Raw genomic sequence first — 65,841 nt, forward strand, 5'->3', positions numbered from 1 at the left:
CCACAAGTACGTAGAAAAATACTATTTTTTTTTACTTTTATCGTAGCGTTAGCACAGCGAAGTTATCTTATACATGAATCATATATGATGCAACGCTTCTCTGAATCATATGTAATGCCATCTGTTAATTCCATCAGGTAATTCGAGGTTATATTACATCTGAATCATGTCATGCCCATTCATTCAAAAAATAAATGAAGAAAATCCCATCGGTGCTCGAAGCCCCAGATGACAATATTAAGCTGCATCCTATCTGAGTATACTAGGTTACAAGGTGCCCATTATGTCATAGCATGAGTTCCGATCCATTGTTTTGGTTTGTTTGCAAGGTCATTGAGCTGTGAACACAAATATGGTTAAAGTGATTGCCTGTAGTTATGTGTCTTAATAAGTCAGTTTAGTGTCCTAATAAGTCCTCTTTCCATTTAACGATTCACTTGCACTGTTCAATGTTTTATCCTGTATAATCAACCACCGCAGTTTTCAATGCAGTGCCCAACAAACCAAACATCTTGATTGCCTATGTGCACAAGTGCCATCAGAGTCATGCATAAGTAGCTATGTTTTTTCTCTTATGATCATATTTTCCAGCTGCCGACATGGAACCTTACTGAAGTGCAAAAAAAGAAGAATAAGTTTTATCTTGAATTATTGCATCTCATACATGCTGAATCCCTAGACTAGATAATTTGTTTGCCTATGGTTGTATGCGCTTGCAGGTCATGGTTGCCACGTAGTGTTGTCAGCATAACTGCACTGTTTCCATGCAGAACATGTTGGAGCTAGGGACCTTGCAGATCTATTTTTTTATTAGCTGCACTGGTTTGCCAGCAAAGTGAAAGAAAACCTGTTTCTAAAGCCTGTATATACATGTGTCTCAAACTTTTTTTTTAGGAATCAGGAGGAGCCGGTGGCTCCTACTGTAATTTTTTTTTGCCAGTTTTAACATAGACTATTTGTATTTTCTCCCTTAATGCATATTTGTTAGTTTGGAAGGTTAACTTTCTTTGACATATTACCATTTGCAGGGCCTTGGAGCAGTAGCTATCAAATTCATATAGTTTGTTCAAACATATGGTGTATCCTGTGGCCATTTAAATAGACCATTTCGTCCAATACTGTTGATCATCATGTAGTTTAATTTCAGACAAGCACGACCACTAGCGGCTCAGCAAAATTGCTTTAGTTTGTTTTAGTTCTTAAGACAATTCAATTTTCAATTCTGGATTTTTTTATTATTATTTTCTAACTTGTTGGAGCTATGGACCTTGTGGATGTAATTTGTCTATTGCATATGAACCTTGGTGGATGTAATTTGTAATCCATTTATTTAGGCATTGTTATGAGTAGGGGTGAAAACGGTACGGATATTTTTCGACCGAATCCGTTTAGAAGGTTTAGATCTATCTGTATCCGAGTCCGGATATTCAACACTAGTATTTATTGGCGTACGAAAGAAATGGATATTGGAGATTTCTTCCGACCAATATAAAATATTATCTTAGCCACATCACGGAAAAGATCTATAAAGTAGAGTTTGTGAGCCTGCGATGCCGCGCTCTCCGTGACTTGTGTTAATTTCACACACTTTGTTTTTTGGATTAAATGTCACTTTAACATTGGTATTTAATTTTTATAGTATTGTTATCTTATCGTGCGATCTGTGTGTTTTTAGTATAAAATGTTAGCTATCCCGTAGCAATGCACGGGCACGCTACCTAGTGATGATTTAAAGAGTAAGCTTTATAAAGTTTCTCAAAGCTAAGAGCTAGTTGAGTTTTCCAGATGCGCATCACCCATAGTTTGTAGTTATACTTAGTTATATTTTAGTGTAGTTTATAGTTGTCAATTAACTTTCTTAAGACAAACAATTACATTGTCTTGAAAAAACAACTGCAACAAAATAAAAGACACGGTTACAGCATGAGTTACTACTCAATTATAACTTTGTGTAGTTTGTAGTTATAAATTTGAGACACATTTAACTTATTCACTACTCAGTTACAGCAGATACTACTCCCTTATTCACTAGCTGGAGACACATCTGAGACGTCCTCCATCATCACAGTTCACACATCGGATCCATGTTTCCATCGATATGATCGTGTCTCACCCTCACACATACACGACCATATCAAGAACGAGACGACGACATCTAATGTGTTCACGGCTTGGTGTAGATGGCGACGTTCCTCCAGTGCGACTCCATGCGGTGCGACGGGTCGTGCTGCTTGTACACGCCAAACTTGAAGTAGTGCTCCTTCCCGCCTTGGCTGGGGGCAGCCAGCCTCCTCTCGCCGTCGACGAACACGGTGACGTTCGCGGCCGCGACGTCGTGGATGACGTTGAGCCGGATCCACCGGTCGTAGACGCGGTCCGCCACCACCTTGGTCAGCTGGTGGTAGTAGGTGAGCCGGCCGTCGTAGACATGCAGCATCAGCGTGGTGGCGTGCGTTGCCGCGCCGAAGACCTGCATCGTCACCGACGCACCCGACGGCACGTACATGTCGCCCTCGAACTGCCACACCCCGGTGCTGTAGATCTTCTGCAGAACTCATGCAGAGTTAGTATAGGAAGAAGACCTGGAATATGGTCGTGAACAAGTCATGCCGTTGTCACGTACGTCGACTTTGATCTCGGTGCGCGCGCCGCAGGGGTGGTTGGCGCTGCCGGGCTTGTCGGTAGCGAAGACCCACACATGCGGCGGACGCCGCCGGACTGCTCGTACCGCTCGTGGAGCGGCACGTCGTAGGGCTTCTGCACCACGAACTGCGACGCTCAGCTTGACACGGCTGAAGCCTTTGGTCAGGTGATGAGACTAGCCGGCGTTGGCGGGGTAGGCCAACAACAGCGCCGCCGCCACTACCACCAGCAGCAACAGCAGAGAGCACGAGCTAGAAGAAGAACCTGCCATGTCACTGACTGACTGACTCTGAGTACTAGGCACCAGTGAGGAGGGCGTACCTCGTCTGTCTATTTAACCGCTCGGCAGCCTGGTCGATCAGTTACACTGGCGATGATTACCACGAGGAGCAGCGCGTGTCGTGTGCACAACGACGGAGACGGTGGCCGGCGGGCGGGCGGGCGGCGGCGGCGCCATGCGCGCCAAGACGGCTATCGATAATTCGATATCAAGCGCTTCGAACTCCAAGTAGGAGGAAGGAGATCTCAAGAACACGTCCGGAGTCTTCGATTCGTCCAACACAATGCACTCCTATTCACTGGTTGGCGCCGCACTGAATCTCTGACGATCGTGCCGTCATCAGTTCGAGTTCGTAGCCTGCCTGATGACGGCGACTGGTTGATAGTTCGTATCCTTGGTGGACATGGCGGACTGGGGGAGTGGGCCGTGGGCGAGATGCCACGTGATCTGCGTCACCGTCTGATTCACCGCGAATCTCAGTAAGCTGCTGACCCGCTCCCTTTCAATCAATTAGGTGGGCTTTTCTTTACTGGGCTTTCTTTATTCTTTCAGTTAGCAAACTGTTTTTAGGCTGCTGTTGGACTTGAGAAAGCTACTACTAGAAAAGAATTGTGCAGACCCTCCGGCCATCGTGCCTAGGGTGCATCTGTGTCCAAGAATGTTTTTTTATTTGGGTTTTTATTTCTTTCTTTTTCTTTTTTTGTAGATTTTTTGTTTTCGTTTCTGTTTTCTTTCTTTTTATATTTTACTCTATTAACCTTTTTCTTCATTTCCTATGTTATATGAATTATTTTTCCTTTATTGTTTTGTTTGATTTCTTCTATGTTTGCTTTTATTTAGTATTTTTGCAATATTTAGTAGACTTTTTTTCATGTGGGCATGATCTTATGATATTGTGGTGCTAATTGATTGAAACTTTCTGGTTTATTTATTGCTCGATAGTATTCCATGCTATATTTTTGTTCATTATATGTTACATATTGTATTTATTAGATAATAGATGATTCATTGTATTTATTTGATAATAGAGGATATTCGGTTATCTTGTTCTCTTAGTGTGTTTGAGATGTTCCATGTTGTTTTCTAGTTTTATGCTCCATAAATGTTATATTTTGCAATGTTTGTATATACTACCCATGAAATGTTTCATAGTACATATATTGGGTTGTTTATGTAGTACCCATATGACGTTTTATGATGTATTTTGGGATGTTCGGTAGTGTAAATAGAATATTCTATAATTATCTTTGAATTCACATAGTACACGTGAGATGTTCTGTAGTATAATTTAGATTGTTTAAATAATACCCATATGATGTTCTTTTTAATTTCCTATGTTTATTATTATTATTTTCCTTGCTTAACCATAGCAATAATTTATGTATTTGTGATGTGTCTTCTACGTTTGCGTGAATTACATCACATACCAAAATGTTTGGCTTTGCTTAACTATCGAAATGATTTGTGCATTCGTCTAGGTTACATCATATAACAAAATATTTGTCTTGGTACATGTAATGTTCACATAATATACGTATGATGTTCTACAATGTATTTTGGGATGTTCAAGTAGTATAAATAGGATGTTCTGCAATTTTGACTATTCACATAGTACTTGGAGTATGTTTTACGGTATATTTTAGGTTGTTCAAATAGTATCCATATGATGTTATTTTTTCTTTTTCTCTAGTTTTTTATTTTTTCTTCATCGTTATTTTATTCTAGTTAAGTAGTTTATTTTATTTTTAATTTTTTAAAATTTTAAGTTCTATGAGATACATATGGTGTACACGTATTATACATGTGATGTTTAATGATATATTTTGAGATGTTCGTGTAATAAATGGGATGTTTCATGATTATGTTTGAGTATTTACATAGTGCACGTGAGATGTTGTATGTATATGTTAGGTTGTTTAAATAGTATTCATGTGATGCTCTTTTTTAATTTTTCTCTACTAATTGACTTTTTTACTTGGTTTGTTTCCCCTTATGCATTGTTGTATCTTTTATTAATGTTTTCTATTTATGTTATTTATGCATATTCGATTATTTACATAGTATTGTGAGATGTTCTTTAATATATTTTAGGTTATTCAGCTAGTATCCTTGTGATGACCTTTTTATTTTCATCGATTACATGCCTTTATTTTTTTGTATTATTTATGTTTTCCTTTTGTTGTACCTTTTATTAATTTTGTCATTATATTTAAGTTTTTATTATTTTCTTTTTTCTATATATTTCATAGAAAATATAATTAATTTCCCTATTTCCACCGATATTATAATATCATTCACATGAATATATTATTTTATTTTTCTAAATCTTGAATATTATTCTTGTGAACCTAGAACATTTCTAATGTGAAGACGGAACATTGTTCTCGCAACATAGAACATCGCCTCTACTCCATAAAAGAGAAAGTTCTATCCTCATTATATAAATGTTTATTAATGAAATTTTATCTAAATATACTTAAGTGGGATCTTGTTTTGAAAGATTTATCATTAAAAATACAATAGTAAAATTAGAACTAAGTTTCGATGTCTAGTTTGTAAAGTACGGCTTTTTATGGTTTTAAAAACGCATTGACATCATTAAATTTGAACACTACTGCATAGATGTGTACCACAAACAGAGGAAGTGGTTGGAGTTGAGTTGGTCGGCACAACGCATGGTGTCGCCCCGATCGGACATTAAGCCATCCCATGATTCATGGACGACATGCATGCTCTGCCCTGCTCCCAAGGCCTAGACCAAATTGCTTCCTAGGCTCCTGGGCTTTGTGTTAACCAGGCCCGGTCCTGTCGATTTAGTGGCCAAGAGCAAAGTAAAAAAATGAGCCCTTTAATGCAACTCAAATAATGATGTTCCTAATAAGTGTATTGTATAAATAAAAAGTTATACATTTTACCTTAAAATTTTCTTCTAACATTTGCTGATGCGAAGTCATTGATGGAACCAACATCATTTTCATCTAATAATTTCTTCTCAATGTATAAAGTTGGCAAACCATTTAATCTTTCTTGAGACATTACAGAGCTCAAATAGTGAGTTCACTATAAATTTAAAAATTATTAGTAAGCAATGTACAAAAGTTATGTCATACACAGTACTAAATTCAATTCAACACTATACGGATTCCTAAATCCCTGAATTATTACCAAGTTGAGAACTAGATTAAATGATTATTCGTTGCCCTAGCTACAGCGTAACTCCGCAAGGATTCCTAAATCCCTGTATTATAAAGAAAAAGATTGGGGACAAAAGCAAATTAAATCTTGATTAAACATATATACTTGGCATACATCAGCTCATCAAATCAAAGGGGAGCAATTGGGTACCTCCGTGCGAGCAATCGGGAGTAATTGGACGGAGAGTGGGGTGGGCGCCGCCGGCCGACGGTCGCACGCTGGTTGCTGCCACGATGTAGAGGCTAAGTGGCGCATGAATGACCGATGGACGATGGCATGAGCACGACGCGTAGGCTCTGGCTCGTAGGTCATAGCGGGGAAGAAACAACAGCGGAGCGACAGAATGCGAAACTGACGCGCCGACGTGGAACTACGGAAACCAAATCGACATATGCTTGAAAGTTTCACGTACGTGCCAATCCATTTCCTGGCCTCATGGGCTCCTGGTTTCCTATGAGCTCCTATACCTACATCTTAGATATATAGGGTTGGGCCCCTTAACATCGAGGGCCCTCAGCGCAGGCACAGCTCGAAACCCCTGCCCCCCGGGCCGGGCCTAGTGTTAACATGGCAAAGTCTTCTGTCTTCTTTAATATTTCTTGTATCACCATAAAATATTCTATATAAGAGCATCCCCACTAGCTCCCTAGTATAACTCCCCAATAAGATGATAACGGCGATGACCCAATACTACTTTTCATATTATTTGGGAAGGTGCTATTGCAGACCACCAATAACTCATCCCCAATACAAATGGGACCAATAACTCATCCCCAATACAAATGGGTCCCACTTGTCAGTGAAAAGTTTATATTTTCTTTTTTTCTCCCTCAGAATCTCTTCCCCCCCCCCCCCACACCACACTGCTTCTCTCTCTGGTGACCGCCTAAAAGCCCTAGTTTAGTTTTGAATAATTGATGAAACCTAAGTACTAACCTTTGTCATGAGTGTTGATTTGAGCAAGGTTGGTACATACCAAGTGATGGAGCAATGAGAGGTCCATGGAGATGAAGATGGACATAAGATGATGGTGATCAAGCTCTAACTTGGAAAAGAAGAAAGAGAAAAACAAAAACCAAGTGTTATCAAGACAATGGTATCAAATAGGTTTTGTTTTGGTGATCAAGACATTGTAGAGAGTGTGATCATATTTTGGATCAATAGCTATACTATAAAGAGAGAAAATCTTTGGCTAAGCGGTTATCGAGTGCCACTAGGTGATATGATTTATGCATATGCATTAGGGACCTAGTGTGCTAACAATTAACCCTTGAAAATGCTTGGAAAAATGCTAACACATGGGCACATGAGTTGTGCACTTTGTGGTTAACAACATGGAAGCAAGGGCAAAGTGTTTGAGGAGATAGAAAAAGAGAAGGGGTCACTCACACGCGACCGGACTCTGGTCTCGGCTTGACCGAACGCGTCCGGTGCATGTTCCTAGGTGGCGCGGGCCTTGGCGAAGAGGGCTGAGTTGCGACCGGAAGCTGGACCTGACTCTAGCGCCGCGTCCAGTCATGTGTTGCAGAGGGGAGCAGCTCGGGGCCTCGATCGGACGCTGGAGAGAATGCGCGACTGGACGCGCGGTGAACACTATTCACACGTCCGGTCACGGCGTTGAGAAACGCGCTGGGACTAAGAGGGAAGGGCCGGACACTAGACGTGTTAGGTCATCTGTGACCGGGCGCGTCCAGTCTTGTTTTGTGCGCTCTAGAACATATCTGGAAACGATCGGATGCCACGTGGTGGTGCGTCTGGTCACTTGTGCAACGCGTCCGGTCATTCTTTAATTGCGCGAGTGAACCGTTAAGTTACCAATGGAGATCGACACGTGACGTTGAACGGAGGGCCACGTGGCAGGCATCGGGCGACCAGACTCGGTCGACCGGACGCAGGGCAGCGTCTGGTCAGTGCGTTCGGTCATTCTGCGAGCTCCCAACGGCTCTCCGAGTCTTGGGGGCTCTATAAATAGAAGTTGCTCGCTTTGGGCTCACACTCTTGTACATTTTCATCTGTGATACATCCTTGTGAGCCTAAGCAAATATCTCCCACTCATCTCCATCATTGATTCGTTATCAAAGTGAGATTGGGAGTGTTTCCTAGTGCATTTACTTGAGTGATTGCATCTAGTGGCACATGGTGATCGTTGTGGCTGCGGATTTCTTGTTACACTTGGTGTTTGCTGACACCTAGACGGCTTGGAGCAGCAGAGTAGCATTGACACGAGTTGGTGATTGTTCGTGGCCATCTTCTGATGATTGTAAAGGGTCTTGTACCTTCCCCTGCAGAGAGCTGAAATGTAACTCTAGTGGATTGCTCATGTCATTGAGTTACCTCACTTGTGGGTAGGTTCTTGCGGCGCCCAAGTGTTGGGCTAGATTTATGAAACACCTATTAGCCGTCGAACCACCAAGTGTTGGTCGATACAACGGGGACTGGCATGCCGGCAAGGACGTGAACCTCGGGAGAAAAATCTTGTGTCAATTGTGACTGGAATTCTCCCGGTGATTCTCTTGGTATTCATTGATTGGTTCATTGTCTCTTGCCATGGCAGTATAATCATCTCACTCACTCTCTTGTATTTATATTCTAGTGTAGCTAAGCTCTTTACTGTAATTAGTTTTGAGAGCTAGCTTGTCTTGTTGAGTAGTTTGGTTAGTGAGGCTCTTTAGTTTAGTCTTTGAGAGCTCACTAACTTAGCTTGTAGTGACTTAGCTCTTGCTTGATATAGAGATCATAGATAACTAGAATTATTGGAATAGGTGCCTTGCAACCCTTGTAGAGCTAAAGCAAAATTACATTTCGCCATTTAGATTTATAACTCTTTGCTCTAGTGTCTTTGTAGAGATTTTTATAGGCCATTTACCCCCTAGTTAGCAAATGTCGTGAAAAAAAAAACTATACTGTACAGTGGCCACCGGAAACAACCAATGGAGAGCACATGGCCTTCCAAATTAAAGCTAAATGAGAACTACCTGCGGAGATACAAGATGATGTGCTAGCTGTCATCAAAAAGATGATGTGCTAGCTAGTGCAGCAGGGTTTCGATGACGATGTACTACAACGGAAAAACAAAGCAAACTCCCAACTCATGCAAGGACAGTGATAATCATGACTGCATCTTCTCATATGGTATAGTTGAGAAGAAGATATTTGTTTCCAGCAACATTGTCATTGACATGTGGTGGGAAAAGGTAAAATACCAATGGCACGTAAATATTGTCAGGTTTGGTCGACGCGGCAGAGCAGACCAGCTCCTGGACGAACTCATCCGTCCGGCTCTTCTTGATCTGCTTGCATCGCTTCACCGCGACACTGTCAGTGCCGAGGGTGGCCTTGTAGACGGTGCCATGTGCTCCTTCCCCGACGATGTTGTCCTTGTGGAAGCCATGTGTGTGGCCTTCACTAGGTCTCCTCTTTCGTATAACTTGAAGGTCTTGTTGCCTTCTGTTTCGAGAATTCGCGTCAGCATGCGGCCTCCGTGCTGCTCAAACTACCTTTGTCTTTTCTTATCCTTATTGAGGAAAACTTGGTTTAAAAGAATAGCAATCAGCAGGGCAACAAAAATGCGACCGAAATTCCTGGAGAGATATGGTAATCAGAAATTAATAATGTATTCCAAGATCAGCTGTCTGTGGAGAATGTATGTAGATACTGATAGTGCGCTCAACAATCTATCAATAGAACCATATAATTGCTAGCAATGGTCACTAGAAGAGACGGGCTTTTTATGATAGTTTTAATCGTTGAATATATTTTTATAATAAACTTATTTAATATAGAGATATAAATGTTGCTAACATTTTCTACAAATTTAACGAAACTAGATAGTTTGACCAACATGACCTATAGTGACACTCTTTTGGGACTGTGGAAGTCATTGAAAGTAGTAGGATTTGTATAAAGAAATGATCACATATACACAGCCTTGTTAAGAATATCCAATAAAATCACATGACCGCAATATCTGGTTGATTGATGGTTGATTGATATCTCCTGAAGATTGGTTGTGCGCTCAGGCTTGGATTGCGGGTGAAGACAAGTATCACGGCTTCGGTTAGATAGGATAGGTATCTCCTGATTGATGTAATCTTGTGATGTAATTTAGAGTTACCAAAAGTAGTTAGCTTCTTCTTGTTGTACAAGTTGTACCGCCACGTCAGGGGCTCTTCCTGGCTATATTAACACAAAGCCGTGAGCCTAAGAGGGCATCACGTTCCAACCATTTTCACATGGTAATCAGAGCTAGGTTAGTCCACAATTTTCTTGATGGCTTCCTCTTCTGCGCTTCAACAATCGTTCTATCTGATCGGTTGTCCCATCACCGAGAAGCTAGGCAAAGGGAATTTTCCCCTATGGAGCGCCCAGGTGCTGTCTGCTCTTCGCGGTGCGCAGATAGCGCACTATCTCGAGCCCGACATTGTGGTGCCGGCGAAGCAAATCCGCAAGGCGGCCGACAAGCCGACTGAGCTCATCCCCAACCCTGAGTATGAAACTTGGGTTGCGAAGGACCAGCAGATCGTTAACTATCTGCTCTCCAATATCTCCAAGGAGATCCAGGTGCAAGTCTCCAATTGCGCCACATCGGTTGAGATCTGGAAAGTGATCTAAGAGATGACGGCTTCCCAGTCTTGGGACCGTATCATCAACACGCGCATGGCATTGGCCACAGCGCAGAAGGGCTCGTCTACAATTGCCGACTACTTCAACAAGATGAAATCTCTTGCTGACGACATGGCGGCCGCCGGCAAACGTCTTGAAGATGAAGAGATCATCTCCTATGTACTAGCCGGACTTGACATGGATTTTAATCCGATTGTCTCGGTTGTCACAGCGCGCACGGAGCCACTATCTTTGGGCGTGCTCTACACCCAGCTAGTGAGCTGGGAATAGCGGATGGATCTCCTACATGGTGGATCCAGTTCATCTGCTAACACGGCTACACGTGGAGGCCGTGGCGGTTTCAACTGCGGCGATGGTGGCCGAGGACGCGGGCGCGGCCGCAACCGTGGTAACAACAACAGCAGCAGGCGCCCCCGGTTGAACTACAATAGCGATAAACCCATCTGCCAGCTCTGCGGCATGGAGGGCCACACCGGACTCCGCTGCTTCAAGCGTTTTGACGCTTCCTTCACCGGCCCACCAGAGCAATCCCGATCTGCCTCCTCAGCCTCATATGGGATTGACACCAACTAGTACACCGACACTGGTGCTACTGACCACATCACGGGAGAGCTAGAGAAGCTCACCGTGAGGGACAAGTACCATGGAAATAACAAGGTTCATGCTGCTAAGGGCGCAGGTATGAGAATCAATCAAATTGGTCAAAGTTTTGTTCGTACCCCAAATCAAAATCTCGTCCTAAACAAAGTTCTTTATGTTCCTGAAACTAACAAAAGCCTTGCATCTGTTCATCGTCTTACATCCGATAACCATGCTTTTATTGAATATCATCCCAACTATTTTTTGATTAAGGACCAGGCGACGAAAAAAACCATCCTTAGAGGGGAATGTGAAGGCGGCCTATACCCGTTGAAGTCTAGGCCGTCATCGAATAAAGGGGCGTTTAGTGCTATCAAGTCTCCTTCGTCCAGGTGGTATAGTCGCCTCGGCCACCCTTCTTTTGTAGTCGTTCAGCAAGTCCTTAGCAAAAATAGTATTCCCTTTGTTGCCGATTTGAATAAAGAAACTGTTTGCGATGCTTGCCAAAAGGTCAAAAGTCATCAGCTACCCTATCCTAGATCCACGAGTATCTCATTGAGTCCCTTAGAACTTGTGTTTTCTGATGTATGGGGTCCTGCGCCCACTTCTGTTGGCAAAAACAATTATTACGTTAGCTTCATTGATGATTTCAGCAAGTTTACATGGATTTATTTGCTTCGTCATAAATCTGAAGTTTTTCAAAAATTTCATGAATTCCAAGCTATGGTTGAACGCCAATTTGATAGAAAAATTCTCGCTATGCAAACTGACTGGGGAGGGGAATATCAAAAGCGGAATGCCTTCTTTCAGCGCATTGGCATCTCGCATCATGTCTCATGCCCTTATGCACATCAACAAAATGGCTCCGCTGAACGCAAACATCGCCATATTGTTGAAGTAGGTCTCTCGCATTTAGTCCATATGGTTTTGGTCATTCCTCCATCCCAGTTCGTTTGAACAATTCGAAAATTTGAATTTCACAGTATGAGAACTTCAAATAGATTACTGGGACCACGACAGTCAAGCATGTCCATAAATATCATCACAAATGTTTCACAGAATTAGGCTGTGACGACTTTTTTTTGTGACCAGGTTGTGACGACTTTGAGCTGACATTTATAACCAAAATATAATTCTGTCATAAACATTTGTCATCTCCAGCAAAATTATCATAATCAGAACCATCTTGTGACATATAAGGGTTGTCATTCGAAAAGTGACATGGAGAGCCTGATCTCTTGTAGTGAACTCCAGGGTTATATAAACTCCTTAGTAAACGTCTTTACGATGAAGTTAACCCCCTGACCAATTTACTAATTGGACAGGTGCTCAGGGGTTACACCTAGCGAGTATGCTCGTACGCCCCCGCTAGATACAGGCCGAGGCCAATGGAGCTCACATTATCTCGAGCGATAGATATTCCACCTGACTCCCTATCGCTCGGGGCTCCGGTCGAATCAATGTGGCTCGATGGACAAGGGCCAGAGCTCCTTGATCTGGCTGCCTCATGGAAGGGCTCAGCCGAGCAAAGGTCCCTCAGTCCATGGCCTCCAAGGAAGCCACAAGGATCTTGCTAGAGAGATCTAAGCACCCAGGGGACATTTCAAATCTTTCGGCCGACGCCTATTGTGGGGTAGTTGTCTGACACCTGAGGGGGAATTCTGCAACGTCAGCTTTAGCAAGCATTGCTCCTCCACTCCACTTTAGCCGAGCGCCGCTTGTCTGCTTTAGCAATGTTCACACCAAGGGCATGACAAGACATGACAAGGGGTTCACGCGTCCATGTGGGTGGCTTCGCTTAGGCATGTACAACCCACAGACAGCCCTGTCTATCTACAAGTTCTTGAAATTCACAACACAGACACCAGCTCATACAATCCACGGACAGAGACTGTCTATTTGGATGCTACAAGTTAATTAATGCTTGCATGTAACCGTGATCAATCATGAATATCATTTCTATATACCGTTGTGTTGCTAATTACAAAACAGATCATTCAATACATGGTTGCAGAAAAATACAAACTAAACCTTCTTGCTTTGATAACTTGATCACAGAAAATAGAGTTCGGCATCAAAAAAAAACCTTGATTACAGCAATCTCTGGTGCCATTATCAAGTTACAAAAGAAACTTGATCAGTAGCAACAGGACACCAGCAAAATCATCATGCCATCAGCTGATTACCAACATAACTAGCAAAATCATCCTTGCTGTCCAGAAAGTCACCATGGCTCGTTCTTTAACCTCCTTTTCCCTGCTACTTCTGTACACACCAAACAAGCTATGAGCAAGCAGAAATATCAAATCTTGCACTTTGGAGCATACAGAGCTACTAGGACAGAGCATCAGCAAACAAGATGGCATTTTGCAAACAAGGAAACAGAGCTGCTGCACCATACAGTCCTGCTGCACCAAATTACGCAACTTCTGAAAATTCACTACTTCCTGTATGTGCTACCAGCATGTTGCAAATTCAGAGACTGATTGAAAACACTACTTCCTGTATGTATGTGCTACCATTTTAGAACATTCAGATACAGCCACATGAGTAAGGATGAAAACGGAACAGAAATATCCCGAACCGAACCGCATCGTTTTTTTATATTTAATCCGATCGAATCCGCATTTTCTTGTCCGACTTTACCGTTTTCGCTTTCGCATTTCAGATGTTTCGTATTTCAAATGTAAAAGTAGAAAACGGTTTAGACATTTTTCCGACCATTTTCTACTTTTCTACTTTTAATTTGAAATATTCCGAATTGAAAATTCGGTTTAAACCGAATTTGGCCAACTGCACAGGTCATACAGCCCAATTACAGGTTGTTCACCACGCAGCTGTGTTCTTTCTACTGGTGGCCAGCTGCCCTCTCTTATAGACGACGCTCAGCCTCGTCTCTCTTCACCTCATGAGATGGTGCTAAATGTCAGGAAACCGGCAGCATCTACACGAAAGCCCACCTGGGCCATAGCCCATCAAGCACATCGGTTTAACCCCCACCTGCAAAGTCAATCATTTGATAGTTTTTGCATCAGCCGAATAAATCTTTGTTGCTCAAAAGAAAAATCTGAATAAATCTTTAAAATAAAATACTACATCTATTCTAAAAAGATTAATAAAATTATTCTGACTCAGTTCGAGTTCATGTTTCTATAATATGCACTTGTTAATTATTATATGCACATGAACTTGATCATGTATGCACTTAGTCACGCACTTGGTCTACGGGTCGGTATTCCGTATTGAGTTTTCGTATACTGACCGTGTTCGATATAATTCCGCTCGAATTGTTTCGTTTTCGAAATTCTCGATATTCCGTAAGTTCGTGTTCGTTTTCGTGTTCGGTTTGTCCGCTTTCGTTTTCGTTTTCGTATTCAAATGTAAAAGTAGAAAACGGTTGAGGAGTTCTCCGTTCGATTCCGTCCGTTTTCATCCTTACACATGAGCAACTATTTTCTCTATTTAAACAAGGTTTTCTGGAATAAACACAGACATGTATTCTAGAATAAACACAGATAGATTAGTAAATCTTGTTGCAGATAGAGTGTTTCATACCGATGAAAATATAATTCCACATATGCTCCATTCTGAATGTGCCCAGAATGCAACCTTCATATCTGAGCATCACGTCTCTTGCCTCTGCGGCTCCATGAGCAAGGAATGACGACGAGGATGAAGAACACCGCCGCAGCATCCTTATGTCCTGCACGGCCGCGCCGCCGCCGCCGCAGCCTTCGTGGGTCGTGCATCTTAGGAGGAGGCGGAGGGAGGCCCGCCGGCCACCGGCGAGGACGACGCTCCTTCCGCGAGGCGAGCACGAGGGTGAAGGCCGGGGTCCGTCGGTGACGAGGCGGAGGGAGCTGCGGACGCCGGCGCAGACGTTGCGGAGGGAGGCCTGGCCACCGGCGAGGATGACGCGCGTCCGCGTCCGTCCGCAAGGCGAGGACGAGGCGGATGAGGAAGGGCGGGGTCGTTGGGGACGAGGCAGGTCCGTCCGTGCGGGGAAGGGCGGGGCTTCCGTCGGGACGAGGCGCGAACGAAGCGAACTCGCCACAAACGCTTTGGATCCCGCACGCGGCTTGGAGACGACGCGTCCCGTACAGCGCGTCTCTCGGCCGGCGACAGGGTCTGGTAGCACGAGCCTGCCTCGCCAGACGACGACGCTTCTCTCTCTCCTCGTTCAATGAACGATGGCGGGGTGTTTGTTGCAAAAATGACACGAAAAAGACGAGCCTTACAGACGCGCTGTACATGCCATTAGCTTCCAAACTTTCGCTACGAGACAACGCAGTTTTGTAGTAATGAGACTATCACGTGTAATTATGGCTATATGGACTTTGATTTCTAATGACAGACTATCACGTGTAATTATGGCTATATGGACTTTGATTTCTAATGACAGACTATCAAGTGTAATTATGGCTATATGGACTTTGATTTCTAATGACAGACTATCATGTGTAATTATGGCTATATGGACTTTGATTTCTAATGACAGACTATCACGTGTAATTATGGCTATATGGACTTTGGTTTCTAATGACTTCATCTGTATCTATTATGTATGGTTTTCTAATTGTTATGTATTCGTTATCGAATCATGTAAGATATGTAATGGCGGAATATCAAATGTAAAGTATTAGATAATAACTTCTATTCAAATGTACAAACAAAGTATATAAAAAAATAGGAAAATGAAGGTCACTACTGGTTGAATCCACTGACCCGGTAGTGACCTTCGTGCAACCATTGTCAGCTTTACTCGGCATGACTCCCACTCTATCATAGTCATATCAAGGCTAGGTTCGGCACTGAAATCTTCTTATTACTCTGGGCTCATATCAGCGGGTCTAGAAACCGGCAGTGATAGGATAACCCTATCATTGCCCTCTGCCGAATCTGATTTGAACAGTGATGTTGGCTTTAGATGTGACAGTGTTCCATGGATATTAGGTAGTGATAGTTCCATAATGTCACTATAACGCACATCGCGAGGAGTTAATGCAGCCTGTTTTCCCAATGTACATAGATTAAAAACAAAAAAGATCCACGTGTTTGATTGGGAAACGGGGGGGGTGGGAGGGGGGGGGGGGGGGGGGGGGGGGGGGTCGGGGGGTTCTTATGATTGATGCGTCCGACAAGGTCAAGGATTAGTCTGCACTGGGGAATGTTTCAGACAATGCGCAAGATGCTGACACTGACAGGCAAACAACCGTGGGCGGCACACACAAAGTGGATCCATTATTCCACAGAAGCGGCACTGCATCAGCAGTTCCTCTGCAGGTGACAGGTCCCCGTTCCACTTTTATATCGGATTATGACCTCTGGACAGATGCTCAGACAAGTAGCTTACGGAGAGAGCAGAGCTTACGGAGAGAGCAGAGCTCCCACTCCATCAACAGCTCAAGAAGACTAGTTAGTGTCAGTCATGACATCCCACTCATCAGCATTAGTAGCAGGACTAGTGTGTCTCAGTGCGGTGGTGGTCGTGGTGGCGATGTCGTCATGGCTCGCCGCCGCCTCCGCCGCCGGAGAGGCTAGTATTGGTGGTGCGGACTGTGAAACATCATGCGGCGGTGTAGACATCCCTTTCCCGTTCGGCATGGGAGATCACTGCTGGCTGCTGCCGGGATTCGAAATCATGTGTAAGGACACCGGCAACGGCGTCCTTAAGCCGTTCATGGATACTAGAATGGAGGTCCTCAACATCTCTCTGGAGCAAGGTGAAGTGAAGGTGCTCCAGCATATCTCTTCTTACTGCTACGACGCTGCGTCTGCGTCTGCGGACTGGGATGAGTGGCACTGGGACTTGTTCAATAACTCGCCGTACACTTTCTCGAGCACTCGCCAACAAGTTCACGGTGGTTGGGTGCCGGGCGCTGGCGTACATCGGCGACACCAGAGGGAACAACGTTTCTGCTATGTACCAGACCGGGTGCGTGGCCATGTGCTTCGACGGCAAGATGTCCCTAAACCCTTGCTCCGGGATGGGCTGCTGCCAGACGGCCATCCCCAAGGGTCTCAAGTATTACCATGTGTGGTTCGACCATCGCTTGAACATGTCAGGGATCGACGACGACGGCGGCCTTAGTCGCTGCAGCTTCGCGGTGCTCATGGACTCGTCCAACTTCACGTCGTCGACCTCCAGCTCCAACAACATCTCCTAGCCGGAGTTCATCAACAATAACTCGTCGTCGGCATTCAACAGCTCCCGTGGTGGAATGGCGCCGGTGGTCCTTGACTGGTCCATCGGATTTGACGACTGCAAGACGGCAGTCAGAAACCCTGATTACGCGTGCCGTAGCATCAACAGCTTCTGCTCTGACGCAGCCAGCGGACGAGGCTACATCTGTAAGTGCAACCAAGGTTTCCACGGCAACCCTTACCTTCCTAACGGCTGCCAAGGTGAATCCACTTTCCTACCCTCTTTGTTGTTCTATCTCACAATCTTTTATGCATGCCATAATATGTTGTAACTATATTTTTAAAAACTTTATCGAAACATAGCCTTCTTCAATCTCATTTTGTTCGGCATATTTTTTCCAACAATAATAATCTTTAAACGGTTCGGACTCAAGCTTTTAAAAATTTAAACAACAAAAAAATTTCATGCATGCATATGTGTCAAGTGATTGGTAGATGTGAGATTGAATTAAGTAGTTAAATAAGTGCTGATTGTAATGTATATAGACCAAGTAGTCTATATACATGGTTCCCACATAAGTGGTCTATAGTTAGTATTATTTGCTCACAATATCCAGCCAACAAGTAGTCCATAAGGTGAGTTCCACCAAAGATTAAACAATTTTGTATACAACCAACTCCTCCACCTCCACCAGAGCAAGAAAGAGGGCGGAGAGAGAAAATAAACATTTCTTTATTTCTTATAGGTAGTCCATATGTCTATGGACTTTCTGTGAACTGCTATATGATTATCTCCACAATAGGTCAGCTAGTTGGTAGAGAATATTTATTCTAATAGACTACTTTACTGTCACATTGTGGCTGCTCTTATACATGAAGTTTTAACTCGGAAGCAAACAGAGTTGCAACTGTTTCGTTTTAGTTGTATGTGCACGTGTGTTGGTTGTAGTTGCGCATGAGAGGCAACTTAATTTAAGAAAAAACAAACAAAAGGTGCGCGGGAGAAACGGATGTGTGCACGGCACACACTGTTTGTGGATATAAACTAGATAGAAATTATATATATGATCGATCCTTTGGCATGCTTTTGGACATATACATGTTATGTTTAATAACTGGATGTTCTATTGCAGATATTGATGAGTGCCTTGACCGTAAACAATACCCATGCCACGGAGTGTGCATGAATACAGATGGTTCATTCACTTGTGATTGTCCTACGGGCACCCGAGGAAATGCATCTATTGGAGGATGCCAGAAAGATCCCTTTCCTCCACGAGCACAGGTGGCCGCTGGTACGAGCATTTTTCTTAAGCTGCAACACTTCGATTTTTATTTATGGAAAGCTTGCAGGTTCACATGTTGAGCTCAGTTTGGCTTGCTGTCGAATTAATTTGATTTTTACTACAAATAAAATAGACACATAATACCATTAAAACCCAACGGAGATACTCTTTGGGGATCCCCAATTTGTTTCACCGGTACTTCGAAGTTGTAGAAGCACATTCAGGTCTTCAGATTTAGTACGTTGCTGCTACAGATTGGGAGTCAGACCACAATTCACTCGATGTAATAACAACTAAAGAATTAACTTGCTCAATTGCACGGCTAGACTTTGTATGTCATCATTTCTTTATACAAGTCCTACTATCTCCATTGGTATTTTAGAATTATTATATTATATATTGTTATTAAGAGCATCTCTATAATTTTTGTAAAACAACACTCTAATTTAGTTTTTTTTTCTTGCAAAAAGAGGAAAAATCCTCTCGAACAGTTTTGTAAAGCAACTCCATATGGTCGGCCCTGTTTGGCCTGGCTCCATACTTTTTATTTCATTATTCCCCAATCTTTCAAATAATTTTACTTAACTTTTTTTATTTATAAAGCTTTCACTTTGGTCATTATTGCATGAAAGCTTCCACTTTGTTCATGATTGCATTAAAGCTTTCAAGGTATGCGCTACATCTTGTTTGTTTTTGATATAATATATAACCTCCTGTGGCCGATTAAATCAGTTTCTATAAAGTTTAAAACAGATTGGTGCCACAGAAAAACAAAAAACTACAGTACCCTTGTCAGTCTTTAGTTCCATCTTTTGGTTCCAAGCTAATGGGTTTTGCCTATTAAAATTTACTACTCCACTCAATTGACCCCCATTATTTGCTCCATGAGTTAATCACTACTATGAACACATTTTTCAAAGGCGGGCATAACATGTTAATATAACCTGCCTCTAGCAAGGCGCCTATGTTAATGAAGATTTTCATTGGTAGGGAACTTGTGGGTCTCTGAAAATGAATTTGGCAAATAAAATAAGCTGTCAGCCTAGCTAGCGTGTTGTGCGAGCCCACTAAGCCCACCGTGGAGGTCCGCCATCTTCACCGAGTATGATGCCAAGATCTTGCAGGATTTGTCTCATCCTCGGGTATCGCAGGATCCTCCAAAACCTCGCCGAATCAGTGAGCTACCAAGGCACACCGCCACGTCGACCCACCTAGATCTAGCAAGCTACCATGCCGTGCCACCATGCGAACCTATCTTGATCCACACCAAGAAACCATGCCGCGTTGCCATGCCGATCCACCTAGAGTCAAACTCGGTGAGGACAGGGAGATGTTTGGACACAAAGATGAGTCCTAGCTAGGGTGTACCACATCTATGTTGCTTCCTCACCGCCCTCATTGAGGTGCTCCATATCTGTGCCGCCCACCTCGAGGTAGATCTCATCCACGATACTCGAAATCTCGATTGGTGACCACCAGGAAAGAGAGGGTCGGCAACCACATGGAGGCGAAGGGACAACCGCACGTCATCGAAATGCCTTCGGTCCACAACCCAGCTGGGCCGTCGCTGATAAGAGGGTGGTGAGAGAAAGGGCCCTCCACTAGATCTGCCCTTGGCCACCCCGCCGGATCATGGTGGCGAGAGAAAGGGCTGGCCACGCTGCATGGGCCTTCTGGATCTTCCTTCACCCTTGGTTGTCTACGCCACCGTGCCTCGCATCTCAGCCACTCCCAAGTCACGCCTCTACGCTTGGCGACTCCCTGCCCCCCCCCCCCCGGCACACCAAGGCCATGCCTTGCTCCTCGCACACTCCGCCATGCCACACCTTGCAAGCGGAGAGAAGAGGGAGGGTGGGTGTTGTGGGGAAGAAGAAGAAGAGGGAGGGATGTCGACTGTGGGGGAGAAGACGGAGGGCGGCTATGGGGGAGATGGACTATCGAGGTAGGGTTCTCTATCCTTCCTTATATATCTTAGGAGTTAAAATGGGTTGTTGGGCTACACCTCAAATGACAAAAGCTCTCTTAAGAGTTCTGCCTTGGAAAATGACTTCCATTCTTAGAGGCAGACCTCTCCCAACTACATTAATTGATTTACAAAGGTGGGGTGCCTCAAAAAATGGTTCGTCTCCCTTAGTAAATAAAATGGCATGTCTCCTAAAATTGGTTTTGTGCTAGTGAATGTGGGTTTGACTTCCAAGAGTGTGCTCTAGTGCCTTTGAGGAAAAATAAATATGATACAGTTAAGCTCTAGAAGTGGATTTAATCTAAGACAAGTTCTTAGCCCGAGAGTTAATTTAAGAGGAGCGGTGTGTGTGTCTATATATATATATATATATATATATATATATATATATATATATATATATATATATATATTGTACAACTTCACTCCCTAATTTTTAGCTCTAGCTTCTAATTCTACACTACTATAGCAGGCCGATCACAGTTGGTTCAAAAACCCCCATCACCGCTGATTTTGGGCCTAGGCAGTGAATTGTTGACGGTGATGATCAAGGTCATCACCGCCGGTTCATAACCAGCTGTGATATGATGCTAACACCACAGCATTGGCGTATACTCCGTCAGTGTACATGTCATGATCACCGTTGCCTTGATGCATGAGTAGTCTGTGTCCTGGTCATGTTCACCATCGCTTTGGCAGACGATCCATCTGTGTTGAGGTCATGATTATCGTCACTTTGGAGTACAATACACCTATGATGATCCTATAATTGGTGTCGGTTTACTAAATGACTCGGCGGTGGTGATGTTTTGATCCCCACCCCATCGTATGTTACACCTGTTGCGTTGATGATTGGTTCACCATCGTGATACAGTCCGATGGTGATGAGAAGTTTTATGACCAACGGTGAGTGGTATGATGCGACGGTGATGAGCAAACGATAAATGGTGGTTCTATGCATAACCGGCGGTGATGGAATGGTCTTCAGGTTTTCACAATATATTTGTTAATTCAGATAGACCTCAATAGCTTACTAAACACGCCATACATATATAATCATTAAATCCATACATCATATCCACAAACAAGTGTACTTTTAACAATAACAATCCACGCTAACATGTCAAGTGTGTAAATTGATGTACTAACACAAGCTGCCATTTGATTACATGATAAGGCACTGATATCTACAAACTTACATAACAAAAACGAGCTAGTTATGCTCTTGCTTTGTGCCACTAGTGCCTGCAAAGCAAGGTAAATATAATTAGTGTATCCTTCAGATTGTGGTAGCCAATGCACCATACAACCCCTCCTCCTGATCTCTGAAATAATCCTTACCAGAGACTCATTTTTGGGCTCCAGGCACAATATTATTCAATTCGAAGCCATAGCAGGAAATTTGTTATAAAGCAGGAGAATTAGTAATATTCAACACGTTTTTTTTTTTTTTTGCTACTAAGCCAAAATTAGCCTATATATCGAATCAAAATAACTGTCTACCTAGAAAAACACGTCGTAACAACAAGATACAACAATTGCAGCTTTTCTACTCTGCTAATGACTCGATTATAGACAATATAGCTTGTGATCATTGCTAGCAATTATATACTCTCTCCATTTCGAATTATAAGTCGTTTTGGTTCTTTTAGATACATGGTTTTTTCTATGCATCTAAATATATACATTATTTGTAGACACATATATAGTAAAGCTATGAATCTAGAGAAGACAAAACGACTTACATAATGCTTTTTCTCGGTCAACTGAACATGGATACATTATTAATTAATTTCCGATTACCATATCTCTCCAGGAATTTTGGCCGGACTTTTGGTTGCCCTGATTGCTTTTCTTTCCACCGAAGTTTTCCGCCACAAGGCGAGCAAGAAAAGACAAGGCTACTTTGAGCAACATGGAGGCCGGATGTTGTTGCGATTTCTCGAAACAGATGACCAAAACATCGCCTTCACCTTATACGACAGAGGAGACCTAGTGAAGGCCACACGTGGCTTTCACAAGGCCAACATCGTCGGGGAAGGAGCACATGGCACCGTCTACAAGGCCACCCTCGGCACTGCCACTGTCGCGGTGAAGCGATGCAAGCAGATCGACAAGAGCAGGACGGAGGAGTTCGTCCAGGAGCTGGTCGTGCTCTGCCGCGTCAACCACCCAAACATCGTCAGGCTCCTCGGCTGCTGCCTCCATTTCGAGGCGCCCATGCTCGTGTACGAGTTCGTGCCCAACGGGACCCTGAGCGATCTGCTCCACGGCAGGCGTCGGCGCCGGGTGGTGACGCTGCCAACCCGGCTGAGGATCGCCGCGGAGACCGCGGAGGCCCTCAAGCACCTGCACTCGCCGCCGCACCCGACTCTGCACGGCGACGTCAAGCCGGAGAACATTCTTCTCGGCGACGGATGGGTCGCTAAGGTGTCCGACTTTGGGTGCTCAACTATCAACGACAACGTGCAGGTGGTGCCCAAGGGCACGCTGGCCTACCTTGACCCTGAGTTTCTACAGGACTTCCAGATAACCGAGAAGACCGACGTCTACAGCTTCGGGGTCGTGCTGATTGAGCTCTTGACTGGTAAGAACCCACAGGCCAAAGAATGGAAGAACCTGACCACAACGTTTCAGGACAGGATGGGAAATGGCACCCTTGGTGATCTTCTAGACGCTGACATAGTCGACGAAGGGAGCATGGGACTGATATATGCAGCTGCCAAGCTAGTGAGCCGATGCATCGCTGCTCCGGGTAATGCAAGGCCTGCCATGGGACAGGTCGCTGTGGAGCTTCGGCAATTTGAGGATGGCAGGTATAGCTACACTGCTACTGAGAGTGAAACTACTGGATTTTCTAATCTTCCTACAGTGAGCACAGAACTCGCCCGATGATTTGGAACGGAGAGTTTATCGCTAAAGCCTACGTTAATTGTGTCATTATTTGGCACAGTCGCGTCCTGTTATATGTCTTTTCTGTGTTTGTTACAGCAGTTCATGGAATGCTTGGTGCACCGTCCTCCGTCCATCTAATGACAATGATGGAAACGGCCACTAAAAATGTAATAATCTGCATCACATTTGCCTGCAGACAGTTATGGATGACGACTTCCCGTCAATCAGAGCTTCTTTGTACAATTGATAGAATATAACCCTACACGCGCATCGTACACGGATTAGATATACAACTTGGCACATAACAATTATATATTGTCGAGATATACTCTAGATAGTCTGATAGCTCTGGACCTGCTAGTTTCATACATCGAGTATAATATTGTTTGGATGATGCCTTCGCTAGCGCCATCGTTTGAGTAATAAACGCCTTGCATCCTGGGCAGCAACGTTTATCCCTCGTCGAGCTACAATCGAGATGAACGAGTGACACCAGATTACCTGTCGTCGAGTACCCAGCTCCATAGTTCCAGCTGGTAGCACGCCTTAAACGACCCGTCAAATATCAACCAGCATACTTGTCCGACTCAATCACCCACTTTTCGTGGTCTTCTGGGGCACGCTCACAAATTCGACTAAGAGCAACTCGAAGAGACTCTTTATATCCTTACTAATTGCTAAGAATAGAGGTTTGATGAAAGAAATGCCCTCCAAAAAGTCTTTATTTGTTATCCCAATATGCCTAGAGAATTTTCTATTTTGGATTTCGCGCTAGCCAAATATAGAAAACGAGAATGACTCCCTAGAGTGGACACATGGTATAGAAAAACTGTTAGAGAGCGGAAAGATATAAAAATCGATTATTATGCAAATGACTCTCCTAATCTCCTACAATTAAAAAGAACAAAGCGTGGACATTTTTTGGTGCGACATTTGTTTTGGTTCGTCCGTCTGCCCACGCCTGCGATCCCACGGTGACGGCGGGTGGGACCTCCTCCAAGCTTGCGATCCCGCGAGTCCCCCAACCCTCGCCCTGACGCCTCTCCGGCCCGCGCCCCCTCCTCCTGGTGCCCTCGCCCGCGATCGCCCCCCACGCGACTCCTCAGCCTTTGTGTAACCCTAGCCGCCGCCGGTTGACACGAGGCCGCTGCAGGCGCGCCGCCTCCAGGCGTCGGGAGGCCACGGCGGACGGGGTCACATCACCCTGCGCCTCACATTGGCAACGACCCCTGCGCCTCACGTCGGCTGCCGCTGCCTGGATCCTTCAACGATGGCTGAATCCGGCCTGGCCGCCTCCATCTCTTGCCCATCGTCGACCTCGCAGGGGAGGCGTGCCAACGCCCCGCAACTGGATCAGGCGGAGTCGCGTGGGTCCTCCACCGCCATCGACATCGGCAAGGTGTGAGAGGAGAAGGGTGCCGTCCGACGCGAGCTCGGTTGCGCCACGGGGGATTGGGGCGGCGCTAGCTCATGGCACCCAGAGCAAGCACAGGGTCCTTGGCCTTCTTAATCAACGGCGAGGTCCCGTGGGTCCATGATGCTCATCTCCTCTGCCTGCTGAAGTGGAGATCCACCAGTCCGGATATGGATTTGTTTCATCTTCACTGGTGAGCAATCCATCCACCAAGTCTGAATATTTCTCTATTCCATATGTTCAGTTTCTGGCTGATTTTTGTGTGCTGTTAGATTAGATGCCCTACTAATCCATCAATTTGACTATTCAATGCTAGAATCTGCTATTGTCAAACCACGATCTGGTGTCGCTGCTGTGCATACGAGATCCATGGACCCGTCCAAGATCTGTCTTCCTACAACTACTGAACTACGGCAACGTGGAAGGAGGTCTGGAAGCAGAAACAAGAGCGTGCTCATCCAGCCTTGTTTCTTGGTTGTTAGCAGTTGCAGCGTGCTTAATTATTTCCTTTGGGTGCTGAGTGCTGACGGTGCACTAGAGTCTGTGTGCGTATAGAAGTTGTAGTTGATGCTAGCAGCGTGCATTAGATATCTAATATGGAGCAAGAGCAAGTAAGATATGCTACAGTGCTACTAGAGTGATAATGCGCTACTGGAGTGTGTTCTTCACTTGATTAAACTGCTAATCTCTAGCTAGGCGCACATAAAAGTGATATCCAATTTCATTAGTAAAAAAAAAAGGTTATGGTATTAATCACAATATATCTAAAATCTGCAAGTATGTTTGTACCTTTGTTATTACTTGCTACATTGCTAGATGGTGTACATCTATACGAGTTGGAGAGAATCCAGAATGCAAGCTCAACCGTTTATGTAATGATGAATTTGTAGACTAAGATGATACATCATATATATATATATGGAATCATTTGTGTGGTTTATTTGTTGCTTCATATCATCTTAATGATATTTATCGTGGTCGTTGCCTGTATATTGCATAGTAAGATGTTGTCTTTAAGTCATCTGCAATGTAGTATTTTATAGCGAAAACTTGTCATTTCTTTTCATAGAGTATGATGCCTGTGGTTCTAAATTGTTCTATAAATTTTTTGTCTAGAACAGTGAAGCTCGACAGCCATGCATTGTCCAGATAAGTCTCTACTATCAAGCCGAATTAATCCCTACAGGATGATTATCGTTATCTGGTTGGTGGTTTTTGTGTTCTTCCACTACTAGGCGATGCACCTGTTGAACAATACTAGCCAATTTGGAAAAACCTCAGCCTGCCCATGGTAAGATATTTAAAACACAAGGTACATATTTGGCAATTGAATTTGTGTGGAATCGATTAATACGATGACTTTGATATGAAATTGGCATGTTATTTTTTAATTTCTCTTTACAAATATTTTTTTATAAACATGTACATGTCTGATGTAATCCTAAAGTTGCTAATAAAAAAATATTAAATATTAAATTTTTATGTCTGTCTGATTCTTTGGTCTCAATTTCTTTTCAGAGTTGTCCTACATATGATGATCTGTTCAAGGCGCATGGACAGCCCTCGTTCATAGCCTATCTATACAGTCGTTCATAGGATGTCAGATTTTAAATAACTTGTTAGTTTTCTGTGAACTGACAATGTATTTTCAAATTATTGCAGCTCTCTGATGTTTCTGAAAGCTGACATGAAAAGAATGGATCTTAACGGTAGTGGAAAACTTAAAGTCAATAACAAGGCAACTGGCAACCAGTTATCAAGGCAACCAGTTATCAGTATCGGCGGGTGGCCCTCGGTCAAGGGAGGGAGGAGGCCGGCAATGGGCTTGGCCCACGTGCGGAGAGGTACACGGGAGATGTGGGAGCAGGGCCACGGGTTAGCTTCGGTCCAAGAGGAGGTTGAGGCTTGGGCTAGCATCAGGAGCAAATTTAGCCTAAGAGTTGTTAGGCTTGGGCTAGCATTAGAAAGAGATTTAGCCCACAAGTACGTAGAAAAATACTATTTTTTTTTACTTTTATCGTAGCGTTAGCACAGCGAAGTTATCTTATACATGAATCATATATGATGCAACGCTTCTCTGAATCATATGTAATGCCATCTGTTAATTCCATCAGGTAATTCGAGGTTATATTACATCTGAATCATGTCATGCCCATTCATTCAAAAAATAAATGAAGAAAATCCCATCGGTGCTCGAAGCCCCAGATGACAATATTAAGCTGCATCCTATCTGAGTATACTAGGTTACAAGGTGCCCATTATGTCATAGCATGAGTTCCGATCCATTGTTTTGGTTTGTTTGCAAGGTCATTGAGCTGTGAACACAAATATGGTTAAAGTGATTGCCTGTAGTTATGTGTCTTAATAAGTCAGTTTAGTGTCCTAATAAGTCCTCTTTCCATTTAACGATTCACTTGCACTGTTCAATGTTTTATCCTGTATAATCAACCACCGCAGTTTTCAATGCAGTGCCCAACAAACCAAACATCTTGATTGCCTATGTGCACAAGTGCCATCAGAGTCATGCATAAGTAGCTATGTTTTTTCTCTTATGATCATATTTTCCAGCTGCCGACATGGAACCTTACTGAAGTGCAAAAAAAGAAGAATAAGTTTTATCTTGAATTATTGCATCTCATACATGCTGAATCCCTAGACTAGATAATTTGTTTGCCTATGGTTGTATGCGCTTGCAGGTCATGGTTGCCACGTAGTGTTGTCAGCATAACTGCACTGTTTCCATGCAGAACATGTTGGAGCTAGGGACCTTGCAGATCTATTTTTTTTATTAGCTGCACTGGTTTGCCAGCAAAGTGAAAGAAAACCTGTTTCTAAAGCCTGTATATACATGTGTCTCAAACTTTTTTTTTAGGAATCAGGAGGAGCCGGTGGCTCCTACTGTAATTTTTTTTTGCCAGTTTTAACATAGACTATTTGTATTTTCTCCCTTAATGCATATTTGTTAGTTTGGAAGGTTAACTTTCTTTGACATATTACCATTTGCAGGGCCTTGGAGCAGTAGCTATCAAATTCATATAGTTTGTTCAAACATATGGTGTATCCTGTGGCCATTTAAATAGACCATTTCGTCCAATACTGTTGATCATCATGTAGTTTAATTTCAGACAAGCACGACCACTAGCGGCTCAGCAAAATTGCTTTAGTTTGTTTTAGTTCTTAAGACAATTCAATTTTCAATTCTGGATTTTTTTATTATTATTTTCTAACTTGTTGGAGCTATGGACCTTGTGGATGTAATTTGTCTATTGCATATGAACCTTGGTGGATGTAATTTGTAATCCATTTATTTAGGCATTGTTATGAGTAGGGGTGAAAACGGTACGGATATTTTTCGACCGAATCCGTTTAGAAGGTTTAGATCTATCTGTATCCGAGTCCGGATATTCAACACTAGTATTTATTGGCGTACGAAAGAAATGGATATTGGAGATTTCTTCCGACCAATATAAAATATTATCTTAGCCACATCACGGAAAAGATCTATAAAGTAGAGTTTGTGAGCCTGCGATGCCGCGCTCTCCGTGACTTGTGTTAATTTCACACACTTTGTTTTTTGGATTAAATGTCACTTTAACATTGGTATTTAATTTTTATAGTATTGTTATCTTATCGTGCGATCTGTGTGTTTTTAGTATAAAATGTTAGCTATCCCGTAGCAATGCACGGGCACGCTACCTAGTGATGATTTAAAGAGTAAGCTTTATAAAGTTTCTCAAAGCTAAGAGCTAGTTGAGTTTTCCAGATGCGCATCACCCATAGTTTGTAGTTATACTTAGTTATATTTTAGTGTAGTTTATAGTTGTCAATTAACTTTCTTAAGACAAACAATTACATTGTCTTGAAAAAACAACTGCAACAAAATAAAAGACACGGTTACAGCATGAGTTACTACTCAATTATAACTTTGTGTAGTTTGTAGTTATAAATTTGAGACACATTTAACTTATTCACTACTCAGTTACAGCAGATACTACTCCCTTATTCACTAGCTGGAGACACATCTGAGACGTCCTCCATCATCACAGTTCACACATCGGATCCATGTTTCCATCGATATGATCGTGTCTCACCCTCACACATACACGACCATATCAAGAACGAGACGACGACATCTAATGTGTTCACGGCTTGGTGTAGATGGCGACGTTCCTCCAGTGCGACTCCATGCGGTGCGACGGGTCGTGCTGCTTGTACACGCCAAACTTGAAGTAGTGCTCCTTCCCGCCTTGGCTGGGGGCAGCCAGCCTCCTCTCGCCGTCGACGAACACGGTGACGTTCGCGGCCGCGACGTCGTGGATGACGTTGAGCCGGATCCACCGGTCGTAGACGCGGTCCGCCACCACCTTGGTCAGCTGGTGGTAGTAGGTGAGCCGGCCGTCGTAGACATGCAGCATCAGCGTGGTGGCGTGCGTTGCCGCGCCGAAGACCTGCATCGTCACCGACGCACCCGACGGCACGTACATGTCGCCCTCGAACTGCCACACCCCGGTGCTGTAGATCTTCTGCAGAACTCATGCAGAGTTAGTATAGGAAGAAGACCTGGAATATGGTCGTGAACAAGTCATGCCGTTGTCACGTACGTCGACTTTGATCTCGGTGCGCGCGCCGCAGGGGTGGTTGGCGCTGCCGGGCTTGTCGGTAGCGAAGACCCACACATGCGGCGGACGCCGCCGGACTGCTCGTACCGCTCGTGGAGCGGCACGTCGTAGGGCTTCTGCACCACGAACTGCGACGCTCAGCTTGACACGGCTGAAGCCTTTGGTCAGGTGATGAGACTAGCCGGCGTTGGCGGGGTAGGCCAACAACAGCGCCGCCGCCACTACCACCAGCAGCAACAGCAGAGAGCACGAGCTAGAAGAAGAACCTGCCATGTCACTGACTGACTGACTCTGAGTACTAGGCACCAGTGAGGAGGGCGTACCTCGTCTGTCTATTTAACCGCTCGGCAGCCTGGTCGATCAGTTACACTGGCGATGATTACCACGAGGAGCAGCGCGTGTCGTGTGCACAACGACGGAGACGGTGGCCGGCGGGCGGGCGGGCGGCGGCGGCGCCATGCGCGCCAAGACGGCTATCGATAATTCGATATCAAGCGCTTCGAACTCCAAGTAGGAGGAAGGAGATCTCAAGAACACGTCCGGAGTCTTCGATTCGTCCAACACAATGCACTCCTATTCACTGGTTGGCGCCGCACTGAATCTCTGACGATCGTGCCGTCATCAGTTCGAGTTCGTAGCCTGCCTGATGACGGCGACTGGTTGATAGTTCGTATCCTTGGTGGACATGGCGGACTGGGGGAGTGGGCCGTGGGCGAGATGCCACGTGATCTGCGTCACCGTCTGATTCACCGCGAATCTCAGTAAGCTGCTGACCCGCTCCCTTTCAATCAATTAGGTGGGCTTTTCTTTACTGGGCTTTCTTTATTCTTTCAGTTAGCAAACTGTTTTTAGGCTGCTGTTGGACTTGAGAAAGCTACTACTAGAAAAGAATTGTGCAGACCCTCCGGCCATCGTGCCTAGGGTGCATCTGTGTCCAAGAATGTTTTTTTATTTGGGTTTTTATTTCTTTCTTTTTCTTTTTTTGTAGATTTTTTGTTTTCGTTTCTGTTTTCTTTCTTTTTATATTTTACTCTATTAACCTTTTTCTTCATTTCCTATGTTATATGAATTATTTTTCCTTTATTGTTTTGTTTGATTTCTTCTATGTTTGCTTTTATTTAGTATTTTTGCAATATTTAGTAGACTTTTTTTCATGTGGGCATGATCTTATGATATTGTGGTGCTAATTGATTGAAACTTTCTGGTTTATTTATTGCTCGATAGTATTCCATGCTATATTTTTGTTCATTATATGTTACATATTGTATTTATTAGATAATAGATGATTCATTGTATTTATTTGATAATAGAGGATATTCGGTTATCTTGTTCTCTTAGTGTGTTTGAGATGTTCCATGTTGTTTTCTAGTTTTATGCTCCATAAATGTTATATTTTGCAATGTTTGTATATACTACCCATGAAATGTTTCATAGTACATATATTGGGTTGTTTATGTAGTACCCATATGACGTTTTATGATGTATTTTGGGATGTTCGGTAGTGTAAATAGAATATTCTATAATTATCTTTGAATTCACATAGTACACGTGAGATGTTCTGTAGTATAATTTAGATTGTTTAAATAATACCCATATGATGTTCTTTTTAATTTCCTATGTTTATTATTATTATTTTCCTTGCTTAACCATAGCAATAATTTATGTATTTGTGATGTGTCTTCTACGTTTGCGTGAATTACATCACATACCAAAATGTTTGGCTTTGCTTAACTATCGAAATGATTTGTGCATTCGTCTAGGTTACATCATATAACAAAATATTTGTCTTGGTACATGTAATGTTCACATAATATACGTATGATGTTCTACAATGTATTTTGGGATGTTCAAGTAGTATAAATAGGATGTTCTGCAATTTTGACTATTCACATAGTACTTGGAGTATGTTTTACGGTATATTTTAGGTTGTTCAAATAGTATCCATATGATGTTATTTTTTCTTTTTCTCTAGTTTTTTATTTTTTCTTCATCGTTATTTTATTCTAGTTAAGTAGTTTATTTTATTTTTAATTTTTTAAAATTTTAAGTTCTATGAGATACATATGGTGTACACGTATTATACATGTGATGTTTAATGATATATTTTGAGATGTTCGTGTAATAAATGGGATGTTTCATGATTATGTTTGAGTATTTACATAGTGCACGTGAGATGTTGTATGTATATGTTAGGTTGTTTAAATAGTATTCATGTGATGCTCTTTTTTAATTTTTCTCTACTAATTGACTTTTTTACTTGGTTTGTTTCCCCTTATGCATTGTTGTATCTTTTATTAATGTTTTCTATTTATGTTATTTATGCATATTCGATTATTTACATAGTATTGTGAGATGTTCTTTAATATATTTTAGGTTATTCAGCTAGTATCCTTGTGATGACCTTTTTATTTTCATCGATTACATGCCTTTATTTTTTTGTATTATTTATGTTTTCCTTTTGTTGTACCTTTTATTAATTTTGTCATTATATTTAAGTTTTTATTATTTTCTTTTTTCTATATATTTCATAGAAAATATAATTAATTTCCCTATTTCCACCGATATTATAATATCATTCACATGAATATATTATTTTATTTTTCTAAATCTTGAATATTATTCTTGTGAACCTAGAACATTTCTAATGTGAAGACGGAACATTGTTCTCGCAACATAGAACATCGCCTCTACTCCATAAAAGAGAAAGTTCTATCCTCATTATATAAATGTTTATTAATGAAATTTTATCTAAATATACTTAAGTGGGATCTTGTTTTGAAAGATTTATCATTAAAAATACAATAGTAAAATTAGAACTAAGTTTCGATGTCTAGTTTGTAAAGTACGGCTTTTTATGGTTTTAAAAACGCATTGACATCATTAAATTTGAACACTACTGCATAGATGTGTACCACAAACAGAGGAAGTGGTTGGAGTTGAGTTGGTCGGCACAACGCATGGTGTCGCCCCGATCGGACATTAAGCCATCCCATGATTCATGGACGACATGCATGCTCTGCCCTGCTCCCAAGGCCTAGACCAAATTGCTTCCTAGGCTCCTGGGCTTTGTGTTAACCAGGCCCGGTCCTGTCGATTTAGTGGCCAAGAGCAAAGTAAAAAAATGAGCCCTTTAATGCAACTCAAATAATGATGTTCCTAATAAGTGTATTGTATAAATAAAAAGTTATACATTTTACCTTAAAATTTTCTTCTAACATTTGCTGATGCGAAGTCATTGATGGAACCAACATCATTTTCATCTAATAATTTCTTCTCAATGTATAAAGTTGGCAAACCATTTAATCTTTCTTGAGACATTACAGAGCTCAAATAGTGAGTTCACTATAAATTTAAAAATTATTAGTAAGCAATGTACAAAAGTTATGTCATACACAGTACTAAATTCAATTCAACACTATACGGATTCCTAAATCCCTGAATTATTACCAAGTTGAGAACTAGATTAAATGATTATTCGTTGCCCTAGCTACAGCGTAACTCCGCAAGGATTCCTAAATCCCTGTATTATAAAGAAAAAGATTGGGGACAAAAGCAAATTAAATCTTGATTAAACATATATACTTGGCATACATCAGCTCATCAAATCAAAGGGGAGCAATTGGGTACCTCCGTGCGAGCAATCGGGAGTAATTGGACGGAGAGTGGGGTGGGCGCCGCCGGCCGACGGTCGCACGCTGGTTGCTGCCACGATGTAGAGGCTAAGTGGCGCATGAATGACCGATGGACGATGGCATGAGCACGACGCGTAGGCTCTGGCTCGTAGGTCATAGCGGGGAAGAAACAACAGCGGAGCGACAGAATGCGAAACTGACGCGCCGACGTGGAACTACGGAAACCAAATCGACATATGCTTGAAAGTTTCACGTACGTGCCAATCCATTTCCTGGCCTCATGGGCTCCTGGTTTCCTATGAGCTCCTATACCTACATCTTAGATATATAGGGTTGGGCCCCTTAACATCGAGGGCCCTCAGCGCAGGCACAGCTCGAAACCCCTGCCCCCCGGGCCGGGCCTAGTGTTAACATGGCAAAGTCTTCTGTCTTCTTTAATATTTCTTGTATCACCATAAAATATTCTATATAAGAGCATCCCCACTAGCTCCCTAGTATAACTCCCCAATAAGATGATAACGGCGATGACCCAATACTACTTTTCATATTATTTGGGAAGGTGCTATTGCAGACCACCAATAACTCATCCCCAATACAAATGGGACCAATAACTCATCCCCAATACAAATGGGTCCCACTTGTCAGTGAAAAGTTTATATTTTCTTTTTTTCTCCCTCAGAATCTCTTCCCCCCCCCCCCCCCCACACCACACTGCTTCTCTCTCTGGTGACCGCCTAAAAGCCCTAGTTTAGTTTTGGATAATTGATGAAACCTAAGTACTAACCTTTGTCATGAGTGTTGATTTGAGCAAGGTTGGTACATACCAAGTGATGGAGCAATGAGAGGTCCATGGAGATGAAGATGGACATAAGATGATGGTGATCAAGCTCTAACTTGGAAAAGAAGAAAGAGAAAAACAAAAACCAAGTGTTATCAAGACAATGGTATCAAATAGGTTTTGTTTTGGTGATCAAGACATTGTAGAGAGTGTGATCATATTTTGGATCAATAGCTATACTATAAAGAGAGAAAATCTTTGGCTAAGCGGTTATCGAGTGCCACTAGGTGATATGATTTATGCATATGCATTAGGGACCTAGTGTGCTAACAATTAACCCTTGAAAATGCTTGGAAAAATGCTAACACATGGGCACATGAGTTGTGCACTTTGTGGTTAACAACATGGAAGCAAGGGCAAAGTGTTTGAGGAGATAGAAAAAGAGAAGGGGTCACTCACACGCGACCGGACTCTGGTCTCGGCTTGACCGAACGCGTCCGGTGCATGTTCCTAGGTGGCGCGGGCCTTGGCGAAGAGGGCTGAGTTGCGACCGGAAGCTGGACCTGACTCTAGCGCCGCGTCCAGTCATGTGTTGCAGAGGGGAGCAGCTCGGGGCCTCGATCGGACGCTGGAGAGAATGCGCGACTGGACGCGCGGTGAACACTATTCACACGTCCGGTCACGGCGTTGAGAAACGCGCTGGGACTAAGAGGGAAGGGCCGGACACTAGACGTGTTAGGTCATCTGTGACCGGGCGCGTCCAGTCTTGTTTTGTGCGCTCTAGAACATATCTGGAAACGATCGGATGCCACGTGGTGGTGCGTCTGGTCACTTGTGCAACGCGTCCGGTCATTCTTTAATTGCGCGAGTGAACCGTTAAGTTACCAATGGAGATCGACACGTGACGTTGAACGGAGGGCCACGTGGCAGGCATCGGGCGACCAGACTCGGTCGACCGGACGCAGGGCAGCGTCTGGTCAGTGCGTTCGGTCATTCTGCGAGCTCCCAACGGCTCTCCGAGTCTTGGGGGCTCTATAAATAGAAGTTGCTCGCTTTGGGCTCACACTCTTGTACATTTTCATCTGTGATACATCCTTGTGAGCCTAAGCAAATATCTCCCACTCATCTCCATCATTGATTCGTTATCAAAGTGAGATTGGGAGTGTTTCCTAGTGCATTTACTTGAGTGATTGCATCTAGTGGCACATGGTGATCGTTGTGGCTGCGGATTTCTTGTTACACTTGGTGTTTGCTGACACCTAGACGGCTTGGAGCAGCAGAGTAGCATTGACACGAGTTGGTGATTGTTCGTGGCCATCTTCTGATGATTGTAAAGGGTCTTGTACCTTCCCCTGCAGAGAGCTGAAATGTAACTCTAGTGGATTGCTCATGTCATTGAGTTACCTCACTTGTGGGTAGGTTCTTGCGGCGCCCAAGTGTTGGGCTAGATTTATGAAACACCTATTAGCCGTCGAACCACCAAGTGTTGGTCGATACAACGGGGACTAGGCATGCCGGCAAGGACTGTGAACCTCGGGAGAAAAATCTTGTGTCAATTTGTGACTGGAATTCTCCCTGATGATTCTCTTGGTATTCATTGATTGGTTCATTGTCTCTTGCCATGGCAGGTATAATCATCTCACTCACTCTCTTGTATTTATATTCTAGTGTAGCTAAGCTCTTTACTGTAATTAGTTTTGAGAGCTAGCTTGTCTTGTTGAGTAGTTTGGTTAGTGAGGCTCTTTAGTCTAGTCTTTGAGAGCTCACTAACTTAGCTTGTAGTGACTTAGCTCTTGCTTGATATAGAGATCATAGATAACTAGAATTATTGGAATAGGTGCCTTGCAACCCTTGTAGAGCTAAAGCAAAATTACATTTCGCCATTTAGATTTATAACTCTTTGCTCTAGTGTCTTTGTAGAGATTTTTATAGGCCTATTTACCCCCTCTAGGTATTTAGAACCTTTCACCGCTGCGCGGGTGCTCACATTGGGCTCCTCGGTGTCGGCGCCAACCCCCACCTCCAGGTCCCGGCCATGGCGTGACCCCCCTCTAGATCCGCTCAGATCCCCGAACACCATGGCCCTTGCAAAAGGCATGGTTATATTGTCTCTCGTAAACACAACTGTAACCAAAGGACATGGTTACAATATGAGTTACTGCTCGGTTACAACTTTGTGTAGTCTGTAGTTATAAATTTGAGATACATTTCACTTATTCACTACCCAGTTATAACATTTACTACTCGCTTATTCGCTAGCTGGATCCTGGAGACACATTTTAGACGTCCTCCATCATCACAGTTCACACATCGGATCCAACATTCCATCGAGCGTGTGTCACTGTCGCGCACACGACCAGATCAAGAGCGAAACTAAGACATCTAATGTGTTCACGGCTTGGTGTAGATGGCGACGTTCTTCCAGTGCGCCTCCATGCGGTGTGAATGCTTGTGGAGCCCCTGCGTGTACACGCCGAACTTGAAGTAGTGCTCCTTCCCGCCGTGGCCTTGAACTTCCAGCCGCCTCTCGCCGTCCACGAACACGGTGACGTTCCCGGCCGTGACGTCGTGCACCACGTTGAGCCGGATCCACCGGTCGTACACGCGGTCCGCCACCACCTTGGTCAGGTCGTGGTAGTAGGTGAGGCGGCCGTCGTAGACGGGCAGCATCACCGTCGACGCGTGCGGTGGCGCCGCGCCGAAGATCTGCATCACCGACGAGCCCGACGGCACGTACACGTCACCCTCGAACTGCCACACACCCCGGAGCTGTACACCTTCTGTAGAAGCAGAACGCATGTAGAGTTAGTATAGGAAAAAGACCTGGAATGGTCGAGAAGAAAGAAGCACGATTAGCCGTGGAGAGGTGACATACGGCGACTCTGATCTCGGTGCGCACGTAGCCGGGGCGGGTGCCACTGATGGGCTTGTAGGTGGCGAAGACCCACATGCGGCGGACGCCGCCGGACTGCTCATACCGCTCGTGTAGCGGCACGTCGTAGGGCTTCTACACCACGAACTGCGATTCACTCAGCTTGACACGGCTGAAGCCGGCGGTCAGGTGGCGAGAACAGCCGGCGTTGCTGGCCTAGGGCAACGATAGCACCGCCACAAGCAGCAGCAGCAGCAACAGCAACAGCAGAGAGCACGAACTAGAAGAAGAACCTGCTGCCATGTCTCTGAGTACTAGCCACCAGCGAGGAGGACGTACCCATAACTCCGATTTTTTTTCAGCCCTTTTTTTTGAAAGATTTTCACAAATACGTCCCTGGCAGTATTTTTTTAAAAAATAGACCCTGATCTTGGCGCCATGACAATTGGCGCCGAGCTTACACGTCTCGGCGCCAATTGCTTTGGCGCTGAGGTCCAGGGTCATTTTCTTCGGGTCGTTGACGTGGCTGCTTGCGTGGCGCGGACGTGGCATGAGCTCGGCGCCAATTATTACGGCGCCGAGCTATGAAAATTGATAAATTTTAATTTTTACCATGACTTGGATATTGAGAAATATGGCTAACTCTAGATTTTTTTACAGTGACTTGTTGTTTGTTCACTTAAAACAGTCTAGAAATACTTAAGATAAAAAATAATCTAGAGTTTATGTTCATGAACTAGCCTAAAAATGCTTGTAAGTGTTGGATCAATAGTTAACACCTTTTTTCATGATGTTGTTTTGATCAGGGTAAAATTATAGTTTCTTTTCTAGATATGAAGTTTGACCTTTAATAGAAGTTGTAGTTTGAGTTGAGTACAACAAACTTTGCTTTCGGACCTAAACCTAAATCAGTCTTTAACATGGCCGAATTGTGACGCTGTTTTGGCCCCTCTAAATCTTTCTAATTCCCTTATCGCCGGTAGTGAATTGACATGTTTGCGTCATTTTATATTCCAAATTTGTATAGCAACTTAATTTGATATAGTACTACGAGTTTGAATACTTTACGAGGAGATGACAACAAAATAAGTCTCATCAAGTTTGGACTTAGCCACAGTCATAAATTCTAGATTTAGCCATATTTCCACGTGCTTACAGGTCATGACGTGCTTACAGGTGATGTGTGTTGTGCCCATGCTTACATGCCTACACATGCACATACGGTTTGTTGCATGCACCGATGTATCTCCGGTTAGCAATGTAATAGATGCATAGAGCCGAGCCCTACATCGCCCCGCCATACTACAGGAGCCGAGCTCTGTACTGTGTTGTCCGGACGTGTTGTAGTTCCATTTAGTCAGGCAAATTTTTTATCTTAAGTATTTCTAGATTGTTTTACGTGATTAAACAGCAAGTCGGCTACATTTCTCAATATCCAACATGGACAACATCCATGAGTTCTTTTCTGCCATCTTGTGTCTCAACCATCTGGAGTCCTTATCATTGCGACTCGATAAGAACATGGATGGTCTGTTTTCTTCTCTGGATGACACAATTGCTCAGCCGCCAAAGACCCTCAGTTATTGCTTTAAGCTGCACGGGCATATACGCATACTACCATCATGTAGCTGGATCAAGGAGTTTGTCAACGTCCAAAACTTGGACCTTGAGGTAACCTTACAGGAACAACATGACATGCAGGTCATCCTGGATCATTTAGTACATCGTACTGATGGGCCCATGAAACGTCTCTGTATCAAGCCAGTTCAAGATGATGCACTCTGTATAGGCATTAATGATGAGCGGAAGTTCGCTGGGTTACGACTTGAGGTCCTTCAAATTGTTTGCACCACAAACTTACAGGCAACTATTGGAAATATACAAATTTAGAAGATAAAATGTCGCAAACATATCAATTCACTACCGGCGATAAGGGAATTAAAAAGATTTAGAGGGGCCAAAATAGCGTCACAATTCGGCCAGCAGAGGTGCGCGCGTGTTCGCCGCCGGCGGGTAGCAGACACTACGTGAAAAAACGCTTTGTAGCAACGAGGCAAATTTTTTGTAGGGGCGGCCGGTGATGGAGCCGCCCCTACAGTGGCGTGCTCGGGAGCCCAGAGACCAGCCGCCCCTACAAATAGAACAGCAGGGGCGGCTGGTGATACGAGCCGCCCCTACAAATGGGTCGAATTTGTAGAGGTGGCTGGTAATACCAGCCGCCCCTGCTATGTCCATTTGTAGGGGCGGCTGAATCACCGGCCGCCCCTACAAATACCGAACCGACAATAAAATTCTAATATATTAAGCCGGTTTGCCTCGCCGTCGCCCTCTCTTTCTCTTCTCTTCGCTCCCTCTCCCTCTCGACGTGACCTCCCGAAGCGAACGGGGGAGCCTAGGGTTAGCCTCCCCGCCGCCGGCCGTCCCCACGGGCTCCCCTCCGGCGACGGCATCCCCCGGCATGGTCGAACCCGGCGCACCGGCCCTCGCACCACGGTTGCCTGACCGTGGCAGCCCTGCCACATGCGCTCCCCCTCCCGGCATGGCGGCCTAGCCAAGCCCCAGCTGCGGCTGTCCCGAGGCAGCGGCCTGGGCGCTTTTCGCACGCTGGATCTGGTGCTTCCGGCCGCGACGGGCCCTGCACAGTACACCGGCGGCCTCTCTCCCCCTGTCCCTCCAAACGCCGTCGCAAGAACTTCCTCCCACATCAGCCTAGGTACCACTATCCAGATGCCAAGTCGCTACTGCACCACCATGCCTAATCCTGACGGCTGTAACTTCCGCTGTCTCCCCTGCAGGTAACGGTGCTCGTGGACGACGTCGCACTCTAGACTGCATTCGCTTCACCTGTCTCTCCCAGGTTAAGCGCACACACCCCCTGCTAATTAGATAGCATCAGACTACAAGCGTTTTTCCATGTTCCATAATTCTATCTTACCTAGCAACTAGCATCATCCTCGGTGAGCCTGAACCCCATCTTTCATTTCCCCGTCTTCCTCGCTACCTGCTGGTGGACACGGCTGATGCTTCACATGTATGGACCACACGGCACGCTCAAGGTGTTTGATGCATTGCCTTAGAGGAAGACCAAGTGCCATATTCAAGGTGTTCGCCGAGAAAGTACCGGTGATAGAAGTGTGCAGGTGCCTTCTGATGCCCTTTTTCCATAAGATTGGCTTCTTGCGGTTTGTATTCCAAAACAATTTTTTGGGTCTTTAGATCAGGGTACAACTTCTTGTGATTTTTGGGCAGATCATGTAGAACAGAATGTAATAGATGAAATGTGTAATTTAAATATGTTTTCAGCAGTAATGTCATCTCTACATGTTAACGCGGTCGGAACAAAATACCTGAAAATTATTACAGATATACGATTATTGTGGGTACCAATATAAAACTTATCTTACCTCAGGACAACAGGAATGCAACATGAAACCAGAGCATTTCGATCGCGTTACATGGTACATACATATATCGATGCATACATTTGTCTAATCTTCCCACTTTGTGCAACTGCTGCAAGTATAGCCTATCAGAACTTTACCCTTCATGGTTATATTGTTTGCTACCTACCAAGTAACGTTACATTCCAGTTGGGAGATCCAATATGATAGGGGCTAGGGTAACACATAATGATAGAGGCTGTAGCTATGGGCATTTAGTTTAGAGTTGAACTTTTCGCTTGCTTTTCTATGTGTCAGCTGATTGTGCATTTTTCCTAGGATTTATCTTATTGATTAGTTAGTTCCATTCCAGAGATCCATTGGCTGCTTCAAGGGACAAGCTCTATTTCCTCTGTTTAGCAGGTTAGCCACATGTATGATTTTTTTTCGAGGAGCTCTGAGAAAATGGCTAATATACTTTCTTAAAAATGCATATATACTTGCATAAAAAGCCTGCGTAAGGTAACACCAGAGTTTTAAGGACATACCACTGTCTCTACACAAATTCGAATATTTTGAAACTCAATTAAGATCTTGCCCATATTGATTTTTCCCATTTTTCCAAGTCCCTGTTTGTTTTGCATTTGAACATAATGGCTAATGGCTTCATATGCATCATAGGTCCTTAGTTTTGAGCCTGGACAAATCCGAGTTGCATAGATGCTAAACTGGAATTGTTGTATTTGACATAAGTAACTTAGATTGGAAGATCATCAGTAGCATCTAGCATATGTATATATGAGTTTGTTCCTGTAACAAACTCTTCTCTATTCTATGAAATGGACACAATCTCTTGCCAATTCTATGCTTCTCTCATTTGAGATACTGACATATTGCTTCTGTATTTTCAATTTGTCCTCATTGTCTTCTATGCCTATATAATATATAGTGATCAAATTTAGGATCTTCTTTGTTGAGATCGGTTTATATGTACTTTTCTAGCTTTTGCAGGCCTATTCTTTACCTTGCACTGCAACTATTCGTGTTTGAATGTCTTCTGGCATGCCTGATTACTTGGACCACATCCTCACAAGAAATAACAAGTTGTGACGACACTTGTAGATTGTCAGTATGCACTTGTGATTCTCTTCACATTGTTCAAGTTGAAACCTTCTAGTATCATGCTAATGGTTCTAGTATTAAGCTTGCGTCTTGGACATGCCTGTTTCTGTCAGCACTACTCGATGAAATGGACGGCAGCGGGGGAGACGGTGACCGGTGATGGCAGTCGTCTCAGGGGATCAAATTAAGAGGCTCAAGACAACGACGCCCGCGACAGCACAAGGTCCACAGCACGGCCAACGGTGCAATCCCAAACCAACAAGAAATCAGTCTATGATGAAGGTAACCGAGGTTGTTTTGTTCCCATGTAAACCCCGTTTGTATGCACAGCAGGCTGGCTTCGATGCCTGCCTGATTCCGGACATCAACATCACCTGAACGTTCTGTATTCTGAATGTTTTTTTTTCCTTTTTTTTGGTTATTATATACTTTGTGCAGGCACCATGTAAGAAGAGCCAGAAGCTGGGGGACAAAATCACGGCGCTTCAGCAGCTCGTCTCCCCGTATGGCAAGGTAAAGCTCCAGCAGTTCGTCGACCTTTGCTGCCCATGTTGTGTGTGTATTCCTATTTGTGATCTGCATGCATAGCATGCGCCAATCTGAAGAGCGTTTGTGTCTCCTGAAACCTGAATAAGATCTACCCGCGTGTGCAGACCGATACGGCATCAGTGCTCCACGAGGCAGCTACCTGCATCAAGCATCTCCACGAGCAGATCCAGGTGAGCCAGATGTTGCATTGCATCAGCTTCTTACTGAATGGTCACGCGACGCTTGTACACGAGCAGTAACAAATTTGCAGCAACTCACGGTTTTTTTCCGTCACCATTTCGCTATCATTTTTTTCTGCAGATTGTGACCGCCTCCTACCCTGAATTTAGTTCTTCAGCGTCACAGCAGGTACCCGATTACGGGATCATATAGCATATAAAGCGACTTTTTGTCTAAATTCTCAATGTGCTTCACACGAAAGATCTGCGCTGAAACTGAAAGCTTTGAATCGCTTCTGTGGTTGGCAGGACACGGGCGAGGAAGATGGCGGCGCGATGGATCTGCGCAGGCGAGGCCTGTGCGTGGCGCCGCTGTCCCCGGCCGTTGTGCAGCTCGTGTCTGCAGAGGCCGCGTTCCGCCACCGCGACGCGGCCTTCACGGAGGATCACTGGCGCTGCCTCGGCACTCTGTAGCCGGCCGGAGGATGCTGCCATGGTTCAGTTGGTAGACGGTAGGAGTACGAGACATCAGACATGGCATCGACGGTTGCCGGCTGGTGTCATCAGGCCTTCAATTACAGCGTTAGAACTCAATTTTACTTGGAAAAATAAAAATTACTCACGCGCTTTTTGAGGTTATTATTATAGTATGCCTGATTTGAATTATATAACAAGCTGTGACGGCACTTGTAGATTGTCAGTATGCCTGATTTGAATTATATATGTTCTGGTCAGATTTGAATTATATATATATATATATGTTCTGGTCAAATTTGAATTATATATATATATATTATATATATATATATATATTATATATATATATATATATATACACGTTCAGGTCGAATTTGAATTGTAAATTTGAATTTTTTTTAACGGGAAAATATACTGTAGGGGTGGTTGGTACTGTAGCCATCCCTACAAATCGATTTGCAGAGGCAGCTGGTGTTATCAGCGCCCCTACAAATAGATTTGTAGGGGTGGCTACGGTATCAACCGCCCCTACAAATCGATTTGTAGGGCCGGCTAAAACCAGCCGCCCCAACAAATCGATTTGTAAGGGCGGTTTAAGAACCGCCTCTACAAATGCATGATTTGTAGAGACGGTATGGTAGGACGCCGGGAAGCAGCCGGTGCCCGGCGGCGCGGTGCACCCGCTGACCCGGTAGCTGATGAACTACGGCTACGGTATCAACCGCCCCTACAAATCGATTTGTAGGGGCGGCTACGGTATCAACCGCCCGTACAAATCGATTTGTAGGGCCGGCTAAAACCAGCCGCCCCTACAAATCGATTTGTAAGGGCGGTTTAAAAACCGCCCCTACAAATGCATGATTTATAGAGACGGTATGGTAGGACGCCGGGAAGCAGCCGGTGCCCGGCGGCGCGGTGCACCCGCTGACCCGGTAGCTGATGAACTACCTCGAGTACGCGTGCGAGTACAAGAAGACGCTGGAGCAGGTGTTCCAGGAGTACCGACGCCCCGACGACGACGACGACGCGGAGCACGGCGGCAGCGGCGGCGGGGACCCGTTCGCGGCGCAGCTGATGGAGGTGATGGAGCTGCTGCACGGCAACCTGGAGGCCAAGTCGCGGCTGTACAAGGACCCGTCGCTGAGCAGCATCTTCCTGATGAACAACGGGCGGTACATGCTGCAGAAGATCCGGGGCTCGCCGGAGATCAACGCCGTTGTGGGCGAGGCGTGGTCGCGGAAGCGGTCGACGGACCTGCGGCAGTACCACAAGAACTACCAGCGGGAGACGTGGAGCCGCGTGCTCAACCTGCTGCGCGACGACGGCGTGATCACCGTGAAGGGCCACGTGCAGAAGCAGGTGCTCAAGGACCGGTTCAAGCAGTTCAACGCCGCCATGGACGAGATCCAGCGGACGCAGGGGAGCTGGGTGGTCAGCGACGAGCAGCTGCAGTCGGAGCTCCGCGTCTCCATCGCCGCCGTCATCGTGCCGGCGTACCGGTCCTTCCTGGGACGGTTCTCGCAGCACTTCACCGCGGGGAGGCAGACGGAGAAGTACGTCAAGCTCAGCGGCGAGGACCTGGAAGCCATCATCGAGGAGCTCTTCGACGGCAACGCCGTGTCCATGCCCAGGAGAAGGACGTAATAATTAACAAGGATCCGGCAACCCGTGCCGTGCGTCGCTAATTTGGTTTTTATAAACCATTGTTACAGTATCTTATTTTTCTGTGTTTCTTAATTTCGATCGAGTTGCTCTCTTCTGCATTGCTCTTGCTCAATCACGGCAGATAGTTGTGTAATCATCGATTAATTAATCGATACATGTACCTGTTCATATATATATTACTCCCTCCTGTGAAAAATACTTGACACATTTTACTTTTTCGGTCTTTGATGCATATCTTTGGCTAGTAATTTAATTCTTCTAGAATATACTACTCATATTTTTTTCAAATTTAATAGACGTGTAGTTTTTTTTTCTAGCTCCTCCTAAATTTATTAATGTAGACATAGATGATTTTTTGTGCACAGTTGTTGAATCCGTGCACAGATGTTTAGCTCAAATACTTTTGACACCAATGCCATGTGAAGGAGGAGGAGCGGCAGGCAGTAGCGGCAAACAGCCATGTAAGGCCCATGCTGCGACGTATGGTCGTATGGTCAGGCCCGGCCACTGGCTGTTGCTCGTAAGGCCCATGGCACCGCTCATTCGAAAAGTTATTATAGAACGGAACATTTGAAACATTGGAACACATTACAGGCCTGCCAGAACTAGCTATCACACTTCCAGAGCGGACCAAAATTTCAATGGGCTTGGGCTGAGCTTCTTCCTCACATGCTTTCTGCACTATGTGGCGGCGTGGAAACATGACATGCCGGAGTTCTTCACCCCTCTTGACACGATGACAATTTCCAACATACATCTCTATACGAGAAGGTAGGAGGACTTCTGGGAGTGACATTTTGACAAACAGGGCAGCTGCTCTGTATGCTCGGCGTTTCATATGCTCGGCCGTCGACGGGAGCATCACGATGCGGCCGTCAAGAACGTTGCTGGTCGCTTGTATCACCGGACTGATTCGAGTGAATGAATGTCTGTCGACAGAATATTGTCGGCAGTCCTCCGAGGGGTATCCCACGAAGGTAGATTGATCGGCAGAGGAGCGCGTGATTAAGAACAAGAAGGCAACAGAGACACACGAGTTATACAGATTCAGGCCGTCTGTATAACGTAATACCTTACTCCTGTGATCTGTTGGTTTGTATTAGCTATCGTATGATATGCCGTGATTTTGGAGGGGGTCCCTGCCCGCCTTATATAGTCCGGGAGGTAGGGTTACAAGTCGGTTAGATCTGAGAGATGACTGAAAAGTAATAACAGATTACAAGAATCATGGGATCACACGTATCCTAACAGATCTCGTAGCATCTTCAGGATATCTTCCCCATGTCTTGCGGAAGGCGCCTGAGCAGAATCGTGCCCCGCAAGGCTTCGTCTTATGGGCTGAGGCTGCCCCTGGGGGCGCAGCCCATGTGGTCTGCCGTGGGTATCCGGGGTCATACCCCCACAGCTAGTCCCCGAGCGCCTTGTACCCGTTATGCAACGCCGTCTTGAGCTTGTCCGAGCAGGTGCGAACCAAAGCCGAGCAGTCCAACTCATGGTCCGACCACCGCGATGAGTCACCGAGCAGTTGTGAGCAGTTGCCGAGCTGCGTACACCATCGCCGAATAGCGTGAACCATAGCTGAGCAACATATTCCAAGTACGGCTTGCCATAAGGGTGTAAGGAGCTCAAGTCCAGAATTGAAAATTTCTTCGCAGTGGACCAAGTGTGCCCACTTAGAGTCCGACCATGAGAAAAGGAGATAATCTTCTTTAGCTTCAAGATTCACGGAGTCTTCTAGAAAAAACAAGCACATTCACCGCAAGGTGAAGTGTGCCCACTTAGTCCCCGAGCCTGACAGTAGATGACGTAGTCATGTGATGCCAGGATCCGAAGTAGAAAAAATAATAATAGAAAACCAGTCGAGCAGGCAGCCAGTCCCCGAGCTGCAAGCGACGATATCGGAGAAATCCAGCCTAGGAGAGATAAAAAAATTGGAGTAATGACTGTACAGTAACGGTTACTGAGCCTCAATAAATGACGGAGAAGTCGGCGATTATTCGGCGAGTAGCAACTGATGGCAGCGATAAATGGGCAACATGGGCTGCGGTTGCGCAGAAGCCCAGGTAACAGCCCATATGCCGCATCGAAGAAATCGGAGCGGCGCAGATCGCGGGAACGGTTCCCAAAAAACCCTTGAATGCAGAAAGGTGGGGAAAGTGCTATATAACAGTGCCGCCGCATACCCCATTCCCACCTTTTCCACTTCATCTTCCTCCTCATCTCTCGCATCGTCGAATTCGCAACCACATTTGCCTCCGCCGCCAAACCCTAACCAGATCTGGGAGATGTCGCCGAAGAAGGGAGCTGCGAAATCGATGAAGACTAGTCCCAAGAAGACGGGCGCCGTGGCCCGACGCGACGAGGAGTGGGTGCCGTCGCGAACAGGAGAGGCGGAGCTAAACAGATTGGTAGAAGCCGACGTTCTCCCTGACCATGCTACCACCGGATGGCGGCTGGCCCTTGGTGAGTCCTTCCCAACACCCCATATTGACGAAGCAGTGGTATTCGAGGACTATTTCTGGTGCGGATTAGGATTTCATGTTCATCAATTTCTGAGGGATCTGTTGGAGCTTTGGGTCGTTACTCTGTGCAACCTCCACCCCAATATCATTTTGCACATCTCAATCTTCATCCATTTCTGTGAGGCATACCTCGGAATCCTACCCCACTTCAATATCTTTCGTCACCTATTCTAGCTGAAGAAGAGAGGCGGTGCTGGTTCCAAGGTGGTCGGCGGGGTGTACCTTCAGCTGCGGGATGGAATGGCGAGTGAATACCTTACCGTGCCGCTGAACACATCATTGAAGGGGTGGAACACCATGTGGTTCTACATGAAACAAAGCCACCCAGCGGTCCGCTGTAACGCCGACCACATCTCAGAAAGTCAGAGGAGTTGGTCGGAGATGCCAAGCAACGACGATATGGAGCAAGTGAAGGAACTCCTCAGCTTAATAAAAGGCATGAGGACCAATGGCGGATTGGTAGCGGCAAGTTTCATAGTGCGTCGCGTTCAGCCCTGTAAAGAGAGGGCGCACCCAGGCTTTAAATTCAAAGGGGAGACCGACGATACCCGAGAGAGGCCAGAAATACTGTCCAGGAATGTCGTTGAAGAGCAGATTGCCGAGCTATTCGCTCCACTTGCCTCATTCAGCTTGTCAGGGTACACAAAACCCTTTAACTGCAAGAATCTGCCTCCTCAGGTGAATATCCCAACTGTGTGTTTCCGAGAAGTTTTTTCTTTTGTCATTACCGAGCAATAGACTGATCCACTCATGTGAAGATCCATTCGCAGGACAGGGCGGTGTATTTCTCGGGCATGCCGAGAAACGATTGGCCGCCGGTAGTGGATGCACGACCACCAGCTCAACCTGAAGAAAGCTCGGTTGGCGTCTCCTCGGAATCCAGAGCTATGGATGTTGGTCGGACGGAGAGTCCTCCCCCGGTATCAGAGAAAATCTAGGGGAAGAGGCCGGTGGTAGATGAACCGACCCAGAAGAAGAGGAAAACAGCGGCTACTGCTCCGCGCAAACCAGGCGGCATCTCGCTTGGCGATGACCAGACCAATCAAACACGAAGGACCGCGGTGTTCGATTGGTCTGACGATGAGGAAATACTGACGGCTCCTCCCCCGAGCATGAAAGAACCTCCACGTAGCACACGCGCAGGGGAACAACCAGGGGTAGGCGAAGAAGTCCGTGAACCACCGATGAGGAAAGTCCCCGAGCAGCCGGTGGAGGGAATTTCTGCGCAGCAGACGACGGAAGTCCCTGCGGGACGAGCAACGGAAGTCCTCGAGCAACAAGCGGAAGTGGACCCAGACCAGCAGGCGGAAAGGGCCCCAGAGCAGCAGGCAGAACCGAGGTCGACCAAAGAAGAGCTGAGACTTCCCTCGTAGAGCATGGGAGTCAACCCCGCGGCTGCGCCTGGAGGCTCGGGCAGGCATCACCGGTTCAAGAAATTGAACCGTCAGACCAAACCATAAGTGTCCTTGTGTTGAAGTTACTTTGCTGTATTTTCTTTACTTCTGTGGTGACTAAATAACTGATTTGACATAGTGCAAGGCGAATGACGGATCCAACCCCACCCGCTCAGACTGAGCAGCAACCAAAAGCTGGCCCCGGAGCGGGGGAGATGCCAGTGGACCCCATCCTGGAGTCCCCGAGTGCTCGGCAGCACGTGGGGGACCCAATTGCTGCCCCTGGTGGACTTGGCGGCAGCGAACGGCTATCTACAACGGCGAATGAGTCAGTGACAGCACCCTCGGCAACGGGATAAACTAGAGCGGAAAATCTTGTGGCGCCAAAGGAGCAAACAGCACTCTCCGATGCATCAGAGGGCATGGTCGGACCCGCTATTCGGCCACCAAGCCCCCAGGTGGTGCCCCCGGCTGCAACAGAGGAGGACGAGGCGGAGGAGATCGTGCATGACGAACCTTGACCCCAATCAGTCCGGATCCTCCGAAAGCGTGGCGACGACATAGTAATTGTTGAAGAGGAGGACACCACCAAGGAATTTAGGAGACTGGAGACTGCCCTTACCGGTGTGATGAAATAGATCAAGGTTAATACTACGTCTGGAAAGGTCCTGGTTGATTTTTGGAATTGGATAACGATACTGTCATTGTGCATTTGCAGGAAATAACTCAAGTTGCCGAGCAGCGCCACTAGCTAATAAAGCGAATGAAGCCCCTTGCTGAGGAGAACGAAAAACTCAAAGAGGCCAGGAACCTCTCGGAGAAGAATATCCAGAGGGCCCGATGTGAACGAGACCTTGCGGAGTCCAACGCGCGGGACCTGGAATACCAGAAGGGGGTCCTGATCGAAAATCTGGCTGCTGTGTCCGAGCAGGTGCGGAGCCAGTCTGAGCAGCTGGCTGTTGTCACCGGCCAACTGAAGAGTGCTTCCGAGCAGCTGGAGAAGAAAACCGAACAGCTTAATAGTGTAACCAAGCAGAAAGCAGGTACGGTATATCAACAAATGTACTTTTGTATTGCTAAACAGCCACATTTTCGGTGATAATTGTTGTGCTTGTAGAGCAAGACGCTGAGCTCGGCCAAATGCGCCAGGCCGTCGATCAACTTCGCCAGGAGAAGGCGAAGGAAGCAGAGCGGGCGGACAAACTGGCTGAGGAGCTGAAAGGTGAATTCCTCCTAGTCGGAATTACTGTTGAAGTAGCTCCCTTGTATGATGGAACATTGTAACGCTTGCAGGCTATCGTCATAAAGCCAAAGCATAGTTTGACGTGCTGGTGCAGGAGGCCAAGGTCCAAAAGGAGAACTTCGACGCTGTAGTCACCGCAATGAAGCCAGTGCTTGACTGTGTCGACCTGGAGCCGGTCACTCAGCGCGATGGCAGGCGGCAATGTTCAGACACCATCATCCAGAGGTGCAAGGCAGCATGGGAGAACTTCAAGATCTTCAACCACGACGCCATTATGTCCATCGCTACTCATGTCCTCACGGTTGTTCGGTCCCATTACCCAACCATGGATCTTCAGTCAATAGGGGGTGGGTTTGCTGAAGGACTGAGCGATGCGGAGACCCAGCAGCTGGAGGATGAGGTGGAGGACGCAACAAAGACGCTAGCCGGCAATATAGATCTGTTTGGTGAGACAGATGGTAATGGCGGAGCTCAGTAATCTGCTCATAGATTATCATCTGTAAAATCTTGATAGTGTAGTTAGAACGCGCGAAAGCGCAAGAAACAATTATTTATTGAATAAAAGTTACAAGGTGCATGTATATGCAGTATATGCAGTTTGCTTAGATTTCGGCAAAAAAATCATCGCAGTTTTAATCCTGAAGCGATTATGCGTAGTTCAAGTAGCGTCCAAACAGTTGGTTTTCTACTAATCCCTATGGCCTTGGCTAGCCAATAGTCCATAATGTCGAGCGTAGAGCCCGTGCACGTATAGGAGTAACAGGTGTGACCCAGGAACCACAGCCGATCACCCATGAAGCAGAGCGCGAAGCCCGTGGCACATGTAGGGAGAGATCGGTGACTGGGTCTTCTCCATAGAAAACAGCGCGGAACGTGTGCTGCTCGGCGGTTGTTGTACTAACTTGGAGATAAAGGTAGTACAAGCGGCGACCAAGCAATTAGTTCTGTGCTGAGCTCTCGGCCTTGGATAGCCCATAGTCCATAACGTCGAGCGTGGAGCCCGTGCACGTGTAGGAGAAACAGGCGTGACCAAGGAACCATAGCTGACCACCCATAACGCAGAGCGCGAAGCCCGTGGCACGTGTAGGGAGAGATCGGAGACTGGGTCTTCTTCGAAGAAAACAGAAAAGAAAATAGGCTGCTCGCTGATCGGCGAAATATCTTGGAGGTTTAGAGTAAAGTGTTCGGCGATTTGGAGAAACTTATTTGGCGAAAATCTTTGGAGATTTTGGAGGAGAAAGTTCGGCGGTTCGGAGAAAGCGTGTGGACATAATACGTTGGCGATTTGGAGGAAACGTGTTCGGTGACTTGGAGAAGGCATATTCGGCGATTTTCGGCGAAAATGTTTCGGCGATTTGGAGAGATCGTTCGGTGATAACTTTGGAGGTTTGGAGAAACTTATTCGGCGAAATTATGGTTGGTGATTTGGAGAGATCGTTCGGCGATAACTTTGGAGAAAACCGTTCGGCGATTTTGTATTGGAGCTCGTTATTGAGTATCGTAATGCTCGGTGACCGTATGTGGAGATTGAGAAGTAATGGAGAAAAAAATGGAGACAAATTATGGAGACCAAAACTTTATTTATCATAAAGTGGAGAATACATATCTGGAGCGTTTCAAGGATAGAAATGTATAAGGTGCTCGATGTGCCATGAGTTGGGAACATCGATCCCGTCTAAGTCACATAGGCGATAAGACCCTGGTCGGGTGACCTCTTTGACTGACGTAAGGTCCTTCCCAAGGGGAGGAGAGCTTGTGCAACCCTTCGGTTTTTTGTTTTCTACGGAGAACGAGGTCACCGACGGTGAATGAACGACCTTTTACTGTTGCAGGTTGTAGTATCTCCGCAAGCCTTCTAGGTATTTGGCTATGCGGACGCAGGAGGATCAAGCGTTCCTCCTAGGCCCTGTCGACGTCCTCTATCCGAACAGCTGCGGCTTGCTCTTCATCATAGTTTTCCACCCTAGGTGCTCGGAAGGCAACATCCACTGGTAGTACGGCCTCTGAGCCGTAAACCAAAAAATATGGAGACACAGCCGGTGCTGCGACTAGCTTGAGTGCGCAGTCCCCAGACCACAAGCTGGTAGTTCCTTGAGCCATCTGCCCGGATGCTTTTCTTGTTTTTGATATAGCCTCTTTTGAGGGCAGTCAAGGATCATGCCGTTTGTCCCGTTTGACCTAGCCATTGGCTCTAGGATGGGCAACAGAGACGTATTTAACGGAGATGCACCGGTCTTCGTAGAAGTTCCCAAAAGTGATGGCCAGTAAACATAGTTCTGAGGTCGGTGATGATGCTGTTCGGGATACCGAATCTGTGTATGATTTCTTCAAAGAGTTCGACTGCTTTCTTCGCGGTAGCCGAGACGAGCGGTTTGTACTCGATCCACTTGGAGAACTTGTCGATGGCGACGTATACATACCAGAAACCACCTGGCGCTGGCTTGAAAGGCCCGATCATGTCCAGTCCCCATCATGCGAAAGGCCAGGAAGCTGGGATGGTCTGCAGTTCTTGAGCCAGGTACATGTATTTGCTTGGCGAAAAATTGGCATCCTTCACAGCGTCGGACGAGGTCTTCGGCATCGGAGATGGCCGTGGGCCAATAAAAACCTAGCTCAGAAAGCTTTGCCTGACCAGGTTTCTCGAGGCCACATGATTGCCGCAGGAACCAGAGTGAATTTCGAGGAGTAGTTTTACCCCTTCATCTTGGGTGATGCATTTTTGCAGTATCCCTTCCTTGGCACTTTTCCTCATCAAGTTGCCGTCTATCAGCACGTAATGCTTGCTTCGGCGAATTAGATGTTCAGTTTTGGTCTTGTCGGCGGGTACTTTGGCGCTAGTGAGGTACTTGATGAACTGCTCCCTCCAATCGGTGACCGGCGAATGTACCGCAAGTACCAACTGCTCAGGCAGGGGGAACCTCTTTGACTTCCTTTTCTTCTTTAATGGATGGCACCAAGAGATCTTGAACGAAGACCCCCAGTGGAATCGCGGCGTGAGAAGAACCTATCTTTGAGAGCTGGTCGGCAGGTTGATTTTGTTCTCATACCACGTGGTGGTACTCAATACCGTAGAACTTCCCTTCAAGCTTCCTGATTTCGGCGTAGTATGCGTCCATCTTCTCACTAGAACAGGACCAGTCTTTGTTGAGCTAGTTGATAACCAGCGTGGAGTCCCGTACACCATGAGGCGTTTGATGCCAAGCTCGACGGCTATACGGAGACCATGGAGACAATGCTTCGTATTCTGCGGTGTTGTTGGAGGCCAGAAAGTGTATCCGGAGAACATAACATAGCTTATCCTTGGTCGGCGTAATGAACAGAATGCCCGCACCAGCATCGTTGATGTTAAGGGCATCGTTGAAGTACATCACCCAGTGCTCGGGGCAAGTAGAGGCGATGGGCTCTTGGATCTCGGTCCATTCAGCGACGAAATCAGCAAGCGCCTATGACTTAATGGCAGGTCTGCTTATGAATTCGATGGAGTAGGTGCTGAGCTCAATAGCCCACTTAATGATGTGGCCATTGGCCTCTTTGTTGCGGAGAATGTCCCCCAGAGGGAACTCAGTGACCACGGTGATCTTGTAGTATTTGAAGTAGTGTCGGAGTTTGCGCGACATAATAAGAATGGCGTATAACAGCTTTTGTACCTAAGAATAACAAGTTTTGGGCTCATTAAGTACCTCGCTGATGAAGTAAACCGGACGTTGCACTTTATAAGTGTGCCCGGCTTCCTCGTGTTCGACGATAATAGCTGTGCTGATGATGCGAGAAGTAGCGGCGATGTATATTAGCAGAGTTTCATCTGGACATGGCACCGTCATGATCGAAGGCTTTGTTAAGAACACCTTGAGCTGCTCAAAAGCTGAGTCTGCCTCCTCCGTCCAGGAAAAGCGCTCGGAGGCCTTGAGGAGCTTGAAGAAGGGTAGCCCTTTTTCCTCGAGGCGTGATATGAAGCAACTTAAAGCAGCCATGCAACCTGTAAGCTTCTGTATATCCTTGACGCGTGTCGGCCGTTTCATATTAGTGATGGCGGAGACCTTTTTAGGGTTAGGTTTGATACCTCAAGCACTGACGATGTAGCCCAGCAGTATACCGGATGGAACTCCAAAGATGCACTTTGAAGGGTTCAGCTTCCATCGGTACTTGTTCAGGTTGGCGAAAGTTTCTTCGAGGTCGGCGATAAGGTTGTCGGTGGTCTTGGTCTTGACGACCACGTCATCTATGTAAGCTTCGACATTGCGGCCGATCTATTGGTCGAGGCACATCTGGATGGCCCTTTGATAGGTAGCCCCATGCGTTCTTGAGTCCTGAAGGACATAGTTGTGTAGCAGTATGCACCGAAAGGTGTAATGAACGACGTCTTGATCTGGTCTTCTTCCTTGAGGGAGATCTGATGATAGCCGGAGTAACAGTCAAGGAAGGAGAGCAGTTCACAGCCGGCGGTGGAGTCTACAACCTCGTCTATCCGAGGCAGGCCGAAGGGGTCTTTAGGGCAGTGTTTGTTAAGATCAGTATAATCAACACACATTCTCCATTCTTTATTCTTTTTTCGAACGAGAACAGGGTTTGCTAACCAATCTGGATGATACACTTCTTTTATAAATCCGGCAGCTAAGAGCCATTTTATTTCTACCCTAATAGCCTCCTTCTTGTCTGGCGCGAATCGGTGGAGTTTCTGCTTGATCGGTTTGGCGGTCGGTGAGACATTCAAGGAGTACTCGATCTTCTCCCATGGTACCCCGGCATGTCTACAGGTTTCCAAGCAAACATGTCGGCGTTGGCACATAGAAAGGAGACGAGCGCGCTTTCCTATTTGGGGTCAAGGTGAGCCCCAATCTTCATGGTCTTGGAGGTGTCGTCGAGGCCGAGGCTGACCTCCTTGACTTCCTTGGACTTGGTGGAGGCACGAGGAAGATCTAGCTCTGGGATCTCCATGTCATCGGCGGGCGCTGTCTTGGCTTCGGTGACCACGCTAGCCATCTGGATGGAGAGGTCGGTGGCTTCGGCGAGAGCGAGACTCTCTGTCTCGTAGGCGTAGGTAACGGAGAGGTTGGCCCGCAGAGCTAGGACTCCTATAGGCGAAGGCATCTTCATCACCAGATATGCATAGTGCGGTATGGCCATGAACTTGCCCAGAGCTGGCCGACCAAGTATGGCGTGGTAGGCGGTGTCGAAATCGGCGACGCAGAAGTTGATATGCTCGACGCGGTAGTTGCTTGCCGTGCTGAACTGTGCTAGGTAGAGTGATCTCCCCAAGTGGTCTGGATGCCCTTCCAGGTACCACACCCCTAGAAGGAGGAGTTCCAAGGGTGTGAGATCTATTATCGCGAGGCCCAACTCCCTTAGGGCTCCAGCAAAGAGGAGGTTCAGAGCGCTTCCACCGTCGACGAGCACTTTTCTGAACAACACCTTTTGGACGGTTGCGTCAAGGACAAGGGGGAAGCACCCTGTGTAGAGAATGTCCACCCACTGGTCATCTCTACTGAAGGTGATGGGAACCTCAAACCATGGGCGATAGCTGGGGTTGGCGACAGCGTCCTCCGTAGTGACGTTGTGCACCCGCCGTGCGGTGAGCTTTTGTTCCCTTCTGCTTTCGGTGGAGGCAAGGCCCCCGAAGATGGTGGTGACCACCTTGTCATGGTCCTGGAAAGGATTGCCATTGCCCCCAGGTGGTCGGCGACCTCCGGCTCCGTCGTTGGCATCGTCGTCTAGCTTTTTATTCTAGAATTCTTTAGCCAACCCGAGGCAATCCTTCATTTTGTGCTTGGTGTTCTTGTGGAGTGGGCACGGACCGTCGAGGATCTTCCTGTACTGCTCACCATAGTTGCGCTTGGCGTGAGGTTCGTTGACGGCAGCGACGATGTGGTCCGGCCGTGGCGGTGATTTTGGCCAGACTTGGGCCCTTCTTGCCGATCTCGACCACTATTATAAGGATAACTATGGTCATTGAAACGGCGGTCACTGTGGCATTGATCGGCGAGGCGATCGTCATACCGGCGTGTTGGTCGTTGGGTGCCCGCGTCCTTGTTGAAGCGCACCTCGGCCTCCTCGCATCGGTGTACTGGTTGGCAGTTGTGATCATCTCGCCGGTCCCAGTGGGTGGCTTGCGGTTGAACTTGGAGGGCGGAGCTCATGGTGGTGAAGCCCTCGGATGAAGGCGGTGATGACCTCAGCTTCCGTGATGTTGGGGATGGAGTTCCTCATCTCGAAAAAGCATCAGATGTAGCTGCGGAGGAGCTCAGACAACTTCTGATCGATGCGGTTTAGGTCGTGTTTGGTGCCCGGCTGAGTGCACGTGGCCATGTAGTTATCAGTGAAGACTTTTTTCAAATCCTCCTAGGATCTGATGGAGTCTGGGGCAAGACTGATAAACCAGCCCATGGCGGTAGGCGTCAGCATGACGGGGAGATAATTTGCCATGACATTAGAGTCTCCTCCGGTGGCGCGGACAGCAGTGGCATAAGACTGTAGCCACTATGTTGGATTCATTCTTCCTTCGTAGGCCTTGACCCCAGTGATCTTGAAACCACGGGGCCACTGAAGCGTTCAGAGTGTCCTTGTAAATGCCGGAGGCCCCTTAGGGGTTGTCGACACCATCATCAGCGAGTGGTTCGATAGCTGAGTCTGGGTTACCGTATTCTTGTTCATACTACTGACGGCGGCGGGTTTCATCTTCATGGCGACCGAATCGGCATTCATCGATGCGCCGTTGTGCATCTCGACGATTGTTGAGATGCACCCGGACGTCCTGGTTGACCTCCTGGTCGTGTTGGCGGTGATGTTCGGGGCGACCACCCCTAGCTCCATCTTGGGGGGGCTGCCTGTCGTCGCGGTGCTAGTCGGTGAAGGGACTTTGGCGACGCTCGGTCCTTGTGGCAACTGATCGGCGGATCAAAGTGGTGGAGTAAGAGGGTCTCTGATCCTGTCGGATCTCGTTGACCTGACAGTGTGCTGCTTTAAGCATGGCAGCGACCTTGGCGAGTTCGGGCATCTGCGGGAGGCAGGCGATCTCGTTACTGGCTACTGCTAGATTGGCACTCGGAGTCCTGAAAACATCATGGTCATCAACGCGGAGAAACTCTTCATCGAGGTTGCGCTGGAGTGGCCTCCCTTGCGAGTCGAGCTGCTGCTCGGCCATCATGAGGGTGCGCTCGTTTGCTCGGCATTGTGCGCGATTGACGTTCCAGGTTCTCACGAGCAGCGCGTTCCTCCTCGATTCTCGCCATTTCGAAGGGGGGCTATCGACGCTGACGTTGAAGATCGCAGCCCCCAGGAGGGGAGGGAGAGGAAATTGTTTAGTGGAGGTTTCGGCGAGGGTCTCCATGGAGCCCTGGGATTCGGAGTCTGGATTTTCCTCCAGGATGGTTCGGAGGGATGTCTCAGGGCATCGGCTGGCATGCAAGCATGTTGATCGTCGGCGGAAGCTGGTCGGCTGATTTGGTCGGCGAGAGGATGGATATCCCCCACCTGGTCGGTGAATTTGCCCCTCAGGGCAGTCTTGGTATGTAGCGGCTGGTGTTGGCGAGCCCTGAAAGGTAGGGCCATAACCCCCAGAGTTTGCCGAGTAGCTTCCGATAGATTGCAATAGGAGGGTGGTCGGCGCTGAACGAAAGTATTCAGAGCCTGACTCGATGACGGAGAGGCAATCGATGAGCTTCAGACCGACCCGATCGATGGATTCGATCAGATCGTCATTGCTGATGTGCCTCCTCTGGTAACGAGGAAGCGAGCGGCGAGTTGTTGATGAAGGCGACCTCGAAAGTAGATCCAAGATCGGATCTGCAGTTGTAGGTGCGGGGGTGGTCGGCACAGAATGGATCTGCACCGGCTCGAGGAGCTCTCTGACTCCGTCGGCGTTGATGACCCACGAGATGGATCCGACCGTGAAGATCTGGCCGGGCTGCAGGAGGGACGAAGAGCCTGCGGAAAAAACCATCTTGTTCAACAAGGAAACAGCACGCACACCCCTACCTGGCGCGCCAACTGTCGACAGAATATCATTGGCAGTCCTCCGAGGGGTATCCCACGAAGGTAGATTGATCGACAGAGGAGCGCATGATCAAGAATAAGAAGGCAACAGAGACACATGAGTTATACAGGTTCAGGCTGTCTGTATGACGTAATACCTTACTCCTGTGGTCTGTTGGTTTGTATTAGCTATCGTATGATATGCCATGATTTTGAGAGGGGTCCCTGCCCGCCTTATATAGTCCGGGAGGCAGGGTTACAAGTCGGTTAGATCTGAGAGATAACTAGAAAGTAATAACAGATTACAAGAATCATGGGATCACACGTATCCTAATAGATCTCGTAGCATCTTCAGGATATCTTCCCCATGTCTTGCGGAAGGCGCCGAGCAGAATCGCGCCCCGTAAGGCTTTGTCTTATGGGCTGGGCCGCCCCTGGGGGCACAACCCATGTGGTTTGCCGTGGGTATCCGGGGTCATATCCCCCACAATGTCACTGTGGAAGGTGAGTCCCCTCAAAGATCCGTATTTTTCTCTGGCAATTAGCGAAGCACTCGCTGTCGACCGGAGATGTGCTCCACCATAGGAAGATGACACAAGGTAGCGCCTGCTTCTTTTGTGGGATGGAGGATTCGTGGAGACACTCTTTGCTAGATTGCAACAAGGCGAGATGTATTTGGGCATTGGAGAAGGAAGAGACCGTGGAGCTCTTGAGTGGAATTTTAGAGAATGACACTAAGTCTTGGCTGGCAATCATGGCAGAAATCCTACCAGAAGAAGACATCGCTAGAGTGGCGATCACATTGTGGGCTATTTGGTATGCACGGCGGAAGGTGATCCATGAGAATGTTTACCAAAGCCCTCTATCGACATATAATTTTGTGGTAGGCTAGTGTTGGAGCTAGGGCTGGAGATGCACGTGCAGCGGCCCCAGGCTCGAGTGCGCCAGAGTTGGCCGACATGGATTGCACCCCCCTCAGGTGTTGGTAAAATAAATGTTGATGTGGCTCTATCCAAGAACACATCCACAACCTCTGTGGAAGCAATAGCGAGAGACTTGGACGGTCGATTATGGAAGCCTCGGCGCTGGTCCTTCAGGGAATTGTCATTCCGGAGGTGATGGAGTCCATTGCATGCATAGAAGGAATGGCTCTTGCTTCATACTTCCGAGCTAACAGTTTCAAGGTAGCCAGTGATTGTCTAAATGCCGTAAAAAGTATCCGACAAGGCAACATAGAGATCTATGGACAAATTATCCGAGAGATCAATGTGAGGAAGACAACTTTTATAAGTATCAAGTTTGTACATGAGCATATATAGGGACTCAAATGCCGATGCTTATAGGATAGCTCGTAGCTTGATCCGTGCCGAGTTAGGGCGGCATGTGTGGTTCTTGAACTCACCTGATGGTGTTTGTAATATGCCGAGTCAGGGCGGCATGGGTGGTGTTGCTAAAAAAATGTATGTACTCAAAATTGAAGGAGAGCTAGACTAGAGGAGAGACACTCACAGCCGACGGTGTGAACTGTGAGCATAAAGTTCCCTCTGCTACTAGGCTTCCAATTTTCCTCCATCTGCTACCGAAGGTCAAAATTTCTCAATTTACCTCATCTTATTGATACTATCATATTTCATTGGCAATTAAGTAATTTGGATTTACATAGATGTTGATGTTTTTTAATATATACTTGTCCAAGTTAAATAATTTCGATGGATCGGAAGAAGTACTTTTTAATACTGGTCATCCGGCCAGGCAACACTCACGCATCGAGACTGAGATTCGATCTAAAGCCATCAACAAATTAAACACTATTAGCAAACAAGTAATTATATATGTACATATCAATCGTTTTGGTCAGTTGGTCACTATCACCATCCATATTTTATATTAGACTTCAGCATCAGCTAGCGCTACGTATCAACCCAACATTTTTATTAACATACATTGACGTTGTCACTGCGCCTGGACGCGGGACATGCCGGTCGGGACGTAGCGGATGATCTGATACTGGTGGAGCTCGTCGCCTCGCTCCCAGTCATTCAGACAGTTGGAGCCCTGGCAATAATGGGCCTATGTCTCTTGTGCATGTTGCTGCTGCTTCCTCGGAGGACAAAGCCCCCATATCGTCTGTCTTCGCCTGTGCGTAGCTGTGGGTCGCCGCATGTTGATGGGCTGGCTTCGGATCCTTATGGAGACAATGGCACATTAAGCGCTCTGCAGTGTTTCGAGCAGTGTTTCGTTGAGGCCTTCAAGCGTTCGCTGACGTTACGGTCGTAATGTACTGCCTCGTATGTGTTGTATCTGTTAGGCTCTAGCTCTAGCTTGAAGACACTCTTGTTTGTTCCTGAATGCTAGCATCTTTGCCAGCGGGTTTGAAAACAACTAGAAACTTGTCAATGTCGTGTAACTTTGAAACTTTTCTGTCCTCATGAAAAAATAGGCTACGGCTTGATTGTGAAAAAGAAAAACATGAATACGGACGTTAATTTCCACATCATTTGTGGTGGTGTGGTGTGACTTGTGAGTGCGACCACGTTATTATTAACGATGTGTACAATACGAAAGACGAAACAGAGAGCTGCTGCTACTAGCGGGTGGCCACATTCCCGATCGAGGCAACCTAGCCAGCTCAACACTTGGAGAAGACCTTGACGTCCCTCCACCACGACTCCATGAGGTACGACATGCCGTTCTTGGTCTGCCCGTACACGCCGAACTTGAAGTAGTGCGAGTCCCCGCCGCGGCCGGGCACGGTCAGGCGGTGCTGGCCGTCCACAAACACCGTCACGTTGGACGCCGCGACATCGTGGACCACGTTGAGGCGGAACCACCTGTCGTAGACGCCGGCGTCGACGACCCTCGTGTCATCGTGGTAGTAGGTGAGGTTGCCGTCGTAGACGTGCAGCATCAGCGTCGTCGCGTGCTCCGCCGCGCCGAAGATCTGCATCACCGACGCGCCCGACGTGCCGTACAGGATGTACCCATAGCCCTCGAACTGCCACACCCCGGAGCTGTAGATCAGCTGCGCCACCGACGGCGATGGCCGTGATCAGAGAAGAATCGAGAAGGAAACTCTTATTAGTAGTGCATATGTCACATCAGATCTTGATCTAGCGTTCTTAGCCTAGCGTTACTGTTACCTCGATCTTGGTCTCTGTACAGGGGCCGCCGGCACTACTAGAGAACAGACTTTAGAACGATGTCCCAATTTCGCATTAGCCTCGGCATTTTTTTTTTGTCCCCGGGACTAAAGGACCCTTTAGTCCCGGTTGGTAATACCAACCGGGACTAAAGGTCTCTGCCCAACGGTCGTCCGCGGGGCAGGGATCTTTAGTCCCGGCTGGTATTACCAACCGGGACTAAATACCAACCGGGACTAAAGCTTTTAGGTATTTAGTCCCGGTTTGGACCCCTAACCAGGACTAATCATCCCGGCCTATAATTCAGCTCATTTCTTTCTCCCGAGCCCGAGCCATTCCATTCAAACTCACTGCCTCTGTTCTTCAGCTTGCTATTGTTCTTGCTCTCTCCCCCTCCATTGGTGTTGCTCTTCGATTTTGGAGGTAACAAACTTAATCCTCTTTTATTTTATCAGTAGCTTATCTCATTTTGCGATGTAGATGCATGTGTAACTTTATATGTTGGACTTTATTATAATTTTATATGTCATTTTTAGCTCAAAATCACATGATGATTTGCATATATGTTTGGATAAACAAAAGTTAAATTAGTTCATCAAAATCACGCCTCGCTCGTCCTCGCTGGAGCACGCGCCATCCTCGTCCCCGGTGGCTTACGTGATCTTAGAATTAAATTTTCCATGAAATGAAAAACTTAGAAAATAGTTAGAAAATTGTAGAAAATCCATAATAGTTGAACTTGCGGACCGTGTTCATCTCGGCGAGCATGTTCTCTGCCGAGCGGTAACGGACGTCAAGGAGGAGCTTTGATTCTACGAGGGAGAGCGGCAACGGTCGTGGAAGACCGTGTTCCCTTTCTCGTAGAATCGGAGCTCTTCCTTGGCCAAGTACGGTGCCGTCCGGTGGAGAAATGCTCGCCGAGATGATCACGTAAGCAAGGTCAACTAGTACGGATGGTTATTTATTGAAACATGTTTTTGAGCTATAATTTGATGGATATTTGATAACTTCAGACCTACAAATGTCATCTACAAATATTACTATCATCGGCAACCTAAACGCCCACGAGCTCGCCGATATCGAGCAGGTCACTTAGAATTATTTTTTTCATGAAATGAAATACTTAGAAATCATGCCTTTTATTTTTTAGAATTAAATTTTCCATGAAATGAAAAACTTAGAAAATAGTTAGAAAATTGTAGAAAATCCGTACTAGTTGAACTTGCGGACCGTGTTCAGGTCGGCGAGCATGTTCTCTGCCGAGCGGTAACGGACGTCAAGGAGGAGCTTTGATTCTACGAGGGAGAGCGGCAACGGTCGTGGAAGACCGTGTTCCCTTTCTCGTAGAATCGGAGCTCTTCCTTGGCCAAGTACGGTACCGTCTGGTGGAGAAATGCTCGTCGAGTTGATCACGTAAGCAAGGTCAACTAGTACGGATGGTTATTTATTGAAACATGTTTTTGAGCTATAATTTGATGGATATTTGATAACTTCATACCTATAAATGTCATCTACAAATGTTACTATCCTCGGCAACCTAAACGTCCGTGAGCTCGCCGATATCGAGCAGGTCACTTAGAATTATTTTTTCCATGAAATGAACTACTTAGAAATCATGCCTTTTTTTTAGAATTAAATTTTCCATGAAATGAAAAACTTAGTAAATAGTTAGAAAATTATAGAAAATCCGTACTAGTTGAACTTGCGGACCGTGTTCAGCTCGGCCAACATGTTCTCTGCCGAGCGGTAACGGACGTCAAGGAGGAACTTTGATTCTACGAGGGAGAGCGACAACGGTCGTGGAAGACCGTGTTCCCTTTCTCGTAGAATCGGAGCTCTTCCTTGACCAAGTACGGTGCCGTCCGGTGGAGAAATGCCGGCCGAGATGATCATGTAAGCAAGGTCAACTAGTACAGATGGTTATTTATTGAAACATGTGAAATCCGTACTAGTTTTATTTAAATATATCATTTTAGAAAATATGAAATTTACACTAGTTTGCAAAAATAAGTATAGAAAGTAGATGACAACTGGTACCGGATCCTCGGCCTCTCGTTCGGTTGCGAAACGACTGAGGCCAGAACTCCCTCTCATTATCTACGGCAAGTGTAAGCAGAAGATCATGATGGAGTACCGAGTCAAGAGATAGGGACCCAACAAGGGTCGTGTTTTCTACAAGTACCCGGATCGCGATGTGAGTTTCTTACGCATTTTATAATTATGGCTAATTGACCTGCTTTTCTTGAATATTTTTGACTAAATATTTTTTGGCTTTAATTTCAGTGGGAGGGCAATGGATGCGATGGTTGGTACTGGGAGGAAGATTATGCTACATACGTGCAGAATTTGGGTGCGCTTGAGGTAGCGGCTGCTGCTGATGAGTCAGTGAGCCAGCAGGAGAAGCTTATTGATATTCAACAGAAGAATGATTTGTCTGTTTTAGTTGCGTACGATCACGAAATAATTATGTTACTGAAGTGCATTGTAGTTTTAGTTTGTTTAGTGATAGTTGGGATTGCTTACGTTGTAGGCAGGCTTAGTTAATTAATCAACCGTGTGTGTGTCATTTATGTTGTGTAATAAAATACTTAATTATGTTCAAGGTTTTCATAATTTGTCGTGTAATACAGGTTATGTCACGCCATTGGATGTACAATGCCGATCGCCGCTCCCAAGACTTTATTGAGGGCTTGCACTATTTCTTAGGTGTGGCCGAGGCAAATAAGCGGGATGGTTTCATGTGCTGTCCATGTGCCCTATGTAAGAATTTAAAGGAATATTCAAGCTTAATGAGTCTTCATTCACATTTGCTTAAGTCAGGTTTCATGTCAAACTATATATGTTGGACTAAGCATGAAGAAAGCGAGGTCATGATGGAAGAAGGTGAAGGAGAAGATTTAGACATTGATGACATTATTGCTCAGTATGGTGCCTTTGATGATACTACAATGGGGGGAGATGAAGAAGAGGTAGCGGTAGAAGATGATCTCGGTGATGCTCGTGGCGATGCCATTCGTGATGCACAACAAGAATTGGAAAGTGAAAAAGAGAAAGTTAAGTTCGAGCGCATGCTTGAGGATCATAGGAAGTTGCTATACCCGACGGCCGAAGAGGGGCAAAAAAAGCTAGGTACAACACTGGAATTGCTACAATAGAAGGCAAAGAATAGTATATCCAACAAGGCATTTGGGAATTTATTGAACCTCATAAAGAAGATGCTTCCGAAGCCAAATGAATTGCCCACCACTACGTACGAAGCAAAAAAGGTTGTCTGCCCATTGGGATTAAAAATCCACAAGATACATGCATGTCCTAATGACTGCATCCTCTACCATGGCAATGAATACGAGAATTTGGATGAATGCCCGGTATGTAAAGCATCGCGGTATAAGATTAGGCGCGATGATCCTGGTGACGTCGAGGGTGAACAACGTCCTAGAAAGAAAATCCCTACCAAGGTTATGTGGTATGCTCCTATAATACCACGCTTAAAACGTTTGTTCAGAAATAAAGACCATGCAAAGTTGTTGCGGTGGCATAAAGAAGACCGTAAGGTCGACAATATGCTGAGACACCCAGCTGATGGGTCCCAGTGGTCTACAACCTTCCTCCATGGTTATGCATGAAGCGGAAGTTCATTATGATGCCGATCCTCATCCACGGTCCGAGGCAACCTGGCAATGACATTGATGTCTATCTGAAGCCATTAGTTGAAGAACTTCTAGTTTTATGGAACAAACCAGGTGTACGTGTCTGGGATGAGTACAAACAAGAACACTTTGACCTACGAGCAATGTTGTTCGTAGCAATCAATGATTGGCCTGCTTTAAGTAATCTTTCAGGTCAGACAAACAAAGGATATAATGCATGCACACATTGTTTTGATGACCTTGACAGTATATATTTGAAAAGATGTCGAAAGGTCGTGTACCTTGGCCATCGTCGATTCCTTCCTTTGAATCACCAAGTAAGAAAGAAAGGTAAGCATTTTAAAGGTAAGCCAGACCACCGGAAGAAGCCTCATAACTGGACCGGGGAAGATGTACTCGCAATGGTCAAGGATGTGAAAGTAGTATTTGGAAAGGGACAAGGCAGCGAATCTGTTCCCAAAGATGCTAAGGGGCACGCACCCATGTGGAAGAAGAAGTCCATCTTTTGGGAGCTACCCTATTGGCAAGTCCTAGAGGTCCGCAACGCAATCGACGTGATGCACCTGACAAAGAATCTTTGTGTGAACCTGTTAGGATTCATGGGTGTGTATAGGAAGCCAAAGGATTCACTTGAAGCACGCCAGGACTTGCAGGGCATGAAAGAACGAGACAACCTTCATCCAGAGAAGACAGATGATGGACGTCATTACTTAAGTCCTGCTAGCTACACGCTTAGCAAAGAAGAGAGGGACAGCATGTTCGAATGTCTAAGCAGCATCAAGGTCCCATCGGGATTCTCCTCCAATATAAAGGGTATAATAAATGTGCCAGATAAGAAATTCCTAAACTTAAAGTCCCACGACTACCACGTGCTTATGACGCAATTGCTTCTAGTTGCTTTAAGAGGAATTCTATCTCCACATGTACGTCTAGCCACCGTGAAGCTATGTGCATTCCTCAATGCAATTTCTCAAAAGGCAATCAATCCAGTGGAACTAGCTACCCTACAGAATGATGTGGTTCAATGTCTTGTCAGCTTTGAGTTGGTGTTCCCTCCATCCTTCTTTAATATCATGACACACCTCCTAGTTCATTTGGTGAAGAAGATTAGTATTCTTGGACCTGTGTTCTTACATAACATGTTCCCTTCGAGAGGTTTATGGGAGTCTTGAAGAAATATGTGAAAGTCCATTCTAAGCCTAAAGGAAGCATCGCCCAGGGCTATGGAACAGAGGAGGTCATTGAGTTCTGTGTTGACTTTATTCCTGACCTTGCCCCGATTGACGTTCCCGAATCACGACACGAGGGGAGACTCGGTGGTAAAGGAACTTTAGGGAAGAAAACATATATTGGCATGGAAGACGATTATTTCAATAAAGCACACTACACAGTTCTTCAGAACTCATCATTGGTGCATCCGTACATCGAGATACATAAGGAGTTCTTACGATCCAAGTTTCCAGGGAAGACTGAAGCTTGGATTAGGCGTCAGCACATGAAAAGTTTCAGTGGTTGGTTGCGAAAAGAATGTCAAGGCGATGACAATATTGATGAGCAACTGTATTTGTTGGCTAGGCAACCATCATGGCATATCCTCATGTACCAAGGGTACGAGATAAATGGGAATACATTTTACACAGTTGCCCAAGA

The 65,841-nt window shown here is 45.9% G+C and overlaps 2 protein-coding genes, 1 long non-coding RNA gene, 1 other non-coding gene and 6 pseudogenes across 4 annotated transcripts in view; 6 read left to right on the forward strand and 4 right to left on the reverse strand.

Moving 5' to 3' along the window:
• LOC136531976 (uncharacterized) overlaps positions 1-154 on the forward strand; it is a 1,809-nt gene extending 1,655 nt beyond the window's left edge. Inside the window, exon 3 of the long non-coding RNA XR_010778146.1 lies at positions 1-154. This exon is cut by the window's left edge and continues 459 nt beyond it. This is a non-coding gene — a long non-coding RNA (uncharacterized lncRNA).
• Positions 155-2,164: 2,010 nt separating this feature from the next.
• LOC136531973 (citrate-binding protein-like) lies at positions 2,165-2,914 on the reverse strand (annotated as a pseudogene).
• A 7,956-nt stretch (positions 2,915-10,870) lies between these two features.
• On the forward strand, positions 10,871-11,007 carry LOC136531977 (small nucleolar RNA Z247). The gene has a single exon (XR_010778147.1). It is a non-coding gene; the product is annotated as a small nucleolar RNA Z247 (small nucleolar RNA).
• Positions 11,008-16,636: 5,629 nt separating this feature from the next.
• On the forward strand, positions 16,637-23,865 carry LOC136531975 (wall-associated receptor kinase 2-like; annotated as a pseudogene).
• Positions 23,866-29,164: 5,299 nt separating this feature from the next.
• LOC136531972 (citrate-binding protein-like) lies at positions 29,165-29,914 on the reverse strand (annotated as a pseudogene).
• A 6,528-nt stretch (positions 29,915-36,442) lies between these two features.
• On the reverse strand, positions 36,443-37,226 carry LOC136531968 (citrate-binding protein-like; annotated as a pseudogene).
• Positions 37,227-41,327: 4,101 nt separating this feature from the next.
• Positions 41,328-42,789, forward strand: LOC136531967 (transcription factor bHLH110-like; annotated as a pseudogene).
• LOC136531969 (exocyst complex component EXO70C1-like) lies at positions 42,626-44,392 on the forward strand (annotated as a pseudogene).
• A 4,561-nt stretch (positions 44,393-48,953) lies between these two features.
• On the forward strand, positions 48,954-49,911 carry LOC136531970 (uncharacterized). Its single transcript, XM_066524623.1, has 3 exons — positions 48,954-49,233; positions 49,308-49,426; positions 49,528-49,911. The coding sequence occupies exons 1-3, from the start codon at positions 48,954-48,956 to the stop codon at positions 49,909-49,911; spliced, it is 783 nt and encodes a 260-aa protein (XP_066380720.1).
• A 10,119-nt stretch (positions 49,912-60,030) lies between these two features.
• Positions 60,031-60,617, reverse strand: LOC136531971 (citrate-binding protein-like). Its single transcript, XM_066524624.1, has 2 exons — positions 60,588-60,617; positions 60,031-60,423 (listed from the first exon to the last, which is right to left on the reverse strand). Exons 1-2 carry the CDS (start codon positions 60,615-60,617, stop codon positions 60,031-60,033), a joined length of 423 nt encoding a protein of 140 aa, XP_066380721.1.
• Positions 60,618-65,841: the final 5,224 nt, after the last annotated feature.

This window comes from Miscanthus floridulus, unplaced genomic scaffold (genome assembly GCF_019320115.1).
Source record: "Miscanthus floridulus cultivar M001 unplaced genomic scaffold, ASM1932011v1 fs_496_1_2, whole genome shotgun sequence".
Lineage (NCBI taxonomy): Eukaryota > Viridiplantae > Streptophyta > Magnoliopsida > Poales > Poaceae > Miscanthus > Miscanthus floridulus.

Coding starts and splice junctions, on each gene's coding strand:
- LOC136531971 (XM_066524624.1), bottom strand. CDS start 60,617: ATGCGAAATTGGGACATCGTTCTAAAGTCT. Junction 60,424..60,587: donor GGGACATCGTTCTAAAGTCT/GTTCTCTAGTAG, acceptor TCGGTGGCGCAG/CTGATCTACAGCTCCGGGGT.
- LOC136531970 (XM_066524623.1), top strand. CDS start 48,954: ATGAAGCCCCTTGCTGAGGAGAACGAAAAACTCAAAGAGGCCAGGAAC. Junction 49,234..49,307: donor TGTAACCAAGCAGAAAGCAG/GTACGGTATATC, acceptor TTGTGCTTGTAG/AGCAAGACGCTGAGCTCGGC. Junction 49,427..49,527: donor TGAAAGGTGAATTCCTCCTA/GTCGGAATTACT, acceptor GTGCTGGTGCAG/GAGGCCAAGGTCCAAAAGGA.